At 46.2% G+C, this 71,527-nt stretch overlaps 3 protein-coding genes and 1 pseudogene across 7 annotated transcripts; 2 read left to right on the forward strand and 2 right to left on the reverse strand.

Moving 5' to 3' along the window:
• Positions 1-3,890: 3,890 nt before the first annotated feature.
• On the reverse strand, positions 3,891-14,411 carry LOC133899982 (protein CELLULOSE SYNTHASE INTERACTIVE 3-like). Of its 2 annotated transcripts, none has more exons than XM_062341038.1 (7): positions 14,255-14,411; positions 12,525-12,655; positions 9,076-12,127; positions 5,593-8,131; positions 4,856-5,310; positions 4,549-4,665; positions 3,891-4,456 (listed from the first exon to the last, which is right to left on the reverse strand). In XM_062341038.1, exons 2-7 carry the CDS (start codon positions 12,605-12,607, stop codon positions 4,298-4,300), a joined length of 6,405 nt encoding a protein of 2,134 aa, XP_062197022.1. In that variant the 5' UTR covers positions 12,608-12,655; positions 14,255-14,411; the 3' UTR covers positions 3,891-4,297. The 2 variants fall into 2 exon arrangements, with proteins under 2 accessions (XP_062197022.1, XP_062197021.1); XM_062341037.1 differs by having other exon boundaries at positions 5,593-8,137.
• On the forward strand, positions 13,934-21,234 carry LOC133900264 (eukaryotic translation initiation factor 2 subunit gamma-like; annotated as a pseudogene).
• A 1,215-nt stretch (positions 21,235-22,449) lies between these two features.
• Positions 22,450-31,917, reverse strand: LOC133900122 (SWI/SNF complex subunit SWI3C homolog). 4 transcript variants are annotated; one of them, XR_009906511.1, is made up of 11 exons: positions 31,770-31,917; positions 31,136-31,684; positions 30,478-31,043; positions 29,585-29,939; positions 29,370-29,443; positions 28,666-28,757; positions 28,390-28,460; positions 28,140-28,282; positions 24,429-24,570; positions 23,744-23,838; positions 22,948-23,054 (listed from the first exon to the last, which is right to left on the reverse strand). XR_009906511.1 is itself a non-coding variant. In XM_062341253.1 (10 exons), the coding sequence occupies exons 1-9, from the start codon at positions 31,795-31,797 to the stop codon at positions 23,773-23,775; spliced, it is 1,944 nt and encodes a 647-aa protein (XP_062197237.1). In that variant the 5' UTR covers positions 31,798-31,917; the 3' UTR covers positions 22,948-23,054; positions 23,744-23,772. The 4 variants fall into 4 exon arrangements, 2 of the variants coding, with proteins under 2 accessions (XP_062197236.1, XP_062197237.1); XR_009906510.1 differs by lacking the exon at positions 23,744-23,838; XM_062341253.1 differs by lacking the exon at positions 24,429-24,570.
• An 8,747-nt stretch (positions 31,918-40,664) lies between these two features.
• LOC133900265 (uncharacterized) lies at positions 40,665-41,294 on the forward strand. Its single transcript, XM_062341374.1, has one exon. It carries the CDS (start codon positions 40,665-40,667, stop codon positions 41,292-41,294), a length of 630 nt encoding a protein of 209 aa, XP_062197358.1.
• Positions 41,295-71,527: the final 30,233 nt, after the last annotated feature.

A 71,527-nucleotide genomic window follows, 5' to 3' on the forward strand; every position in this document is an offset into this window, starting at 1 on the left:
CAGGCATAACAAAGATTTTCTACTTGTTCAGATTTACGTAGATGATATCATTCTTGGCTCATCTCATGCACTCGTGGCCAAGTTTGCAGAAACTATGAGTAGGGAGTTTGAGATATCAATGATAGGTGAGCTCAACTTCTTTCTTGGACTTCAAATCAAGAAATACAAGCAGGGTACATTCGTCCACCAGACGAAGTACATTAAAGAGCTACTGAAGAAGTTCAACATGAGCGACGTGAAGCCCTTGGCAACACCGATGGCTACCTTGACCGTGCTTGATTTGGATGAAGATGGTGAAACGGTGGACCAGCGGGAGTTTAGGAGCATGATTATTTCTCTCTTGTATCTTACGGTGACAAGACCGGACATCCACTTCATCGTCTACCTCTGCACACGCTTCCAAGCTTCAACAAGGACATCTCACCGCTAAGCGGTGAAACTCATTCTGAGGTACCTCAAGCGCACTCTTGAATATGGACTCTGGTTTTTTTGCTTTCTCCTCACTTTCTCTTCGAGGTTTTTTCGATGCAGATTTTACTGGGTGTAGAATTGATAAGAAAAGTACTTCTAGTACGTGTCATTTTTGGGTACTTCTCTTGTGTGTTGGTATTCTCGCTAGTAGTCTAGCGTTACACAGTATACTGCTGAAGCTGAATATGTAGTTGCCGCTAGCTGTTGCTCACAGATTTTGTGTATGGTTACTACCTTGAGGGATTTTAGGTTAGATTTCAGGAGTGTGCCACTTTTATGTGACAACACCAGTGTCAAAAGTTTAGCCAATAATCCAGTCCAGCACTCCAGAACCAAACACATAGATATGGGATTTCACTTTCTGAGAGACCACAATGATAAGGGCGATATAGACTTGAAATACATTGATATCCAACACCATCTAGCCGACATCTTTAGCAAGCCTTTAAATGCTATTAGATTTTCCTATTTGAGGGGAGAGCTTGGTGTGTGTCATCCCTATAGCATTGTGTGATATCTTACTTTTGTTGCATTTTTATCCCATCATATCATGTAAGGTAATCATAATAGTTGAGCTTTGACTTGTATGTTTTTAGCATTTTCAATTGCTAGACTTGAATTTGGACTAAGTTGAGTAGTTGTGCGGAGCAAGCTTTTAATCTTAGGCTCCTCTTGATGCTTTGATATGAAATATTTCAAGCTAGCTAGCTTTCCTTAAGATGAAATTTGATAATTTTATGAATCATGTAGACTATGAAATGCTATATTCTTGATCATCATGTTTGTAATTATTTTGGCTTAATCAATGCTTGTGTTAAGACTAGTTTGATGAATATCTTGCTCTACGCTTCTTGTTTCAAACCAGTGCATTGGGGAATATTACACTATTTTTTCTGTCTGTATCAAATGTTTAGCTCTTGATAGAACCTTAGAGGAACATGTGTTTCTTGTGTCACAAAGACACTACTTGACTTGATCATATGAAAACTTGATTCTTTGTGAAAACGTGAATAATCTTATAAAATCAAGTATCTTGTGCTAAAATATGATCCAATACAGTCTGCCTTGAAACCTCAAGGTGTTTATCGTACCCAGTCACGTGACACTTTACTTGCATAAGAGATAACTTGAGGATAAAAATGAAAGAAATATGACTAATTGCTCAATTTTGTTTTAAATCACTTGATCTAACTAAGTTCTGATTTAATATGTGAGTGTTTGCAAAGTCTAGTATCATAAATGCTTGTTTGCCTAGTTTGAGATTGAAGTTGGCTAGTTCTTAATGCTTGTATTGCCTCGACACGAGTGAATGCTTATATGGTGATCGCTTTGAACAAGATTCGGCTATGTGAAATTAAATGCGCCAACTAATTCTTTGGGTTTAGCTTGTATAGCTTCATGTTCTTGTGTCACTGTTTTTTTTTTGAGCCTTTGTACATTTGTGAGCTCCATCTTCTACTTTTTATAGCCTAAGTTTCTAGCTTTTGCAAATGCTTTATGGTATACTTGTGAAAGCTCATTAGGATTGCATGTTCATACATTGCATAATATTTTCTCCTTGATGTTTGCATTGTCAAATGGAGAGAAATGAATGAAAAAGAGGAGAAATGAAAATTTGCACCAAATCAAAGAAAAATCTTGCATAAATGAAAAATATGCATTCATCAAGGAGGAGCATTTGATTTTGTGTTTTTGAGTTGTTATTGCTCTTTTGAGGTTTTTGTATTATTTTTGCCTCTCTTAGGCCTTATAGAACCTTTTTTATACCAAGTGATATATTTTTGCTCTTTCTTAAGTTTTTAGTCGCTTGGATGAGCCTATCTTCTTCAAACCAAAATCTTTGTGTTTTGAGGTGTTATCAATGCACTCATCAAGGAGTAGATTAAGAAACCAAGTTGAAATATACTTTGGTTTATATGTAATGAGTGATTGATAAGGTTATCGATTTGGTTTGTCGAGTTTTGAATTGCTTGAGCTTGATTTGAGCATTTTGATTATGGCCTAACTCGAGTTGAAGTTAGAGAAATATGTTTGCTTGTCTCATGGTGTGCAGGTGACGGATGTAACTTGATGGTTGACGACGGGTGATAGAGACTAAGCGGGTGCTTGGTACCAGACGACCAAGGAGGACGAGCTAAATCAAGGGTGATCCTAGCTGCACATGTGGAGGTCAAGCAAAGCATGAAACGAGGATGAAGATGGCATGTTGACAAAGTCAAGCGAAAGTGATGCCGGTGCAAGTGACAAGGTGGCTCGAGAAATTGGAAGCATGAGAGACTTGCTGACGGTCAGGATCGCGAGATGGAGTACGCATGTCGACATCAGAGCGCTGGCTTAAGGTGTCATGCTTTGAGAAGCATGCAGAGGGTTTCACGGTTGGGCCTCAAAACTGTAGGAGGATTGGAGGAGTATGTGGCACCATCGCGAAGCTTGCGTCGAGACGAAACTAAGTCGTGAAGGTATCGCAGCCGCTCGATGGATGGAGCAAGAAATAGAACAAAATATCATCGATCATAAGCAGAAGTGTACTACAAGATAGGGATACAAGCTAGGAAACTCAGGAGTCAAATTTTCTAGGTCTATAAATAAATGGTAGAACTATAGGAGAGTTTGAACCAATCACTTGAGCCCCTTGTATCATCCATTTGAGAGCCTAGTGGTAAGATTTTAGAGGAGATGAAGATGAGTGATTAGCCTATATAATAGGTGAGTTTTTGAGAGAAAATTTTATATAATCTGTTTAAAGTAGGGTTGACCTCTTTGAGTAATGAAGTTTGCATATGCTTGAATTCCCTCATAATCTTTCTCTATTGGTTCCCTTGCAAGTTTATAAGTTTTTTGTTGTTGTGATTTTTTTATTGATTTTTGTTTTTGCCTTTAAGCTGCAATTTTTCAACCTTAGGAAATTATTCTTCTTTTGGTTAGAGGTATAGATGTTCATATACTTATGTATTTGAGATGGTCTTGAATCCTCTTGCCTCTAGATCATCAATCTGAAGAGTTACTTCTTTCGATGACTGTCTTTTTACTTTATTTTTCGTTCAAGTTTTAAGTTTTTATGCTCAAAGACACGTAAATTAGTTTTGAATAAAACCTATTTTTCATATTCTATTTATAAAATCATATTATCTTAGAACTTTCTTTCTCATTTTCTCTCTAAATTTTCTGTTTGTTCAATTTTTAAGTATTAGATAAATAAAAAATAGATCATCTATTTAAAAAAAATAAACCGCCCGTTCACCCTCTTAGTCAACATTCTCAATACTACGGAAGAATTTACACACATAAGACAGCAAGAGGGCAAAGCCATGAGCTCATGTCGACCGTAAAAGAAATTACAACTGCAGCGATGCATTAGATATTTGTCTCCAGTGTCGAAAAAAGAAGGCAAATATTGCCTTGTAATAGAAGCTAGGTCCTTTTCACCTTCCAAAAGAAATTAATGCAATTGGGTAATCTAATTTTACCTCTGAAATGGTAGGCTCAAAATGGGGCTAGGAATTACAACAAAAGGCGCACATACCCACGCAGACACCAATGTTTTCACACCAATTTTTAATTTTCAGTTCTGTTTCTTCACGCTCACACCAATCTACACTAAATTATAATTACAGGAAATAAATTCGCCTGTACAAAAAAAAAATCCGGTCCAAAATCTGTTACAGCTAAAAATGCTACAATCCAGAAAGGACCTCAATATAATCGAATGATGCGGGTTATCTAAGCGTCACAGCTTTCTACATGAAAATGAATTTTGATGATATTATGGGGCTGATTTACATGAAAGCCCGGAGTATAATATTGGCCATCAGGCGAATCAGCCGTGCTACATACTGTCGTTGGATGGCCTGTTTGACCATACGATCTCTATCTCTAGTGTTCTCGAACCATCCTTGCCACCGTCGTGGCTGAGGCTGAAGAACCCGCTGTACACACCCTCGGTGACGACTTTGTCGATCTGGATGGTGACTCTTCCGAGGGTCGACTGCAAGGCAAGCGGCAACATTAGAGAAGTTTACATTTGAGAATCAAGAAAAGAAAGCACACAAAGAGGAGATACCATCCATACGACCATACCTTTCCAAATGTATTTTTACTTTTGCATACAATGTATAGTTTCTGCCCTTTTGGGGCAACGTCAAATAACCAAGTGAAGCCCTCGTTCCAAACTGGGCAGATGCTGTGGTTAACCACCTGACGATCAACACAAATATCAGCAGCCGCAGACAACAAAAGTGTCAACTAAGAATATCTACTAATATCCACATACGAAACAATGTTCACAGTCTTGCAACACTCATTGCTGGCATTGCTGGGTTTATGAGCAAAAGAGCCAAGGGCATCACTAATGAGTTATTTAGTTTGATCATCTACAAGAAATTACCTTAGTTTGCCTTGGAGGACCATTTCCTATTTGTAGGCAACAAAATGCATTTGTATTCCCCATTGTCTGTTTTAAATTATTCCCACGTATGATGGTCACGGTCAAGCAGCCAGGCAAGCAATGTAGCAAACTGTCAGCTCTCTCATGAAAACTGGGAGGACAGGTCTTCATAAGCATTTGTAGTACAGGTATGGCTTCAGCTGAAATCAGGGACTGGGCTTTAGCAATGTCTTCATTCATTTGTGGCCAAGATTCTTTCAGCAAGCAAAGGGTGTCGAGTACACTCTCTTGGGCAGCCTCATTTCCATCCTTCAGGGCACAAACCAGATGGGGTATGCACAAGGTTGCAGCCTCAGAAAACCGAACCTTTTTGAAGTTGCTGAATATCACGTATATGGTCCGCAGAATAACTTCATTGATAGTCGATGTAGAGAGCAGCTCTCTTTCTAAGGCAGCTGCAAGAAATCGCAGTTGAGATTAGAGAAATAATAAAATCAATTCATCATTAAGCAGTGTAACACCCATCAAGAACTTGCAATTTAATTATTTTATCACTTGACACATCTGGCGTTGGTTAGATAAAGCTCATTCATGTCTATAGAATCAAGGACAAAATGCCAAATGAAAAACCATTTTATTTTAACTATATGGCACGAGACTTTACATGTGAACATGGAAAAACAGGCATCTGAAAGAAAATATAACGACATGCTTCAGCAGAAAGATTGCTGTCTTACCAGTGAGAGAACGGATGAGCTCATTCGACATGTATTCTTGGAGTGTATGATTTGAAAATAGGTACTTGATTAAAAGAGCAGCCTGTCCTGAAATATCCACATTTGGAGAAAGAAGCAATTCTTGCACAACCAAAATGCCCCCAGCCTCCGCAACAGCGCGCCTATTTGTCCTGCTGTGCATCACTAAGCTTTGCAGTGCACATATAGCAACCATTGTCATGTCATCCGTAGGCTGGTCTTCAAGTAGGCTTACAAGAGCATGGCAGGCAGATACAGAGTCACTTGCTCTTGCGAGTGCTTCATGCTGGAAAATGTCGCCAAGTGCAAGAGTCACCAGAAACTTTGCTGACTGATTCTTAGACTGAGGATCTAACAGGTACTGTGAGAGAGGAGCAATAGCATACTTGGCAACTTTTGTTTCACGGACCCTTACATTGTTTATCAGAGCTTCAAGCAATCTTGCTGCAGATTCCTCGCACCGATGGCTCTTAAGGAGCTCCAGGAGTGCACGTACTGCCCCAGCCTCAGCCATGGCCACAGCACAGCGTGAACTACTTTTCTCTTGAACAAGTAGAGCGCTGAGAGCTATTGTGACAGTACTCTCCATGGTGGAGTTCAGCAATCTTACAAGTACAGCCATTGAGACTTTAACATAGTTGTCAGAATTATAACGCAAAACATTACATAACACAAGTGCAGCAGATTCCCATAATGCTTGACTTGGCTGAGGGTCATCCTGGACAATTACCTTTGAAAGTTCAAAAATTCCACCTGCATCTGCTACAGCCTTGGGCCAACTCTGTGATATGTTTTCAAGTGCTTTAACTGCAGTTTGCTGCAAGCTCAAGATTCCAATACCAGCAAGCTGCACCAAAGGAACAACTGCATTTTTTGTAGTGATATCCTGTTGAAAATGTTCCTGTTCTAAAAGATGTGAAAGCACCTCAGTGCCAAGTTGCTGAATCGCTTGAGAGGGAGATTCAAGAAATGATATTAACGGCTCAATTATTTGACTGGGAGTCAACTTCAATGCTGCTAGACTCTGAGGTTTCTCCAGAATATTTACAAGTGCTTGCAATGCGCTGTGCTGGTCCCACATGGTAACATCCGGGCGACGTAAAAGCAAGAAAAGGGGCTCCACCATTTTTGCTGCAGCAGAACTTTTAGCAATGCCACTGTTGTTTGTCAAAATGCGAAGCAATTCAGCAATGGATGAGCTAACAGCAACAGGTACATCAAGAATCATATCAAGTGCATGCTCAATGATACCAGCTTTAACCATGTCAAGTTTGCAGTTTGGACGGTCCTTACCCAACTTTATGAGAGAACCAATACATGCTTCAGTCAACTGGTAGTTTGTGCCAGGAACAAAACTAACAAGAAGATCGACAACTTCACTAGTTGCAGAAATCTCTGCATTGTACTCCTCATCCAGTAGTTTATTCAGAGCACAAACAGCTGGTTCAACAACCAAACTAGAGCCTGATGTCATTAATGATATCAGGGGTTGAAGACATTCTGTTGCAATTGGTGATGTACGTATGGTTGAGTTCTCAAATAAAATATAGCAGAGCTGAGCAGCATCTTTCTTTAGCTCCAGTGAGGAACTGAAGGATAAAATTTTGTAGAGGCTTTCAAGTGTGTTGCCTTCTACATCAAACATAGCAGAAGCCTTTGAGATATTCCCAGCAGAAAGCTTAATAAGCGCACCAAGTGCCGCCTGCCGTTCTATTTCAGTTCCTGACTCAAGCATGTCAAGTAATGGTTGAATAGCTTGCCTAGCCACTTCGGTGTCCCTTATATTCTCTGAACTGAAGAGCTTCTGCAACGTCCTGACTGCACTAAGCCTAGAACTTCTCGAGCCCAAACGTAAGACAGCTACCAGCTGATTTGAAGTGCTAAGAGTTGATTCATGGTAAAGCAGATCAGGATTATTGTATAAAATCCCTAGCAAATTGGTTATAGTAGTTTCAGTGGAGTCTTGAGGACTTAAAGATAGATACTTAGTCAAAGAATCAAAAGCTCCAGCCTCCGCTATAGCAACTTTATTTGCCTCACTACCTTCCGCTAATTGAGTCAGAAGGTGCAAAGCGATCAGAGGTGCACCTGGTCTTTCCGGCATCGGTTTAAGCAGGTCCACTAGCAAGGGTATGGACTTTCGAGCAGTAGCATCAGTGCAAACATCTTCAAGCTCAAAAAGGCTTCTCAATATTATTTGACTTGGATTCTCTGCCAACTTGAATTCGTCCGCCATTGTAACAAGTCTTGGCACATCAGATTCTACCTGTCCTATCAAGGCTACAGCACCCACAACTGCACCAGAATTTGCAATAGCAAGCTGTATACCTCTGCTTCCAGTGGAAACAAGGCTAGCCAGTGATTGTGCAGCAAAGTATCTATCGATGATGTCATCAGATTTTAGCAATGAAGCTAAAGAAGGTATTGTTCGCATTATTTCTGAAGATTGAACAACCACTGAATCCTGAAACAAAGTAGCCAACAGAAGGGCGCAAGTCCACATATTTTCTGAGTCTTCATACTGTTCCTGAAACATGGAGCAGCTATTAGAGCCTGGAAATAGGCCTGGGAGAAGAAACAGAAAAATATGGAAAAGACAAGTAATGCAACAAAAATGAAGACATGGATATAAGTTATCAGATCTCCAGAGTGTAGAATAATTCAGCTACTGTAAGTAGTAGACCATCACGATTCTTATTCTTGCTTGTTTTGTTCTCAATGCCGACTGAATAGTAGGAATTAATATGTGTAATAATATTTGTACACTCTGCATCTGGTACCCAAGCAATGGGGTTATCAAGAACAAAGGGTGCCAATCTGGAGTCTACCGTTTCCCCTAATTTACTAGGCAAGTTGGCATAAAAAAGAAATAGATCAACCAAAAGATTTCATCTTGCAAAGTATACACAATTTATCTGTGGGGGTATGAGTGGACTTCTATTTCCTTTGTTAGGAACGAAGGATAATGGTTTTCTATGTAAGCAGTAACGTGGACTAGAATCAGAAACAGCATGGCAAACCATATTCAACTCTTCCTAGAGTTTTCCCATTGAATGCTTGAATAACCAATAGTACAAAAACCAAAAAAAAGAGTTCACCCATAGTCCAAAATGCCCATTGGGTTAGCTTTTAGATATCTTATCATGAACAAATAATGATACTATATGTGCTGATGTATCTGTTTTGCTGGTGTAAGTAGGTCACCTATAATTGATCAATAAGCTCATCCTTTTACAGGAACCAATTCAAAGTTAAGATGTCCTTCACATGAGCAGAAAAAATATGGAAAGTGGATGAATATTTAATGTGAGCTATCTTTCAGTACCCAGCGTTACTAAATTTTTGTATTCAGCATTACTAAACACAAGGATAAAAAAATACAGGAAAACTTAGACCTATCACTGTCTTCATCATTACAGGCTAATCACAATATGGAAACATAAATTTTAAATGTGAACCATGCACCTGTCGATTAGCAGCATAGCTAGCAAGTCTATCAGATACAGCATCAACACCACCGAGCTCCATAACAGTATATTTACTCCTTGCATGATAAGAACAGATCAGTGAGAGCAACCAAAGTGCAACAGTTTCTTCAGAAACCTTTCCTAATTCAGGCACATTCAAAACATCCTGCTCATAATTAAAGAGACTTTTTTCTGTGCAAGGTTTCCAAACTTCAATGTCTAGGGATGTAGAAGAGGAATGTTGCTTCAGCATATCAATGAGTGCAGATATTAGATTCTTCAGAAGTTTAGATGCTTCAAGAACATCAATCGACTGTTCTCTGCTGTCCCTCATAGCAGATATGAGGGTGATTGCACTGCTGATTCTTATTTCCACGTCTGTTGACTCCATAACTCTACTAGCAAGAGAAACAACACATCCTTGACTTCTGTTTAAATATTCACCAAGTAGAGAAGGTTGGCCCTGACAGAGAATTGCAAGGATTTGAATGGACTTATCTTGAATCGGTGGAAGCCCAGTGCTAACACAACGAACTAAAGGTTCTAAGCTTTCTGGAACTTCAAGAAAGGCAGTACACAGAGGGGTGCTAAAATGCTCACCCTCCTTTGTTCTAGCCACCAATGCAAGTACATCAAGGGGTTCCAAACTTGAGACGTTGTCCAAACTGATGCCAGATAGACACACCAGCAGTGCATGAATAATAAAACAGCACTGCGAGTAATCTGGAAGAACTTCACTGAAGGGGAACTGGTTGAGCAACTGACGAAGTGACCGTGAAGCACTAATCTTGCCTTCTAAACTCCCCTCCTTAAGCACTCTAGTCAAAGCCAAGACAATATTGTCATCTAGCGCTTCTTTAGCAATCTGTGTATCTGATAGGAGATTTGCCAATGCAGCAAATGCTGTTTCAGCAACATCAATAGATGATGTCTTTGCCATCTCTATAAGAGGTCGCACATCACCTTCAGTTAAACATGACATCTTGTTCTTTGACATGGCATTAGCCGAATATGATAGCGCTCCTAAAGCTCGAGCAGATTGTGTTGCAATAATTTGATTTCCACTTGTCAAAAGCTTCATGCATGGCTGAACAATTTCATCAGTTGCCAAGATGTCACAAATACCCTGACGCATAGTGAAAATATCAGCTAACACAGTTGCAGCAATCTCCTGCGTTCCTTCATTTGATGATTCAAGAACAAGAACAAGCGACCTAAGGCCTTTATTGGCTGCAGCTCCATTCTGGACTAGATCTCTCTGAGGAGCCATCACAAGGACATGCCCAAGAACTGTAATAACATGGGCCTTTGAGCTCAATGAGTCACTGAGCAGTAGTGCTAACAACTGATTGATTGTAGCAGAATCAGCAGATCGTATCAGCTTCTTGAGTGCTTTGGCTGATGCCTCCTGTCCACGAGGGCTACCACTCTTTAGAAGCCAAATTAGTGCCAGAACAGCCCCAGCACTTTCAATACATGCCCTGATATCATCGCTGTCAGAGCACATGTTCCACATGATATAAGCTGCATCCTCCTTTGCTTTTTGAGATCCTGTTTCTAGTAGCTGGACGAGTGGAGGGATACCTCCAGCAGCTGTTATTGCCCACTTACTGTCATCTACTTCACCACTCAAGATAGCCAACAATGAAACTGCATATTCCTGCTGCTGCTCACTGGAAAGCCCAAGTAATGATATTAGCATCTGAACTCCTTCTCTCTTTCCAAGAGCCTCCCATATTCCAAGACCATCACAACACAAGCTAGTTAAGGCACGAACAAGATGTTCTTGAACATCAGCAGAAGCCATGGTGATCAGCCCAACAAGAACCTTCTTCGAATTTGAGTGATCAAGTCTGTCAGAGAGACAAGCATTCCCATATAGACTCGCTAAAGCCTCAAGAATACGATCAAGCTTACTGTCATGAGATTTTAGGAGCACAATCAAAGTATTTTCAATCTCAGCTGGGTCAAAGGATTTACCATCAGTGCCATCAAAAACCATCAAAGAATATGCAAGTGCTCCAAGAATATCAGCAAGGGGGACAGGCGGCCGAGGTGCTTGGCAGAGCTCACCAAGGTAAAGCAACAGAGAAGTTGTTCCACCACAAATATTTGACAAAGCATGGACAGCATGGCTTTGAAGAGAATGACATGTCTCACCCTGCATGCATTCTTTTGAGGGGGCTACAACAGCTCCAATCAGAATAGGAAGACCGCCCGCATCCACAACAGCTTTCTTTGCAATACTAGACTTGGAAGAAAGGGCCTCCAAAGCATCAGCCGCACTTTCACGAACAGAAATGACATTATCTCGATTTAGTACGTGAAGAAGGTCCTTAACAGCCCCAGCATCAATAATTTTGGGAATGCTATCACTAAAAGCAGAGATAAACCGTGCCAACAGGGAGGCAGCATTTGACTGTGAAGCAGTATTCTTGGATGAAAGTAGACCAGTAATAATTTCAACACCGCCAGCTTCAAGTGCGGCCTTCCAATAACTATCTTTGTCCCCGCAGAGATTCCTTAAAGCCCCAGTCACAAAGCCCTCGACTACTCTATCTTGGCGTGACCTAGGATTGAGCAAGTCCCACAGAGTTGGCACAACACCTTCAGTCACAAATATTTTCCTGCCTATGTGATCATCCGAAAGTCCACCAGAGGACACTGCATAAATAGCTTCAGCAGCAGCCTTCTTTGCTTCAGCAGATTCAGACTTCAAAAGAGAGAGTAGGGGTGGTATACAACCTCCTAAGAGGACCCTCACACGCAAGTCCTCTTCCTTACAGAGTGAACTAAGTAGCGCTGCAGCATTCACTTTTGCTGCAGATGTCCCAGTTCTAAGGGTAGATATAAGTAGTGCCATTGCTTGAGAATGGCTACCTATCAAAATCCTTATCTCCTTTTTTGCTTTGGCCAGTTCAAGTAACCTTCTGGTTGTCACTTCCTTCTCTGATGGAGATATCATGCTAGCATGGAGCTCTTCCAACAATCGAGCAACAGTGGACATTGCACTTTCAGGATCATCGACTTCTGCAAGGTCACCTGTTTCCCTGTAGAACAGTGAACAAATAACAGGTTAAATATAATCGCATTTACTAGCTGCTGCTTCTTATACCTCGAGCAAAGGATTTCAAGTGCATGAAGAAAGATGGAAAAAGGTCAGACAAAACGGCTTCAAACAGACACAAATGGCTGTGAGATGAAAATGAAACAAGAGCAACCAGCTAAGCTGATTTTGCAAAGCAATAGATTTTGTGAGAAATTTCAGAACATAACAATATTTTTTCTTTTCTTTTTTTGTTGATTAGCAGTTTAGAACTAACTCGTAAACAGTAAGCAATTTCAGAATATAACAATATCTTTTCTTTTTTTTTGTTGATTAGCAGTTTAGAACTAGCTCGTAAACATAATAAATGAGCAAGAGGAAAATTTCGAGATGTGTTATACCTTGATATAGAAGATGATGTGGATGGTGAGGGTAAAGTAGGTTCTCGAGAGTCACGAGGTTCTGACGAGTTGGAAATTTCCATGATTAAATTGATACCAGCTTTACACCTTGAATTGTTCTATATATCCTCCTACAGGATGAAACTGAAAGTAATTAGCATAATGAAATGATAGTGCCAGCCTGTGTCATGACTTTTCGCATTAACGTGCCATGATATCAAAAGGAAAAAAGAAAGAAGCAAAAGGAAAAGAGAAGCTTGACACTTAATTGTGTGATTACCAAGAGAATAACAGTTTAAAAGCACTAAAGCAACAAACTATAAGATGTACCATAGCACAGTCGGAAATTCCAGTTCTATCCGCAAAAGAAAGAAAGAGTGTACCCATAGCTTAAACATATTGCAAGGAAATATTACAAAATTCAAGATTGAGCGAACTAACTCTCTGGTCTCTGGGGCTAATAATTCAATCTCAATCTTCTGCAAGATTATCAATCTCATCTGAAATGTACTAATTCTGTTCCGAGTAAAACATAAATAAAAAAGTTTTTCGTTCTCAAATCATCATCAACTTTTATAAAACATGGCACGTCAACATTTAGACTAAACTAGAAAAAGAATCAGTTGTGGAGATATAACGACCATCTGACAATGACTGCAGTTGTTTCTATAGGAAAAGATAAACTGGGGAAGTGGTTGGTACAAACATGAGAACATACACAATAACTGTAAATTTTACGGGCTGGAGGCATGAAAAGGAATTCAACACATGGAAAATTCCATGGCAGCTGATATCTGAGGTAATGCTATTACAGCCACTGCACCCACCCTTTCATGGATACAGGTAAAGGAGACAACCAAAATCTTAAGCACAAACCCCAACACTTCCTCCAATACAGTCTTTTGAAGTGCAGTGTTAGAATCATAATGGTAAACAGACAAAAGGGTATATGTTCCACTTGTTTAACTGTCAGAAATTAACCGCTCATCACCTATCTGCAGATTCCACAAGCAACACATCATCTTAGATACCTTAACTGCAACGGCACTTGCCTTCACTACACAAATGCACACAACAAAATCCATTTATCCTATTGCACAAGTAAGTGCTGTCTTTCTTCAACTCACCAAATCATAGGTTCGAGAAGCTACCATTATGGCAGAGCTAAATCCCCTCAATTCCTAAGAGACAGCAATCTATAGAAGTTACCCTAATGCACGGGGGCTAGAAACCAGAGTGTCCCTAACTTCGGCAGCATCCAGTATGCATTGTTTCATTCTGTTTCACGGGTTATTGTTATCGTTATAAGCAGTAAAAGAAGACGGATTTCCACACTTCCTTAGATCAGGACACCGACACCTTCACGAAGCAAAAAAATAGCTCCCTGGCGATAGAGTTTCTGCATAATTATGCCCAGACATTTCGAAATTCCTAACTATCACCTCTCCACAGATCGGTCCCCCTCCCCCGCAGAGCGACCACCGCACCCGCCGAATCCGTCAGGATCACACGAACAGCCCGAATCCCGCCGCGCTCCTCCCCACACCTCACCAGAGAAGCGAAGCCCCCAGGCTCGAGATCTCGGCCGCCGCACCCGCACCCCGCTAAAACGCAAACGAAACCCCAGCAGCCCCGCGCGAGCAGCTGCCATTGGGCGGGGCGCCGGGAGCGCGCCCGCGTCCCGGCGCGAGATCGACGGACTGGAGACCGGGAGGGGAGCGAGGACTCACCGGAGGCGCCCGGCGGCGAGTGGCGGCGCGGCCGGGGAGGAGGAGGCGGCGAGTGGCGGCGCTTCGTCTCGCTCCACTCACTCGCCCACTGCGCTGCGCCAGTGTGGTGTGCGCTTTCCGTCCGTTAGAGAGAGAGAGATGTGACTTTGGGGAGAGAGAGATGGAGAGAGGGAGAGGGAGGTGGTCTTTTTGCGGATTACTCCTGTCGTTATTGCGTTATTTGCGAAATGGAGGGCCAGGTAGGAATTAATTTTACTTTCCCGTTTGGCCGTGGACAATTTCAATATTGCTTACGTGTGTGCATAAGCGTAACCTTCCATGTAAAATATATGTTTTATGATTAGATGTTATTAAAATTAAATAATATATTAATATTATAGGTTTGTATTGATATATTAACACTATCTGTATCTATTTTCAACGAGGATTACCATTAATACCATGTTTGTCCTTTGTGTTGAATAGACCCGATTAGATAGGAAAGGATGATGAGACTTATCATGAGCTGATGATTATGGCCTCCAATGGCGATGCTAGCATTGAAGATGCACTGAAGTGTGATATAGATGAAGGAGCCACAAGAGGAGGGTGGACACTACTAGACAGTGGCGGGGAATATGGACGTACACAACACTTAATTTTTTTACGTATTATATGTAATATATATAGATATTAGTATTTGTTAAAAGCTAATAATTGCGTACTATATTTTAACTCAACATATCATTCATATTCTTATAAGCCTTTTTCTCGCTAGTCGCTACTGCATTTCAGTTTCTCAAAGCCTAATTAGCTTTTGATAGTCCAAATTTTTAGTTACCTATAATCATTGTTAAAATATTAGGTTCACCACTACCACCAGATAGAATTGATTGTTATGTCCATGAACATCACAGGTAACCTAATTACTTCATGATGAGGAAGAAGTCAAGAAATCTACCGGTACTATAACTTTTACAACCTTTTTCTGACCAATATAATTTTCGTGTCCATGGACACCACTGTATTAATCTATGGTGTGGAGGACATTTGTATCCATGGACACCCTTTATTACAATTTTTCCGACAAAGGTGATTGGGCCTCTATAAACATTTACACATTAATTAAAAATTACTATTGCTCTATTATAATTAGTAGTGGTTTTATAATAGCTCAAATCAGTTGTTGTATTGGAGATGTGGATGTCACCACTCACTAATACCGTCCATTTTATTCATATTTGTTATTTGTTACTATCTCTACAGTCAATTGTGGATCTAGAGCCAATAAATATGAGAGTTGTTTCTCTTTTCTTCTTGCTTTATCTCTTTTTTTTCATTCTCTTTTTTTTCTTTTTTTCTCTTCTATGTTCAAAAAATTATATAGGAGTTTAGAAGCTCTCAAGTGTGTTTAAGGGTAGAGAGCTCAAGTCCCTGCCCTTGATCTGCCGCTCCTTGTAGCATCTTATGGCTTGTGTAATATTGTAAAAAACAATGAGTTTAGGCTTAGGCTTCTCAAGTGTGTTTAGGGGTAGAGGGCTCAAGTCCCTGTCACTGTTTGTAGTATCTTATGGCTTTTGTAACATTGCAAAAAAAAACAATAAGCTTGCAATGCTAAGCCAAAATTCAGTCTCACACTAATATCTAACAACCAAATAATTCAAAGCCAGTTTTCTACTTCAACAGAAGCGTGGGAGTGAATTTCTGGCAGAGAAACGACAAACCGTTGGTTGGTAGGCTTATTCGTGTGATTAGCACCCCTTTGTTCTACACGAGGCACCACGATCAAAATATCAGCATAGACGAAGGGCTAATGTGCAAAATGCTGCCTGGACCAGCGAACAGCCCGGTACTGGCCATCCTGGCGACCACCGTCCCCGTACTGGTCGGTGTGACGTCTCCAACTGGTCACCCACTGGCACGTGGGTCCACCGTCGCTGCGTTGACGTGGGGACCGGGTGTCAGCCTCTGATCTGAGGAATTCAATAGCCGTTGGCTTGGCTATGGTCTTCGCAGTGGCAGGCATGTCACGTGGGATTGGGAATGTGGGGTTGCTTTCCCTCACGTGCTCGTAAAAGCATCGGCTCTGCGTGGGGCCGTGTTGTCAGCGAACGTATAGCCTGTTGCGGTAGACTGCAGCCGGGCCCAGGTCCAGCTGGGATAGCCTTTTGTCCGTTTATTCCTATCCGAAACTAAAAAGGGTAAACTTTGGGAAAAGCTTGAAAGACATCCCACGTGGCTTCTATTAGGCTGATCAGCACAACATTAGCTTGCAGCATTTTCTAACGAACGCTACAATAAGTTTTTTTTTGTTTGAGAAAACCCAGCACAACGCACCAACGCTGCAATAAGTTTATGATTTTTAGAAACCTAGTACAATACACGGCGCTGATCAATGGTAGTTTGAAAAGGCCTCTAAAGAAGGCTGGGTAAGGGGCCCGGATCTTAAAAAATGATAGTTTGAAAATATGCGAGCATATTTTCGTTCTCTTCAACCGTTAAGTCGATCTAGAGTCGTCAAGTCACGTTCTAACGTTTTCTGTCATGATTGGTTGATCTTACCTTTTGTAGTTACGAAAATTTTTGTAGGGTATCTCAATTGATATAAGGGGTGGCTATTTCTTAGACACTTATTTTTAAAAAAATAGGTGATGGCTATAAATTGTTGGATGGACAAATGGCTCATAGTCATCTTGAGTCTCCCACCCTTGCTCCCCCACCTCACTCATGTGCCCACTCCTCTACCTCTTGCTCACCTCCATTTGTCTCTGACGGCTCTCTCATTGTCGGATACGTCGGCATCGCCTGTCGTCGCACTAATCCTACTCTGTCGGGCTATCTCCACTCACCCTCGCCCATCACGACATCCTCGTCGTCTCGCGGCTCCGCCTCCACACCCGACTCCTTCGCCAGACCGACCTAACTCCCATGATCTTCCTCTAAGCTCACCGATGGAGAATCCCGTTGGAAATCGAATCCCTCCCCTAACCCTCACTATAACACGCCGTTCTTCGTCGCCTGAGATGTTGATCCCACTTTTAGACGACTAAAATTTAAAAGACATCCCCTTTGTCACCTGAGGTGATTTCACGGCAGGCAACCATCAATATCGGTGCCTTGTCTAATCCAGCGTTCTGGTATTGAATTTAGCAATCATCATGTATCTTTAAGTCCCCTCTCCAATCCTACACTAAACGGACTTGTGTAGGATCCACACATTTCATGAACTACTAGAGCAAGCCTATCAAAAGAAAGATAATAGTCTTTGCATTTCTATGGCTGATAACCTTTTTAGAGAAATTTGGATCTTCAACCTCAACTGTGCAACCTGCAGGAAATTTGCAAATGGGATATACATTTAAGAACTGTATTTGCACCTTTGTATGAGTTAGGGCTTAGGACTTAGAGTTGCGCCTGTGACATATCTTGAGTCTTGGTGGAGTTTGATTTGCACAGAAAATTTTATGCGTAGTAGGTTTTAGATGCATTAAATTGGGAATAACTGAACAAGTGAAATGTTAAACTTTTCTTATAATTTATTCTCTATCCATAGAATAACATGACAATATCTTTACATCGATAATAATGGGGAAATCAGCAATTTCTGCATTATTCATATCTTTCAGTAATAATTAGGTCCTAAACTTCTAACTGAAACCTGTTAGTCTTGAAACAGACTGTTATTTGGAATCTCGAATAGGCCACATTGTTTGATTTTTGTAACTTTTGGTTAACATCTTGCTTAAATGTCTTCAATCTTATGTGCATGCACTAAGAAAAATCTCCTGCAGTAATTCATATGTTTACATCTTCTAAGGAAACTATCTCTTTTGCAATCTACAGGTACCATTGGGCATGTTGCCCATGGGAAGTCTACTGTAGTGAAAGCAATCTCAGGTGTGCAGGTAATACACTAATATTCATATGCTTCTTCCTCTGTGATTTCCTTTGCAAGACTGAAATTTAACTATGTTTCTATTTCTAGAGATATGTTCTTTCAAAATATGTCCTGCCTTGCCAAATTCTTTGATTTGCAGACCGTTCGTTTCAAAAATGAACTGGAGCGCAATATCACTATAAAGCTTGGGTATGCCAATGCAAAAATCTAAAAATGTGAAGATGATAAATGCCCACGACCAATGTGCTAGAAGTAAGTCAATCAGTCATACATATATTTCTTTTAGTTCCCTTTTCAGTGTAATGGATTTCTATGCCTATCCGACTTTCATCCTTTAATTTTATCTCATGCAAGTGATCTAGCTGCAGATCATAATATAGAATGATGCTTTAAGGATAGTGTTTCCATATTGATGCATTTGTAGTAAGAATGTGGAGTACTGGAGTTTACTTTTCAAAATTCTAATGAGTTATAAGAAATATCTGTTTTCATTTTCATTGTGATTAGCAAGATTTAGTATATTGCTGAAAACAGAAGTCACTAAAAGTGTATGTAGTGTTAAATTATCTGTCACTGGCATGATTCTTGTTTAAACTCTAAAGGGATGCAAACACCAATTTCTAGTTTGTTGTTCTTGCAATCCCTAGCAAGTGGCCATGTGGTAGTTATCTTTTTTGTGCCTTGTCCAGAACTTTTTGGTAAGACTACTCAAAATTGGTATTTACTTGTTGGTAAACAAATGAGACATTAGAAGATTATCATCAAATTTTCCTTAACTGCAATTAAAATTGCTGAAGCTTTCCATTTGATTGATATCTAAGAAGCAGCAGCAACCTAGTGAATCTCAGCTGATTTCTGTAACTAGCTTCAGAAGGCTTATCTAATGTCGACTGTGTTAGCTTTCTGGACTATCCAATGATATGTTTACACCTTGTCTCTGTTGTCAAATGCTTCACATATAATTTTAGGACTATCTAGTGATCTGCTAAAAACCATGTGTCTGTTGTCAAATGCTTGCATATGTTCTCAACCTCAGCTAATTTCTTGCTGTCACATTCACCTAGAATGAATCCATATATTGTCTTGCTCATATATGTTGCTTGACCACTGTTATTACCATTTACAGGGCTTACGGAAGTGGAAAAGAAGACAGCTCTCTGTGTGATGTGCCAGGTTTTGAAAACTGCAGGATGAAGCTCCTGAGACACGTCTCATTTGTTGATTGCCCAGTATGATGAAACCTTTCTCACATCAATTCTCTTTCACATGATTACTTAGGATCCTGATTCTGACCACTTGTATAGATGCATGTTATATCTGATGCATGGATTTTGTATATGTCAGTATACAATTATATTTGGTTTCCTTTTGCGTTCATTGATGTTCTTGTCACAATGCCATTAAGCTGTAGACCTGTAGTGATGTAATGTGTAGATGATAACCATTGTCCCCACTAACTGGCATGTCACCAGTCAACTAAGACTCCCATTCTGTAATAACTAACGAAGAGGTCTTCACAAGTTCCATCTTTATTGAACATTTGAGTAATGTTTACAAGCTTCAGATATGCGAACACTTATTTTATTTTGCATTTTTCTTGTAATATACCTATCTCATGAACAGGGGCATGACATTCTCATGGCTACAATGCTTAATGGAGCAGCTATCATGGACGGAGCATTGCTTCTGATAGCAGCAAATGAGAGCTGCCCACAACCCCAGACATCTGAGCACCTTGCAGCTGTTGAAATCATGCATCTTCAACATATTATCATTCTGCAGAACAAGATTGATCTTATCCAGGAAAGTGCAGCAATGAACCAGCATGAAGCAATCCAGAAATTTATACAGGTCAGCGCTGAGCCTTGTCTTGTCATATAAAAGGCAATAGTTTATAAAGTTCAGTTTGTAATATTACATTCTTCTGCTCAGGGAACAATCGCTCAAGGTGCTCCTGTGGTGCCAATATCTGCACAGCTGAAGTACAATATTGATGTTATCTGTGAATACATTGTGAAGAAAATCCCCATCCCAGAGAGGAATTTCACCTCTCCACCCAACATGATTGTTATTCGCTCTTTTGATGTGAACAAACCTGGTTCAGAGGCTAATGAGATCAAGGGTGGTGTAGCAGGTGGCAGTATCCTCAAGGTGATCTCAAAACATCACAATCTTTCAGAGAACCGTGTTTGCATATGTATTATGCAATATTCTTATTCCGTGGAATTAAATGTTACTTAATTCCTATCTGCAGGGAGTCCTAAGGGTGAACCAGAGAATCGAAGTTCGCCGAGGCATTGTGATGAAGGATGGGAGTGGCAACATTAAGTGTACCCCATCTACCCGAGGATTGTGTCCCTGTATGTAGAGCAGAATGAACTCCAGTTTGCCATTCCAGGAGGGCTTATTGGAGTTGGAACTACCATGGACCCAACATTGACTCGTGCTGGTAGCTGGTCAGTCGGGTCCTTGGTGAAGTTGGATCGCTGCCTGATGTTTACATCGAGTTAGAGGTCAGTGACACATTTGCTTTTTAAAAGCCCGGTGTAAAACATAAGCTGCCATTTGTAATACCTTTTGTTTGCAGGTTAACTTCCTCCTCCTCAGGAGGTTGTTGGGGGTGAGGACAAGTGGAACAAAAAGGGCAAGCAAGGTCTCAAAGCTTGTGAAGGGTGAGATCCTGATGCTTAACATCGGGTCAATGTCTACCAGAGCCCGTGTAGTCGCCGTCAAGAATGATCTTGCGAAGTTGCAGCTCACCTCACCGGTGTGCACTAGTAAGGGCGAGAAGCTTGCCCTCAGCCGGCGCATCGAGAAGCATTGGCGTCTGATTGGTTGGGGCACAATCCAGGCCGGCAATACCAGAGATGGCCAAATGGACCACTCAAGCCGGTCCGGCACATGCCCGACTTGGCACGACCCAGCTAAGGTATGGCCCAAACGGCTCGGCTACTGTAATGGGCCGTGCCATGTCGGCTCGCGTGCCTTCCTCTCGGTCCACGGCACGGCCCATCGGTCACCATGCCGTGCCAGGACGGTTCAGGCACGATTACGGTCCGGCAGCACAACAGGCACGGGCGGCCCAACAGCACAGCCGGTTTGATAAAATAAAAAAATAGCTACAAAATTAAAAATATATATAGAAAATAGATAAAAATATGATAAACAATATAGAAAATAGATAAAAATAGCTATAAAATTGAAAAAAATAGAAAATAGAAAATATCCAAACCCATGCGTACCGTGCTGGGTTGTGCCCGTTCCGACTTGACTCATCGGGGCCGTGCTATGCCGGCATGCCGTGTCGTGCGCTCGGCCCAGGCACAGCCTGTGGTCTTGTGCCGGCCTGACCCGTCTCGGTTCGGGTTGTGCCTACAGTATTGTGCCTCGAACCGGGCCAGTAGGCATGATCTATTTGAACATCTTTAGTTGGCACCACAATCGACGTCCCACCCTGCTCGCTGTGAATTAAACATACCCTTGTGACGCGAATAGAGTTTGGAAGAGAAGAGTGAAGATGTGGCAAGGTAGAGATCTATTGGAAATGGTTTTTGTGAGGTGGAGGAGAAAACCTGAAACTAAGTACCACCTGCTTGGCATTTTATTTTTTCCCTTTTACTTTTGCAGTTTTGTATTGTCTATGTTATGGATGAGCGACAAATTTACTTGAATAGCTTTTTACCTTGGTTTTGCGGTTTCAGAGTAGTGAGCATTGCTGATGCTGTACACGCTGAGCGTATCAAAGTATTAGACCATCTCTAACCATTTTCTTTTACAAGTCTCGTTTCTTTCGTAAAGAGTCTTGCTCGCTTTAACAGTTTTTTTCACGAAGGAAGTTTTTTTTTACGAAAGATTCTCTCTCCTATTTCTTTCACTCTAAGATTCTCTTTTTTTTTTCATAAATTCTTTTGAAAGAAAACTATTGGAAATAAGGAAAAATAAAGGGTATAAGAACGAAAGAAGAGAATGAGAAAAGGAACAAAATAAAAGAAATATATTTAGAATAGTCTTATTTACTGATAGTTATCTGTTCTTAACTCTCTCCCCCTAACATTACAAACTTCTTTCCAGGATGAAACATTTTTCGGCGTGGCATCTCTCTCTTGGAGTGGAGAGGAGAGGAGACCTGAGAGACTGAGACCCTGGACCAGGTCCGTTTTAGCAATTCTGAGTTGCCGGCGTAACAAAGGTACCATTTCACAAGGTGCTGACGACATTTATATTGCAATCGAACTCGTGTGTCATGCTCATGCATATGCCTTACACGCAAGTTTCCAGCCTGCAATATGATGAACATCAAACAAAGGGCACAGCAAAATAGAGATAAAATGCGAACCTGATAAAATAAATACCTATTCGACCAGCACAAGACATCGTATAGATGAATTACAATGATGTGTTTATAAATAATATAAAGCTACAACTGACAAGAATTTCCTGTCTCCTCTATCCTACACTTGAATTGTTTCCAGATGACGATCTCAGTAACTGATGGTGGTTAGCAGCAACCGAATTTGGCATGCCAGAGTTGAACATGATGTTTGATGCCTGTGCGGACGGTTGAGTCTGGTTGGGTGCGAGTGGCAGGCGAGGGCCAAACGAGAGCATCTGCTGCCGCTGATGCAAGAACGGCATCTGGGGATGCACATGCCCCTGCATGTTATTGGTGTACGAGGCTGGCATGCCGGCCTGAGGCATGGAGCCTGGCACAGCCACCGGCCTGGGGTTCATGCTGACTGGATTAGATGGCATGGCGCTGCTGCTTCCAGGCAGACCACTTCCAGTGGAACCTAACAGTGCTGCTCTCATTCGGACGCGGTCCGCTGCAATCCTCTGTCTCACCCTCTCCACTTGCTCACATTCCTTCAAAAGCAAGGTCTCAACTTCCGCAAACTGCTTCAGCTTCAACTCCAACCTCTTTAACTGCAAATTGAATGGTGTTGCAACACTATAAATAGCAATAAAGCCATCCTCGTAAACAGCCTACTAACAAATTATGAAGCATGAACAATGGTGGATCAAAACAATTCTACAAGCTGGTAAAATAACTTTTTGAGCAAATAGCACAAAACTACACTTATTTGGATACACTATCACAAAACTACACTTTTTTGTTTCTATTTAAAAAAACTACACTTCTTTTTGTGTAAATTATCGTATAACTATACCTTTTTTACATTTCACAAAACTACATTTTCTTTGCAACAAATTTTCCTAAAACCACACTTTTGTTAGGCTGAACAGCCTGGACCCACATGGCACACTCATGGAGAGTGAGTATGCCATGTGTGTCCATGATCTTTCAAAGCGTAGTTTTGTGAAAATTTGTTGCAAAAGAAAGTGCAGTTTTGTGATAGTTTACCCCAAAAAAGTGTAGTTTTATGATATTTACTCTAAATTTTAAAAAAGGTAATTTCACTTCGCAAACTCTTTAGACCTCCCAGTGACCAAGCAACTTATATTGAAGCCATCTAAGGTAATATGTTTTAGGACCTTTGTGCTTTGAGGAAATCCAACTAATCAACAAGATTTTACAATCCTGACTGACCTTTGCATTGTTATATTAAGCAAACAATAATTTGACAACAGTTAATCATTTCCAATTCAATGACCTTATTCAGACGGTTCCTGATCCCTTTGACTAAGCACCTTCATCATTTGCCACATCACCATCATCGAAACCCAGCCAGAAACTGGTACATGTTATCTGGTACAGATAGGCCAGGGGTTACCTTGGTTGGGTTCTTCAAAAACCCTAATCTGACTTCAGTTCAGTAAAAAAAGCTCACTACTACTACTTTCTACCACCAATTTAGGCTAGGAAAGTAAACTTAGTCCCAGAGACACCAGACTGCCTTTTTTGAGCTATTTCAAGTTTTCCTTGAAAGGAAACACGGATACCAAGGGACCCAACAAGTCCTAGACTGCCTTTTTAAAGCTAATCTTTTTCCTCGAAGGGAAAGTCAGATGTCAAGGAACAAGGCATGTGCTGGCCATGCAACAATACACTTTAGTTCGGTAGAAATCTATACATCAAATCAACCGCAACAACTGTACCAGCCCAAATTCCCAAAACCAAGAAAATTAAAAACTTTTCCACAGAAAATAAAAGAGTCTTGCAAAAACTAAATAAAAATCCCTAGTGTGTATGTGTGCCTTTATGCATACACACACACATATATATATATATGTGTGTATATATGTGTGTGTGTATGTATATAATTGATTGTTTGATTGGTTGACTGAATAGGTGAGTTAATATAGTGAAGATCGATTCTGCAAGTACACGCAACGTACCTGCAGAATGCCAACCAACCAGCAACCTCTGACGTGCGCACCAACCCCATCGACCGAGCGCGCTCCCACTCACCTACTCCGCGGGTTCACTGGATGACCAAACACATTCCCACCTCGTGAGCAACGATTGCACCAGTTGGAACTATGTGCATAAAAGAGTTACAAGATGTAGTATAGAGTGATTACAACTACAGACATAGAACGGTTACAACTATATGCATCGCGATATTGCAACTTACCTATCCAGACTGACTGATTGTAACTAATTATGATCATATTGCAATCGGCAATATTATAACTGTATTGTTCAACATGATGTAACTAGATTGTCTACCATGTTGTAACTGTAGTGTCTACCATGTTGTAACTATGTTACGTAACTCCGTTACGATCCTAAAACTTCATCAAAATATAATCTTTATGGATCTCATTTTGTTAAGCACATTTTTTTCTAGCAATATGCTTCAAACGGATTTAAAATTGTGTCTGCGGTTCTAGAGATATTGCATTTTAACGATTCGAATCAACAAAAGATTCTCTGGTGGGTGCACGTGACATCAGTAGATTTGATCTCATGGTTTGTTGGCTCACAGAAGGTGCGATTCTGCTCGTTAACTAGCTTGTGCTCAGCGCGGGTCTGTTCTCCGTGTATACATATGAGGAATTAGTTACATGTGTATATTACAAGAGGAATTAGAAAAGGAAAAGAAAAGCTTTTCAGAGTAAAAAGGCCGAAGCCCATCCCTCTTTCCCTCTCTTTCTCTGATCTGGCCCAGCCCAGCACGCCATCTCTCCTCTCTTCTCTGCTCAGTTCGCAGAGGAACAGCCGGCCGCCGCATGCATGGAGATCGTCGAGTCTAAGATGGAGAGCAAGCAACAACCACCAAAACAGATTCACTGGGAAGCTAAGGCCTGCATCGAAATCGACAGAGCCCGAGCTGCTCACGAGATGACATCAAGATTGCATCCGCCAGCCACATAGGAAGGAGATCAAATTCGCGAGATTGAGTTAGAGATAAGCTACGAATCAAAAGAAGGAAGAATCCAAGGACCATACACGAGCTTTTGCCCAAGAGATAAAAATCCGAGGCCGTTTGAATCGTTGGAATCGAGTTTGACCTGTCGCCGTCACCACCTCCTCTTTTCAAATCCGAGTCGTTTAAGAGATAATGGAGCCAACCGTGAATAAATATACGACCCTAGAGCATTGCACAACTTTTGCCTAACTTCCGAAGTCTTTATAACCCTAACTCTGGCGAGAGCTGAAGCTTCAAGCCGCCATTCACCGTCGCTAGCCTCAACCGCGCATTGCCAACGACAACCAGCAGCCTAGTCAAGTTCGCCGTGAGCATGTGGTCCTGTTCCGCCGCTCGTCGGAGCGTTTGGAGCTCGACGATGAGCTTTTCATCATTCACCGGTGACGCGCCGTCGCGGATGCCCTCGGAGCTGCCGTCCTCAGCATTGCGGAAAGAGACAAAGGGAGCCATCCGATCTTGAGTTAACGATTGCGATTAGATGAATGCGTACCGGTTCGCCACATAGATCTAAGCCTTTTGATATGAGATGAACGGTTAGGATTTAATGAATATAACGGCACTGTCATGAGACCTTAACGCCATTTGTTTGTCACGTCACCCGCCACATAGGTTGGCCGCATCAGCGCATATGCACTTGTGGTAGTGCCACATCAGCGGCTGAGCTAACGTGGAATGCACAGTCAGCTTTTGTTTTTTTATTTATTTCTAGATGTTGATGTCATAATTGATACATATTACGCAATAAATAGATTTTCAGTGTAAAAATAATTTTAAAATAATAAAAATAATTAGGGAATTAATTTCTAATAATGTCTTATAGGTTTATTTAATTTTGTTTAATAGTTTTATATAGTTTAATAATTCAAATAAATGCTAGAAAATTCTAGAAAAAATCCTAAAAAATTATAAATAACTTTGGAACTTTTTTAGAAAATTCCTAGCAACATAATTTCATCTGTAGATAATCTTTTTAGCTCTGTTTTGATCTTTATAGAATCATAACTTGTTAACCGTAACTCTGTTTTAACCTATTCTTCCGCTGCATTGTTTGGAAAAGCATGATCTTGTATGTGATGATGTTTGTTGTGTGATATTTGATTCTTTTTTAATCTTTTCCGCGTATGTTGCGAGTAAACACCTACGTTCCCGAGAAGCTAGAAGGATTACAGGATCAAGATTTCGAAGACACAACTGAGTTCAATGAAGACAAGTTGTGTTATTGAACATATTTAAAATGTTTTGTTTTACAAACATGCATGCTAATAAATTGGTCGGAAAACCCAAGAGTTAGGCTTTACCCTAGTTTTCCCTTATCATCCTTACCGCCATAGTATGGTTTTGGATTATGAAAGGGTAGATGATACTTATCCTTGTTTTGGGATGAAAATCATGATAATTGCTCTACGAAATTGATAATAGTCCTATGCAATAATGATAAATATGGAATAATTTTTGTAGCAACAAAGCATAGGGATTTGAGCATGTGGTATGAGGAGACTGATACGAGATGTACGATAGAAAATGTGGTAGTCTTGCTCAAATCTAAGGACCAATTCGTGAGGTGACATTTCTGTGTTTGCAATGCAACCACAAACCTGGTATGGAACAGGCCTAGCCGATTAATTTGCTCTACTCTTAGCATAGTGTAAAACAAGCAGATGAACGGAGAATGGATGAGATTTTCTAGGAACCGTAAGGCGCAAAAAGGGGATTGTAAAGGTTTTGCAGTGGATTCCTAGCGCACATCTCGGAAATCCGTAAGACGCAAAAGCTAGTAGGCACGTGATGAGAGGGGCATTGTAAAGGCTTTGTAGTGGATTCCTAGCGCACATCGCGGAAGTGTGTAAGAGTTTTTCGTCAGCCAACGGATGCTTAACAAATAGGAAGAAATGCCTTGTGGGTAAAGTGTGCAACCTTTGCAGAATGTAAAACTAGTTAATCAGTCATGCTCACAGTTAAGTGTGGCATAGAAAACCTACCATAATTAGAACTTGATGTTTTTGATAGTTTGATCAGCTATGATGGTGGAAATCATAGTTAATGTGTTGTCAATTATAGTGGTGGGAACTATGATAGTGGGTAGAACTTTGGTTGAGGTGTGGAAGAGTGGTTAAGTTAAGATGGTTGGAATCTTGAGGTGGTTTGCTATTTACAGTTGTTATTTAATTAGTATTTTTTTTCAAATGTTTTTATTTAAATGCTATTTTATGCAAAAGAGCCATTTAGCTATATTCTTGTCAAAGCCTTCATATAAATAATATTTTCTTCACAACTTGCCGAGTACGACATGTGCTCACTCTTGTTATCACCAAACACTCAGTTAGAGAAGGTATTGAGGAGTATGCTGAAGATGGATCGTTCCAAGACGCTTTCTACGTCAATCATGCCTGTAGAAGAGTTATAAACGATTAGAGTATTTATAGTTCGTTTAGATTCTACTACAGTTTATTTGGTTCTTCGACCCTTGAAGGTTATTTGTGTAAAACAGTTTATTCGATTAAGGTATGAATATTGTAATGATTATCATCAATGAAGTCGCTATGTGTTGGGATTGATTTCTAGACTTAGCACATATATGAGTTTTGGTTTGTCCCTTAAACCGATCTCGACAGCGACTCACCGCAAATGGAGAAAAAGTTGTGCATGAAAATTTGACAGAAACGTGCGAACTAACCTGATGATTTATTATAGTAGCCACTAGTCTTTGGACTTCGCGTTCCTCTTGATCCGCAAAGAGTTTAGACTTCATTGCTGCTGCTGACAAACCACACATGGCGGCATGTTTCACATTTTCTGGAGAAATGGATGATATGGCACCTGCTTGAAGATCAGATGATTTCTTTAATATTAATATCTTGATAAACAATTAAGTGGGATTTGATAGCAGCATTGACTGTAATAGGAATTAGATACAAAGCAGTTACCATTATGGCTGAGAAAGTTTAGATTTGCACCATTGGCTCTACCATCAGCATGCATGCCTTCTGAACTCACCCTTCAAAGTGTAGCAAAAGATAAGTTGAAACTTAACTCTAGCAGGATAAGGCCAAAAGAACGAGAAACAAACCAAAGGTCTACACAGTAAACATGACGAAAAAGTTTCTATCTCATGTATGAGGACAATATTGCATATTTGAAGTGATAGGTCTTTGATGTTTACTAATGTCTCTAAATTCAAACATTCAGTAAATATGGCTAACCTGGAATCATCATCTCTTGTCAAAAAAGATAATGCTGCATGTGCACATGATGCTGCAACTCTTGGTCCTATTGCAGAGGCCAAAAACGCAACCTACACAACATTTCAGAAAAGTAAGACTTGATATATTACATACACAAAGCAGAGAAGCCTGATTTTTTTTTTTTTTTTTTGTCATCTGGAAATAAATAGTGCAGAGCGCTACATCTAGTGCACCTCTTGCATCCCTAGCCGTGAAAGGGTAAGGGAATTCCTAGGAAACTATTTTAGATAAAGGTATAATTGCAAGAATTTCAGATTGAAACTAAACCTAGAGAGAAATATAACATGAAAAATCAGGATATGCTAACTTCTGGTCTTACTGTACAGAAGCCAAAAATGTAACCTACACAACAGTTCTGAACCGCAAGAGTATCAATTCGAAGTAGCAATTTAGGCTTTTATTTCCAACATTTTCTGTTGTTAAAACAAAAAATGCTGAGCGAAACATAAATGCAAATATAACTTTACCAAGAAGACACCATGTCATTATCCAATAGAAGTTCAGCCAACTATCGATACTACTGACTAGCAGATATAATGCTACTATTGGCACCCAAATATTGAATGGTGTAAACCAATTCTCTCAGCTAAATAAATGGTGCACTGGTTTTCTAAACAACCATTGGTTCTCTAAAGAAATATAAATAGTGAGGGCCTACTCACCAGCGACATGACCGGATTAGAAGAATTAATGAACGGAAGCTGGTTTCCATGTTGAATACTTTGGAGTGGATTTCCTAAGGAGTGAACACAAATACCAGCATTCAAAATGGAAGGAATAAGGCATGATTTAGAACAGGAGGAAAATAGCAAAAGGGTAGACAGTAAATAAATAAAAATATGAATTTAGCTGACAGAAAATTAATGATATAAAACACCTGAAGTGCTGCCGTTGGAATCTGAATGTGGATAACCATTGCTTTGTGCCCTAAACAGCACAGGTGCATTATGTACCTCAACGTTTTCTAATAAACCATCCTCCACTGGAAGCCGAATAAAATGGTAAATACATTGTGCCTTTGATTTTGTTACAACATGCCCTGCAATGTCATCCCAGTTGTCACTGTACTTCTCAATGCCCTCCAACAGCAATAATGTTTCTTCATCAGTCCATTTATCACTATCATTTTGTGATCCATCTTTATTCCCATCCACTCTCTGGAAATCTAAGCTAGAATGCCCAGTAATATATCTCGCATCATGGAAGCAATCAGAGCACAGAGCAATATCTGCCTGCTCAGCCAGTTAAAACACACTTGTTATTGCTAACTTTGGACCCACAAAATAAAAACAAACAAAGGAAGACCAGTATTGCATTAAAATTGAAACACAGCCCAAGCAATTCAGATAAGTTACACTGCACCTAAAGCAAGTACCCTCACATCACAAATATTGGACACTTAAGTAATATTTGGTTACTTTGGTATCTAAATGTTCTTTCCCAAATTACAAATGTCAAATAGTAAAAATTACTAATACGGGCTTTCAGCACTACGTCGCATACCAAAGGATTGAAAAACCCTATGTGAACAAGTTCAACAGAAAATCATAGTCTTTCTACGCTCAACAAACACTTGGGCAACAACTTGCTAATCTGTAAAACAAGACTACCACAGCTTTCTGTGATGTAGTATCAGGATCTTTGAAAGATACAATTTTTAGCATGAGTGTCAAATGAAAGTAAAAGCAATACTTCCAAAGATGCAGATAAGTGTTTCTACACAAGACATACAAGATAAAACATATAAATGAAGATTCCAAAAATACACACCTCCTTTTGCGATTGGTAATGCAAACTTGGCAAAGGCTGCAAGCAATAACTGCAAGAGCTCTCTGACAAACGCTCCCTAATCTTTCCATTCAAGTCTGCGAACGCAGCATCGAAATCCGCCACCTCTGAATTCGATGAAGATGATGCCAACGAAGAAAAGTCCTCTGCTTGGAGGCTACATTTCGGCCGGTCAAACAAAATTAGGCCATCAATAGATTTCAATGGCGCCGTAAGCAATTGTAATTCTCCTGTTGGTTCCTCCCTTAGAAGCGACGTTGCCATCCTCAGGCCACGGTGCACTGATCCAGTCGCAAGGTAATTGATGATCCCCCAAGTGTCCAAGAACCTAACAATCCTACTCAGATCATACAGTTCACCTGTACTCCCAACAAGCCCCTGGCACTCAGCAAAAGCAAGCCTCTTGCCTGGGTTCTCTAAGTATTTCACGATAACTTTATTCCTTAACAGGACATACTTCTCCGGAGTGTGCCCTGGAGACTTCCCTGTAAAGAAGTGCGGCACGACCTGCCTTTCTAGCCTATGCACTGTCCCCGGGGAGAACCAATCTACAGATTACAAACCAATTCATAAGTACTTAAATTAGCACATGTTTCCCAGTATAGCTCAGCGATCCATGTTTACATAGCGAAGAGCATACCTGAGTGCTTGGGGACGACATGGAGGCGGCCCTGGAACTGCTTGGGCACGACATGCCCCTCCATTAGGGGAGGCGGCGTGCACACATACAAGGACGGCCTGTCGGGGTCTGTGGAAAGGGCGGGGTGGTCTGGAAGCACCCCAGAGAGCACCTGCAGCTGCCCATGCGAGATGTTCTCTAGCACCGGGGGTGCCACGGCGGAGATGTTGCCGCAATACGAATATCGCTCGGCCGCGAGCAGGGCGAGGGCGGACGGGTGGGGCCGGTTGACCACGCGGCGTTTAGCGGCGGGGAAGGCGGAGATGGCCTCGGCCGAGGGCAGCACCTCGGCCTCGCGGAGGTCGAGCACGGGGTCGTCGGACGCCGCGGCCTCTGATGGGACTTCGCCGCCGTTGGCTCCGTCCGCGGCGGCAGCGGGGACGGCGTTGTCATCGTCCTCGTTCGTGGCGGCGTAGTCGGACTCGTCGGAGTGGTCGGCCGCGGAGGCGAAGGTGGAGGGCTTGGAAGGGGAGGGGGACGCGTTGAGGTTACGCTTCCGCTTGCGCGAATCTGGGAGTTAGGGTTCGGAGGGGGGGCAAGGTTTATTTCCCGCGTTGGAGAATTAGGGCTCCGAGAAAGGGTTGGATGCACGAACCTGAGGTCGAAGAGGCCTTGCGCGGCATCGTCGTCGTGGCGGCGGCGACGGCGACGACCTGAGGTCGATGGGGAAGGAAGGGAAGCACGTGCCGTTTGGATATGGGGAAATGGATGGTGGGGATGGGACATGGCTGCTAGTATAGACAAACCCATGTTTGGATATCGGGAATGGGATAAGAGCAAAGTTCGGGAATGAGAATAACGAGCTCATATCCCACCAGTTGAAACCCAGTGGGATGAGTGGGATAGAGAAGTGGACCCAAACGGAGCTTCGTCGCTATTGCCGCCGCTGCCGTCTGTGCTTGCAGTCTGACCTCCTCGCCTGCATACGCTCCCCACCTATCGCCCCCCTCCCTCCCCCAAGCACTGCCATCTGCACTCGCTTTTGTTTACCATAGTTGTCCCTGGTCGCCTGCTCTTGCTTCCACGGGCGCCGTTTACGCATGCCACTAGAAAGACGTCGTAGGCCACTCGATCCCAATCACAACCTAACGCTGAAGCCCGCGCTTAATGTTCCAAGCACAATGGCACTGTAGATCTTGCTTGCAGCTTGCCGTAGGTCTCGCTGGAGACAAGCTACTCTAGCTTTGTTTCCCGCTGCGAACTAAGGTAAGTCTTGTTTTCAATTCTGATTATAGATTATAACTTCAAAAGTAAAAATAAAAATAAATAATCATAATATAAATACTAATTTTTATAATTTATAAGTTAAGTTATACTATAAAATCTCACAATTCATAATTTAATGAATTTTTTTTTTCACAAATTCTACATAATAAACCGAATTCTCACCATCTCAAACTAAAATAAACCAATCCTAATGTTTGAAGTCTCTGTATGGACAGGACAACTCCTTCCACTAGCCTACTATATAGAGAGAGATGACACCTTGTTGCATTTAGAATAAGTCCTTACATGTTATTATGTCATATCACACATCTCATACATACATGGTTAGAAAATCCTTTACATCTTTGCACCAGAGTTCATGCCTTTACCTCTCTTACATACATACACTTGCCTACACATGTACATGTCCTCACATACATGTTCTCATATATACATACACATACACACACCTACATACACACACTTGTATTGTGCATCCATCCCTCGTTAGTAGTGTAACACCATGTGTTTTAGCATTTAACAAAAATCACTAAAAAAATTGAACTTTTTAAAATTTTGAAACAAATTAAACCAAATGTGGTTAAAAATTAGCAAGTATCCCCAACATGCTTTGAATTCAAATTTCCAAAATTAGAAAACTTGTACAAGGTCCATCATAATGCATTTTGGAGTTCTCTAATTTTATTTGGATTCTATTAGCAAGTTCATTCAAATTTGAGCTTTCTTTGCCTTTTTGTAATTCTTAAAATAATTTCTAAAATCCTAAGCCCATTCGAGCTGAAACCCACCCCTCAATCCTCTCTCCATTCAGTTTCAACCTAGCCCAATTATCCTTCTCTTCCTTTCCTTCATTTTCTTGTGGGGTTGCGACCCTCTCCTCCCCATCTTTGGGTCCAACTTGGCCCAACCACTCCTCGATCCAGCCCACCACGGCCCATTCCCACTCCGCAACTGCATCCCGCCGCTTGCTGACGCACGGGGCCCATCAGCCCATCGTCTTGCTCCCGACAACACGTGGCGCCCATCCCTCCCTATGGCCTCTCTCTCACTCTCCGGGGGATTTGCCCAGTTGCTACTAATTTAGCTACATTTTGACAAAATGCCACTCCTCTATCACTGACATATGAGGCAATCTGTGTCAATGACATATGAATCAAGATGGCAAATCTTCAAAATGCCACTAAATTAGTGACATACAAGCAATTTTTCTCTCCCCTCCCATCACTACGCCAGCTCTGGCTACGAGCTCCACGTGGGCGCCGGAGACCCGCTGATCCGTCGTACCCCAGATGACCCGTGGGCACAGGAACCGGTTCCTCTAACTTTACAAGGGTAAAGTCATAGGGAAACTGTGATTTACAGTCGAATACTACAGCACGAGCATTGTTTATGAGAACATTGCGCTGATTTTACTGTAGCATGGATACTATAGCATTACATCGTGCTTGTCCATTTTCAACCCAACGGCTCACAACAGACTAAAGTCACGGTACTGTGCTTCTCTAATTTTTCTCGGCAGAGGATCCTCTTTCGTGCGCACTAGACAGAAAACCCAAAAACTCCGGTAGAGAACCCACCACCACCCATGCCTCCCTGTCGTGTGCCATCTCTATCTCTCCTCCTGATATTTTCCTAGAGAGAACCGCCTTACTGTTCCGCACCGCTGTTCTCCAGCTATAAAGAGGCCACACCAAGCTACTTTCTTACTCTTCTCCATTCTCTCCATCACCATTTTCACCCAAGCTCTTTCCCCCCAAATCCCTCTTCCCTCTTGGCTTCGGCGGATTCCGTCATGCGCGACTGACGCTTTGGCAAGCTCCTCCCTATATGTCAGGACTAGAATACCATCAATCGAGCTTGATCAATAGGAGAGCGACAGGTTAATGTGCATGTAACTAAGTTGCTTATTTTTATTGTTACTGACCGACAAACGGTAAATCGCCTGGCGCTGTTATAAGCCGGGGAAACGAGATGAAAATGGTATGGAATGAGAAAGAACAGGGCGGCGAGGGGTTCCTCTGGACCTCGTCGGATATCTCGTGCCTAACCTCTATCTGATCCTCTTGATTCCATGTTCTTCCTATGGACTTCTCCCTTCTTCCTTAGATCGCCACTGAGTCTATAACATTCTGGTATCAGAGCCTTGCGCTCTCCACCTGCTCGATGATTTACCCCACCACTGGAGTTCTCGGATCTGGCGACATCCGGGCGTCCCGACGAGAACCCCTATCTCAAGTCGTGGTTCAAGATGCGCTATCAGCAACAAACAACGACGATGGAGAATCAGTTTGCGAAGTTCTTGAAGAAGTACAACAAAGACTAAGAAGAGTAGAAGAGGCGAATGGAGACGATCTAGCAAACGGTGAACACACTGAAGCACAGCGAGGAACAAGTGGAGATCTTGCACAAGATGGTGGAGGATCTACGACATTAGGTGGACTGGATTTAGCAACACCCGGGATTGAGGGAACCTGTACATGAACCAGAAAAGGAGCAAGCGCCTGATCTCACTAATCGGGAACAATCCACGGCAATCCTAGGAGTGACTCCGGTGATCCACGAGCCTATTGGCCACCACGTTGAATGTGAACACCAGGGGCCAGCATATGGGTTGGTTACGACCTAATTGCCCACCCCAGTTAGAGGTACGCAGGGCGTGATTCAATTCGATTCACAATTTCTCAATGTGTCTAGAGATAATTACACGCCGTACTCTCATCGGAGTGTGGGATCTAGTTTTGGAAATCACATACTAAAGCTTGATTTTCCTTATTTAGGGGGGGGATCCTCAATTATGGAAGAAGAGGTGTGAGGATTACTTTGGAGTGTAGGCAATCTTCCCAGAACTCTGGTTTCAGGTGGCCACATACCACTTCGTCGGGAACACCACCATCTGGTTGCAAGCTCAGAAGGGTTTCTCTTTGTGGATGGATTTGTGCTCTCATGTCAAGGATTGTTTCGACCGTGATCAGTATCAAGAGATCATCAGGCAATTGTTTGAAGTCTGGCAACTTGGTTCTTATAATCCGATGTTCTTCACCACGCGGTTTATAGATGGCCTCAGAGATGACATCCATGGCATGATACTATTACATCGACCGAAAGACCTGGACACGGCCTACTCTCTAGCATCTATGCAGGAAAGTAATCATGGTGCCTAGCGTGCCTATTCAAGCAAATTTGATCATGAACCTGGACCCTGCACTAGAGCTCTTGTGATGTCTATATTGTTGGCTTGGCTAGCGCCAGAAGGGCAAGTGATTGTCGTGGTGTTGAAGGTGCAAAAGTGTTAGAGAAACGGGCATCGAAGAATCAACTCTCCACACTACGCGCTTACCGACGGGCCAGGGGCCTTTGCTTCAAATTTGGGGAGCGCTAGGGGCAAGGATACAGGTTTGCGCCCACGGTATAGCTACATGTAGTTGAAGAATTGCTAGACATGCTTCAACAAGGTAAAGGAAGAGCTGTCAGAGCAAATAGTTGAGGATTCTGAAGATGAAACACTGATGTCCCTATCAAATGCTGCAGCAAAAAGGGGTGAAAGATTTAAGACTGTCAGATTGTGTGGGATGATCGATGATCTAGAAATACTGATTTTAGTAGACTCGGCTAGCTCTCATAGTTTCATAAATTGACAGATTGCAGCTAGATTGTCTAGACCAAGAATAGAAATCTCTCCTATTTTAGTGAAGGTAGCTGATGGAGGTATATTAAGGTTGTCGGTGTCATAGGTAAGGGGGTGCCCCATGTGGCGGGTCCTGCGCCATGAAGTATCAGTGTGCAGTAGGTATTGTCAAGACCACGACGAAGTGTCAGCGTGCGCCGATCAAGTCTCATTTAATGTTGCCTACTTGAGTATTTTTTGCCTACTTGAGTATTTTTTTTCCTTCTTCAGGCACATGCTTTTAGCGTGGCATGGTCGTGGGGCGGTGCAGAATTGCAGTGACATGTCCTGTAGCATTTAATGCAACGGGATGGTCTGACGGGTGAGCATGACGACGTTCGGTGATGGTATAGGACGAGCAGGATGACTAGAGAAGGGTAGGCACGCCTATCAAATGTCATGATATTCTAGGGGTAGTTGGCTCCATTATGGGCAGGTCTACCGCAGGATTTGGAACGATTCGGTTGTTTGTGCATCTTTCCCCCTGGTATATAAAGAGGTCGAGATGGTGTTTATAGAGAGAGATAGACATTCTGTAACAAGTTCATCTATTTCATAAGACAATACACATGACATAGGGCTATTATCTCATGGGAGGCCTGAACCTGGATAAACCTCGGTGTTATTGAGTCCAAGTTGATACACACGTGTAGGAAACAGAGATCAACGCGCACGTCGTCTGGTATACCCTGAATTATTGTCAAGGATCACCCCTGACAGTTGGCGCGCCAGGTAGGGGTGTGTTTTTTCGCGTTTCTATAGACATTGATACTATGGTTGGGCTACCTGTGACCAGATCCTCGACTAGTTTGGAGTCCTATTTCGAGCGACGGTCACGAGGTTTTCGTTATGGGATATGACCCAAATGAGCCCGGTGTGCTCCAAGCATGGAATACCAAAGTCTGAGAACTCCGAGCCCAAGAGGGAGGTTTGCATGGTGGCCCATGCAGCAGGGGGCAACAGCGACGCTCGTGTTGCGGGAAACCCAGGACGTAGGCCAAGAGGGAAACCCAACTGGCACTAGGCATGGGAGAGGTCCTACCTTGCCCCAGCAATAGCAATGCCGCCTGAAGGAGCGCCTGCATGAAGAGGAGACCGTGGCGGCTTCCTTGATTAGGCCATCACGCTACACGAGGAACGCAAACGTTGGGGGCTCCTCCCCTCGCGATGTTTCACCACTCCACGGTTAGCAGCTTGACTACGAGGCCATGACCCCCGCTCAGAACCTACAGACTGCATGGGTAATTCTTAGTCATCCACCTGTGGTAGTACCGGAAGGTTCGCCGGTGGCACCATGGATATGCGACCTCGCCCTTTTAGTAGAGACCGCTTAGCGCTAGATCGTGGCAACAACCACCCAGTCCTCCATAAGGAATGATCGGGATCATGGTCAGCCAGGGTCACAATGGGCTCCGGTGTAGGAGGAAACCCACGCTCCCTCAGCGGCAGGGAGTATGAGGTGACCCCCACCACGCCAGGGCAGTCCGCTTGTAGAATATGAGGGCTTTTTGTCTAGAACGAGAGCAACCTCTGCACTTGGTATAAAACGCTTGCTGGCGATATGGGACTCGCTACTGGTCGTAAACCAAGTGCAAAAGGTGTTTCAGTGCTTTGACCCGACAATGATGGTATACCTCGCTAAAGTGAGAAGGTTGGAGCAATGCTTCATCGGTTTCGATGTTAAGCATTTTTTGCATAGGGATAACTTTGTCACCGACGAGCTGGCCCATCTAGCTTCTTCTCACGCACCTATCCTAGTCGAAATATTTGAAGGAAGACTCACACAACCATCCACCGCGGTCTTGGGCCAATATGAAGGGGATACTCCACTTGGAAACAGAGCACCCGAGGTAACTCTTTCGGAGGCAACGCCTTCCTTGTTGCAGTCCTCGGGGGGCCATTATGTGGTCGCCCAGCTTGATTCGGATATGACTTGGATGGATCAGATCAGGGGAAGATCCAAAGGGTGGCACAGGTGGGCCATGGACCACCCTAATATTTTGCTATGGCCCAAGGCCCATCGACGGATCCTCCCATTTGTTGTTCGGCCTTGTTCGTTCGGCCATTCATCCACCTGCAGCGCTGCCGGCTTTGGTTCTGAGTCCCGAGTGCCGTCCGGCTGTTCGCAGTCTGCTCCGCGCCTCTGCCGCTCGGCGCTTGCCGTTGCCGTCCGCCCGTGCCTATCGACTCTGCAGCGCCGCCGACTTGGCTCCTAAGTCCCATGTCCCGTCTGGCCATTCGCAGTCCACTCCGCACCTCCACTGCTCAACACTCGTTGTTGCCGTCCGCCCGTGCCTACCAACTCTCCAGCACCGCCAGCTTCGCTCCTGAGTCCTGAGTCCTATCCATAGTCTGCTCCGCGCCTCCGCCGCTCAGTGCTCGCCGTTGCCATCCGGTGTCCGCTGGTGCCTACCGTCCAGGTGCGTGCTCCGTTTACTTCCCCGCCAAGTCTCTCCCTCACCGCCACCACCGATTCGGCGCATTTGCTTCTGCCCCTGAAGGGCTCATTTGTGGCTCACGCAAAGGAACCTGGACCAGCTCAAGGTGCTCTCCACCAAGCTCAAGGCCAAGACCATCCGCGCTGTGCTGAGCCGCTAAGGCGCCATCCCAGATTCCCAGTCACTCTCCGCCACCAGTTAAATAGATCTCCCAGTCACAAATGTATTGTAATGTGGTATTTATTGCAAATTTATTAGTGAGGATCTAGGTTTTGTTGGAAGCAGCATAGCAGGTGCAATGTATGGACACATCAGTATGATTTACATAACTATCAATTTGTGTCTGAATCTGATAAATTGAGTATTTTTATTGTAGAATTATTGAAACATGAAGAGGAATGGAGACATTGCATCTCTTTTTTGGAAACATACAGCAAACAAGATCGCCTCTTCTTCATCTCCTGATTGGGGCTGTGGCAGAAGAGCAAACTCAAGAACAAGAAGGCACGCCAAAGCAAGAGACAGTAATTGAAGAAATTGTGAATCTGATGCCATCTTCTCCACCATCTATTCCACTTGAAGATGTCTCACCACCGCCACTGATTTATGATATTAATCGTCTTCCACATGATCCTGGGGAAAGACTACCCATTGTAAGTTATCCTATCAATGATCAAGATGCAATTCGAAGAGCATATAGTCTTAAAGGTCCATTCCAACCTTATGCGCATGATTTTGCAAAAAGAAAAATTGGAAATAGAGATCAGCAATTCACTCCTTTATAGTTTCATAAATATCATTGGCTTGAATATAATATCAAGAAGGAATCTGTATTTTGCTTTGTATGTTACTTGTTCAAAAAGGAAAAAAGTAAGGGCAAGGGGACTGATGCATTTATTAAAGGTGGTTGGAGAAATTGGAATAGAGGAGAGAAAGCACTTGATAAACATGTGGGTGGTGTAACAAGTGTGCACAATGTAGCTCAAGAGAGATACAACTATTTGTCAATCCTAGTGCAGGAATTGATAATCAAACTGTGAAGCTGAATAATGAGGATCTACGTCTTTACAAGATCAGGTTGACTTATTCACTTAGATGCTTGAAGTTTCTTTTGCATCAAGGATTAGCATTCCGTGGACATGATGAAAATGAAGAGTCTAGCAATAGAGGAAACTTCCTTGAACTTTTGAAATGGCTGGCAGCAAATAGTGAAGAGGTGAATAAGTATATTTTGAAGAATTGTCTAGGTAATTGCACCTTAACTTGCCCAGAGATACAAAAGCAAATATTCAATATTGTGCCATAGAAATTAGAAAGCAAATTATTGAAGAACTTGGTGATGAGCACTATGTTATTCTAGCTAATGAGTCTAGTGATGTATCACATAAAGAACAACTAGCTCTTTGCTTACGTTATGTTAATAGACTGGGAGGGTCATTTGAGCACTTTCTTGGAGTTGTTCATGTAGATGATACTACTTCTTTATCACTTAAGGAAGCAATTCAAGCTTTACTTGTTAGTCACCATTTGACTATAACTCAAATCCGTGGTCAAGGGTATGATAAAGCTAGCAATATGAAAGGAGAGATTAAAGGGCTAAAAATATTGATCATGAAAGAGTCACCTTCTGCTTATTATGTCTATTGTCTTGTTGAGTATTATTGGAGTTTCTTGTAAGCGTCATGGCATGCTTCGAAATGTTAGACTTCAGAATATCTTGAAAGCACTTGAATATGCTGAACTAGAAACTGGGAGTGGATTAAATCAAGAGATGGGGTTAGCTAGGCCCGGTGAGACTCGGTGGGGCTCTCATTACCAAACTATTGTCAACATTATTGCTATGTATCACATAATCTGTGAGGTATTCATAACTCTTGGAGAAGATACTTCACAAAGGGGTGATTGGCTGAAAATACATACTATGGTTGGAGTATTTGAGTCATTTGACTTTATTTTCAGTGCACACTTGATGCTTGTCATTCTTGGATACACAAATGATTTGTCCCAGTGTTTGCAAAGAAGAGATCAAGATTTTCTTAATGCAATGTCACTTGTTAGTTTGGCAAAGAGTAGAATGCAACAATTGAGGTCTGATGGGTGGGATGCATTCCTTCAAAGGGTCACTTTGTTTTGCAACAAACATGGCATCGAAGTTCCTGCAATGGAGGGTAATTATGTGCCTTATGGAAGATCAACATGGTTTGCTCGAAACCAAACAAATGATGACCACTTTAGAAGAGAAGTATATATTGGGGTCATTGATCAAATTAATCAAGAGCTTGACAATCAGTTTGATGAGGTTAATATGGAGTTGCTTTCTTGTATGTCGACCTTGAATCTTGCCGACTCATTTGCCTCTTTTGATGCAGACAAGGTACATAGAATTGTTGAGTTTTACGCTAATGATATTTCAAGCACCGACTTGATAAGACTTGAAATAGAACTTGATAACTATATTGATGACATGAGGAGAGATGATAGCTTCAAAGGCATAGACAACCTTGTGGACCTCTCAATTAAGCTTGTTGAAACAAAGAAACATAAAGTTTATGATTTGGTGTACTTGCTTCTCAAATTGGTATTGCTTCTACCGGTGGCGACGGCAAGTGTTGAAAGGGTATTTTGTGCAATGAGTTTAGTCAAGAGTAAGTTGAGAAATAGGATGGGTGATGGTCTTTTGGATGATTGTCTAGTCACATTCATTGAGCGAGATATTTTCTTCAAAGTGAATGAAGATGATATAATCGAGACTTTCATGACCATTAGAAGGCGTAAGACCAACAAGAATTAGTATTGTAATCTTCTTTGAGACTTGTACCGTGTTTTTTATAGTCTTTAGATGGGTGATAGTCTTTTTAACGCAAATTTCAGACTTTTATGTTGGTAAAATTTCAGACTTGTATCGTATTTTTGGTAAAATTCTATACTTATATGTTGGCACATTATATTTGTGGTACTAAAAAATTTTTATGTTAAGTTGGACCACCCTTATCCAAAATCCTGGATTCGCCACTGGATCAGATGTTGGCATACCTACAAAAATGAACAATCCCTGACGATGATGCGTCAGCATAAAGGGTCATGCGACAAGCCCGCAAATACTCCCTAATAGAGGAACGCCTTTGCCGTAGTGGGAGCAACAATCTTTTACTGAAATGCATCACTCAGGAAGAGGGGAGCACAGAGCACCCTCTGATATCCACGGAGGCATATGTGGTAGCCATGCTTCATACCGCACTCTGGTCGGAAAAGTGTTTCGACAAAGATTCTATTGGCCCTCAACCCTCTAAGATGCTTGCGAGCTGGTGAAATAGTGCAAGCCGTGCCAGTACCATGGCCGACAGACCAACCTACCAGTCCAAACACTGCACACCATACCACTCTCTTGGTCTTTCGCTGTCTGAGGCTCGATATCGTGGGACTATTCCCTAAGGCCCCTAGTGGTTTTGAATTCCTGTTTGTGCCAGTCGACAAGTTCACTAAGTGGATCGAAGTCGAGACTGTCAGGAAGATTACTGACGCAGCGGCGATAAAGTTCATACGAGGGTTGGTAGTGCAGTTTGATAGTCAAAACCGTATAATTGCGGATAATAGGACTCATTTTGCCAGTAGCGCTTTTAGAGACTACTATGAAGAGATTGGGACCAAAGTTTGCTACGCGTCAGTTGCACACCCCAAAGTAATGGACATGTCGAAAGGGCAAATGGGATGATAATGTAATGGGTCAAAACCTGGGTCTTTGATCGTCTTAAGAGTTATTCAAGATGCTGGGTGGACGAACTCCCCACTGTACTCTGGCCGCTGTGAATAACCCCTGGCAGGGCTACGGCCAAAACTCCCTTTGGTCTTCTGTGCTGAGGCAATGCTCCCCTTTGAGATCGCCCTCTAGTCTCCCCGAGTGACCAGCTACTCGAACGACAACTAGGTGGCGTGACGGGAGGATGACATAAACCTGGTCAAAGAGTTTCCCGAACACGCTCTAATACGAGCAGCTCAATACCAACAGAGCCTCAAGTGCTACCACAACCACAAGGTGCAGGGGTGGACACTGGTCGTAGGTGACCTCGTCCTTAGGCAGGTACAGAATAAGGCAGGCCGAAACAAGCTCTCCCCCAAGTGGGAGGGGCCCTACAAAGTGGTCAATGTTACCCGACCTGGTGCAGTCAAGTTAGATATGGAGGATGACCATGAATTGCATAACTCGTGGAAGATAGCCTAGTTGTACAAGTTCTATGTGTAAGGCTGCTTGAAAATGAGCCATTTTTTCTGTTTTGCAGGATCTTTCGGATGAGCGTGGAGCATAACCCATAAGTTTTTCCGATTCGAAGACAAAATTCTCTGTTTTGTAGGATCTCCTAGACAAGAACGGTCTCCCGTTAACTTGTAAGTTTTTCCGATTCATGAACCAGACCGACTCGTCGGTAGCATTCCCGCCGACTAGGCAATCGGGGGCTAGAGCGTTTTAGGTTTCCTTTGTATGCTACCACTTTATGTTAGCTGATCGCCCACGTGGTGGGTGCTAGATCATTTGAGGAAGAATGAAAATAGTCGCCCGCTTAGTTGCAGGGGCATGGGAGACTGATGGATACCGGCCACAAGGCCACAAGTCCAAACTCAGGTCGAGCGTTGGTCACCACCAAAGGGCTTATCAGGCTAAGGGTTGTCCTAAGCCGGGATTCCCTCTTGAAGTAACAACTAGCCAAACCTGCTCATAACACGAGCACGAAAAAACTTATATGAAAACAAGTCCTCGAGTACAAAAAGATCGTTCGGATAGTGCCCATGGGTTGGTTATAACGATCTTGGTTCAGTGTCCATAAGATCCAAAGATGCCCCTCAACAGGTCGAATTGGACAATCCAAAGAAGGGAACGAGTTGCGTACATGAATGCGTCTGCGTGGTCGCCGAGCTCCGTCGTAGTCCGCTGAACACCACCAAAGTCAGCAGAGACTATCAGAGCGAGGTTGAGGTCGGGGAGGTGATCATTGATGTAGGGAAGTGCAAGGCAGGCGCTGGAGACTCCGACCTCGAAGAGGTGGTCATCGATGATCTCGTGAAGCCTATGCTCATGGTCACCTGCCTCCTCAGAGGCCGCCAGAAACCAGTTGATATGACCAGTCATGGTATCCCCGGGGGTTGGGCGAACATGAATGCCAGTAGCCCAAAGCAGTGAGTCAAATGGGGTGAATGCCTGGCTAAAGCAATCGTAGAAGTATGCCCACCGCTGGTCTCTCTCCCTCGACATCCGATCCAAGTCCTGTTGCATCGTGAGTAGTTCCTGTAGACAAGCTGGTCAGAAACAAGCCACAGAGCACACAAAGGTCTGCTGGTCGGGTATTACTCAGTCGGTCTAAGACTATAGGCGACTTAGTATGTGACAAGACTGGCTGTGAGGAACGGTGACGCCCTAAGAGGGGGGATGGGTGAATTAGGACACTTCACAAGTTAAACCATCTCAATTTCTATCTAAATGTGCTATATGTTTATCTAGTATGTCTACTATACCGTTCAAGAGGATTGCAAACCACTCTAGCAAAGTAAATTGCAAGAAAGTAAATGGGGAAATGTAAATAAGGCAGAGAGACAAATTCGGCATAAAGGATTATTATCCCGTGATGTCGATGGCATGAATACCACCCCTAGTCCACGTTGGAGCTCCACCAAGTATATGCTCCCGATCGGCACCTGATCATGACTCTTGAGCCACCAAACCACCAATACAGGGCCTCAAGCCGGATGAGCCACTAAGCCACAAAGGCAAGGTCTCACCACTAGCTTTTCTTCCAGTCACTTGCCACCGTGATCACTTCGGAGCTTGAGCCACTATGGGAAGGATCTCCGTGTCCCCATACACGTATATTACCTCCGCTCCACACCAAGTCGAATGGTCAACAAGCTTGAGTCACCAAGGCCTAAAATGCTGGTGAGTCACCAAGACTCCAATGTGCCTGCGTACCTCTCGGTACAAGGTAGGATTACTCCTTGATCCACTCTCTAGGCAGCCATCACCTAGCAACACTTTTTCTTGGCCTATAAGCACTAATCACTCATTAATCTTATACTTAATTACCTTGGATGATCACTTTAAGCACTTTGGTGGCTTGGATATCTTCTCAAGTCTATATGGGTTTCTCTGGACTGCAACAACATGCCACACCTTCAAATGACTAAGTGGAGGAGTATTTATAGCCTCAAACTCGCCAACTAGCCATTCCAACGACTTAGAAAAGCTGTTAACACCGAATGATTCGTTGAGAACAATAGTACTAACACTGGATCATCCGGTGAGTACAACCTCAAAAACTAGCCGTTGGAACTCCACTCAATACCTCTATGAACACTTGACACTCTGGTGTACCTTCAAATCTTTCACCGAACCTTCTGGTGAGTTATCTTGAGCCATCCGAGCCTTTGCAGTCTCTTTGTGTAAAATACTCTAGTTCATTCATCTTCAGAGCACCGGACCTTTCGGTGGGTTATTCTTCATTCTTCAACACTTGCAGTCGTCTCTGCAAGAAATGCTCTGGTGCTATAATCCGGTGTGCACAAACCAAGCATTGGACTATCCGGTGGGTTGATCTTCAGTCTTCTACACTTGCATTATTCTCTGCAGGAAATACTCCGGTGTTACCCAGTGTAGATCATCGGACTATCTGGTGAGGTCCTCAGCCATCTCCCCACTCCAGTGGTCTCATGTTCTATTCACCAGACTATCCGGTGAGACTATCAACCTCTAGACACAATGCTCTGGTGAGTGAAAACTCCTCCACACCAGACCGTCCGGTGAGGCAACTCTTCCTTGAACTTTTCCAATTCAATCAAACTTTATCCAGATTGTGGTGGCTTCTTGATGTATTACATCCATAAGACCTACTAATATATATTTTTGACAAATATGTTAGTCCCAATGACTATATTGTCATTAATCACCTAAATCACAATCATAGCCTAATAGGACCATTTTTTCTACACTGACTCACCTCAAAGATCGCTTTGAAGGATCTCTTGCTCAACCGCAAATCCAAGCTCGCATTCGACCAACACCTCCCGACTGCACTGGTCATTGACATTGTCTATGGTGGTGGTCAGGGGCTCGGAGTGAGCCGGTGATTCGGTTATGTCAAGGACTCTACGACCAGAACAACGACACAAACCCATCAAAGAAATGCAAAAGGTCGATAAGATATCATACAAACTTAAGATACAAGCTAGTGTTTACTCTTCCTCGGTCTCCACCTGGATGAGAGACTCTATGAACTCCAGTGGCCCTTGGCACTCCGCCTCCAGCTTCGCCTCGGCTTCAGGGCCGGCAGTTAAGACCCCCTCCCGGATGAACTCAAGGTTGAAGCTGGGGTCGCAAAAGCGGTAGCACCGGAGAACATACCTTGCCGCTATCTTGGCTGCCTTCGCCACATCCTCTGCTGTCCTCACCGCCAGGATGCACGGGAGCTGGGTGAACTTCTCTGTCAGGACATTGATGGAGTAGGCCTAGCCCCGCGCAGACTCCTCCTTTGGCTCATTGGCTTCCAGCTCAATGCTCCTTAGCGGCCCCAGCATCGCCATAAAGGTAGTCCAAAGAAAGACACGGATCGTCCTCTCATCCTCCATCAGCTTGGAGTGTTGAGCGACGAGCGCATCCCTCTCCGCTTGAAGCACTTCTTCTCTTGTTGAAGGGTGGCATTCTCCTATTGAAGTGCGTGCCTCGCCTCCTTCTCCTCAGGCACCAGCCTCTCCAACTCGACGCATCTACGGACTGCCTCCTCCTTCTCAGCGATTAGCTAGCTGATGGAGGCAAGGAGGCTGGCGATCAAGGAGAGCAGGTCGGAGGCTGGAGTGGGCACCGGAGGAGGCACGAGGGTCATGGAGAACACTTCAGGTGGTGTGGGGACAACAACTAGCTTGGGGCTGGAATGTCCTGCCGAGGCACTGGAGGAGGGTTTCCATCGGAGTCATTGACGGGGTGGGGGACCTGCAGTGACAACAAGTTGCGGGGTCAAGAAAAGAACTTGAAACATCTACACCTAACTGGGGGACTTACCGTGTGGTCAGAGGGGTGAGCACAACTCTCGACCTCGCAAAACCACTGAGTTGACCCATTAAGGAGGCCACATCCGTCATCGTGCCGTGGGCAGACGACATCCCACGGGCGCATTTGGACGCCTCTACAGAGGCCGAATCCTCCATCAGCCTTTTTCCCCCCATGAACAAGGACTCTATGATTAGACTGGTCAGACCTAACTGGCTCAAGGAGTGACTGATCGCTCCTTGGGGGCCGGCACCACTCGTCGTACCTCCACCCATGGTCAACCTTTGACCGCAAGCATTCTGCCCCAGTCGATTCAGGGCGAGGCTGGTCGTTCCTCTGTTGACCAGCGCTGCACACAAGATCTGCGCCTATGGTCGATGTCTGACCCGGAGCGGTCTGGCGGCCTCCGCGACCATGTGTTTTGGAGGTGCAACTAGATTGATTAGGAGGAGGTAGGGCCACGCCCTGTTGGGCGCCCAGGTGGAGACCATGATGAACTCCACTACCTGGAGCAGCTTGGCCAATCCCAAGACCTCGTCGATGACCGAGCGTAATACATCAACTTCAGGAAGACCCTGCAAATGACGTCAACTATGAAAATCCAGGTCATAAGATGGCTCGAGGGCGGGAATTATGGAAATGCCGAACTTACCCTCCTGTGCTGTGTTCTCTCTGGAGGGGTGAGATCATATAACAGAAGGGCGCTTCCCTGAGGATCGTCTTTCCTCAGGGAGCCTGGCATTCGGGTTCGAACCCGTAAGTCGACGGCGTCGTCGGTAAGATCTGAAATAACAAAAGAGGTGTGAGAGCTCGCATAGTTTCTAGAAGAAAGGGTTGTACCAGGGATTCGACGGTAGGGTAACCTATGAAGCTCAACCAGGTCTCATCGTTCGGCCCGGAGTACATGAACGTTGGGTGTGCTCGCCTCCGCAGGAGACACAACCGGTGCTTGATGTAGTCGCAGGCGACGTCTGACCACGTTAGCCTGATTTTTCAAAGCTGGCCAACTAAGTTGACCAGGGTCAGTAGCTCAGGGGTGGTCGCGGGCGAATTCCCCTAGTTCTCCATGACCTGCACCGGCGCGCTCGGCACACGAAGGTTGTCTAGAGAATTATCAGTTGCAAGGTAGAACCAATCCTCCCTCCACCCGACCATGATGACTTGAGGCCCACCTCAATCTAGGAGTCTACGATGCCATCACAGAGGCGGAACCCTAATCTCTCGGTGGCCGGTCTGGTCACCAACCGGGCTATGTAGAAGAACCGAAAGAGGTCAAGGCACGACTCGACCCCAACAAAGTTATCACATAGGTCAGCGAAAATGCTCAGCATGAGAATGAAGTTGGGGTTGAGATGGAGGTGGTAGATGTCGTAGAAAGAGATGATGGTGGTGAAGAACTTAGAGAAGAGCGGCACGAGGTCCGCCAAGAAGAATGAGACGAACAGTACGATCTCCCCTTGGCGGGGGATGGGCACGCTCTCCCCGCCACAGTACCCTGTGGAAAGGCGGAGGGTGAGCATGTCGGCCTCGTGCAGCGCCTTCAGCCTCGCCGTGTCGCACTTGGATCTGGGAAAGGCAGAATCTCTACCGATGCATGCCATCGGATTGCGGTGGAGGATGCTGCGAGGGTGAGGACATAAATAGAGATGGCAGGGGAGACGAAGAGCTCTGAGTGTAGAAAGGCTTAGGGGCAATGGATGATGGTGAAAAGATTTGTGGAGAGCTATGGGTGCACCAGTTTAAAGGGCCGCCACGATGTCTCAACCATCATGGGGTCAGGTTTGTGTGAAATTCGAAAGGACGCGCATGGGGAACTGAAATTCCCTCTGATCTGGTGGCAACTAATTTTTCTCTCTCCCACATCTTTTCTCTCTCTCTCTCTCTCTCACGATTTCACCCTCTCTGGACGTTTAACCTCCCTCGGGATACGATTTACTGAGTGTGTCATTAATGGGGGATGCATCGACGATCATTCCCCGGGAAAATTTATGATCACCTAGGGTCCAGGTGGTGGGACTGGACCCATCCATGACTACATGGCGTGTAGCGACCAAGGACCCCCACAAAGAATCACTCAGTCCACCATATCCTCGAGGAAGCTTGGGGGCTACTGTTGGTGTAATAGGTAAGGGGGTGCCCCACGTGGCGGGTCCCGTGCCGTGAAGTGTCAGCGTGCAGCAGGTATTATCAAAACCACGGCCACAACGTGTGACCAGGGTGAAGCTCGCGTGACCAGCCCTCTGGTCGTGCAGCGAGGTCCTGCGACCAGCCCTCACTGGTCGCAGAGTAGGTACCCACCTACCCGGTCAAGTCTCATTTAATGTTGCCTACTTGAGTGTTGTTTCCTTCCCCGGGCACCTGCTTTAGATGTAGCATGGTCGTGGGGTGGTGTGGAATTGTAGTGACCTGTCACGTAGCATTTAATGCCATAGGATGGTCTGACGGGTGAGCGTGACAGCGTTCGGTGATGGTATGGGACGCGCAGGATGACCAAAGCAGGGCATGCATGCCTATCCAACGTCATGATGTGCTAGAGATAGTTGGCTTCGTCATGGGTAGGTGTGCCGTAGGGTTTGGCACTATAACACCATGAGTTTTAGTATTTTAGGAAATAGCAAAATTTGCTCCAAATTAAAACTTTTTCTAATTATTAAACTAGTATAAAATCAAGAAAATATATATTTGATGTATATATACTCGTATGTATATATTCAAATATATTATTTGGGCTAAGTATTCTAAATAGCACCAAGTTAATTTTTGAATTAATCCCTGCAATGAATTAATCATATACATTTTTGGTTTAGTGATTCTTATGGTTCTTTGTGTGGTGATTCAAAATTTAAGTTCTCTCAAATTCGAATCCATTTTAGTTCCTTTCGGTAATTCTTCCTAATCCCAAATATCTCAAATTCCAACTCATTCAAATCATCGTCAATTTCGTATTCAAATGCAATTCGAATCATTCGAGTTATATTTGAATACTTTCCAGTTCAATCGCTTCACCAATTCAATCCAGTTCGTTTCCATTCGATTCAATTTCTAAATTCGAGTTCGAATCTCTTAATTCGAATTCTCATTCTAAGTTAATTTCAATTTCTAATTCAAACCCTTGTTCTAAATCAATTCGAATCCAAGTCATTCATTGATTCGTTCATTCCAATTCAATTCAAATCATTCAATTTGAATCATTACAAATCCAATTACAATTTCGAGTCATTCATCGAATCATCATACATTCGATTTCATATTCGAATACATTCCTCTGAATCACCCAATTTCAAATCCAATCCAATTCAATTGAATCATCACGTATTTGAATTCAAAATTCGGGTACATTTATTCAATCGTCATATATCTCAATTCAAATACATATATTGAATTATCACACATCCATTTCACAAATATCTCACTCTCTCTCACACATCTCTCCCTCTCTGATCCTCTCATCTCTCTCTGAGCTCTCCCTTTGATCTTTCCATGCAAGCAGCCCAAAAGTCTTCTCTGCTCTCTCTCAACTCACCACCTCTCCAGCTGATCTTTTCACCTGAGCAGCAGCCCATGCCTCCCACTCTCTGATCTTTCCACCAGCCCATCCCCTCCCTCTATGCTCTCTCTCTCTCTGATCCTCTCACCATGGGCAGCAAAAGATCAATGCCGGCCGACACTTTGCTCTCCCATTCACACCACCATGCTGGCCACTGATCTTTCACCGATAGGCAAGAGCCATTGTTCTCCTCCCTCTGCCTTCACCTGCAAGCATCCATCCGGCAGCCATACATACCTATAGCCATCCACACCAAGCATCACAAGCCACAACACCCACGCACAACAGTGGCAGCACCTCTGCTCTCCTCTCCCTAACCCCTGCACACGGCACCGAGAAGCCCCACAGCACACACACAAGCAGCACAGCCGCGCTCGCACATCCTCCTGTGTCACCGTTGTCGGCCTTCCGCTGCCGGTCGTGCCCGCGCCGCTGTTTCGCCGCTCGGTCGTGCGTAGTCGCCGCTGAGCGTGCCGCCATGCAGCAGCAACTGCGCGTGCCGCGCCACTCTCGGGCGCCCTTCGACCGTGCCAGTCACCGGCAAGCTCCGCACGAGCCCTCCGGGCTTGGTCGCGCCTCAAGCCGTGCCACCGTTGTGCGTGTCGTCACTCGTGTCACGCGCCATCCACACGGTGAGCCTCTCCCTCTGCTCCTCCTCCCATGTCGTGTATGTGCCACTGGTCTGCGTCGCACCGTAGTCTCCTCCCTTCCGCCGCCGGGCGTCACGCTGCGCCGCGCATCCCTTCGCACCATGGCCTCCTGCGTCGCCGACGTTGATGCCACCCGGCTAGCCCAGCCGTGCTCGCTCTCGCTCGCTACCCTGGCTGAGTCTGGCCGGCCATCTCCTGTGCCACGTCGTGCCGCCGCGCCCTTCGCTCACCTGCATGCTACCCAGCTGGCCTTTGCCGACTCCTGCGCGCCAGCTACCTTGCGCCATCGATCGGACCACAGCTCCACCGTGCTGCGCCGTCTCCTGCTGTGCCGCGCCAGCCCGCAGCCGCGCGCTCCGTGCCTGCCGCTTGGCCCACACCGCGCGCTCTGCGCCTCCCTCAACCGTGCGTCCGCACCTGCCGCTCGGCCGTGCACCACGTCGCGCTGCTGAGCCTGCCCAGCTCTGAGCCGTGGTCGAGCCGCCATCCCCTCTTCGGCTCTACATCCCCATCCCCTCACACCTCCCTCACCGGCGAGCTCCACCTCCCTCCACTCCGGCAGGCCATCTCGCTGCTTCGCCACCGCCGAACGTCTCTCCTCTCTCTGGTGCCTCCTTCGCTCTCTCTCTCTCTTCGCCGTCTCCTCTTGCGCTGCCCCGGCTATCTCTCCGGTCGGCGAGCCCTCTCCTCTCCCGACCGTCCTCCCTTCTGCCGGCTCGCTCCCCCTCTCCGGTTCCCTCTCTCTCTGAGCACCTCACACAAGCACGGGAGAAGCCGGCCAACCTTATCTCCTCCCTCTCTCTCTAGCAGGTGGGCCCCACCGCCCTTTGGTCCATTGAACACGATCCACGGTGTTCCGCACACCGAAGCCGGCCATGGACCGAGTCCACCGAACATTGCCCCCCTTCGGTCCACAAATCTGGTCCACGGTGAACCCTCCTCACAGTCCTCTCATGTCCACAAAATTCCGTGAACCAAGTCTGTAGAACAGTGCTCCTTTTTAATTTCCAGGATTTTCCTTTCCTGCAAATCTTCCGACGTCCATAACTCCTCCGTTTTAACTCCAATTTTGACGATTCTTTCGCCAATATTCCTATAAAATCATAATCTATCTTTTGGCCAAATCTTTTAAATTTTGGAGTTTGTTTATTTTCTCATCCGGTATTTAATTCGTGTCACCGTGTTTGATGTAGATTTAGATTTTGTCTTTTAATAAATAAAGTCGAGTTTAGATAATTTCATAAATATGTTTAGGATATAATCATGTATAAGTTGCTTATATTAATCTAGCTTAAGTGTAGATTAATCATCATGTGAGTTAAAGGGTAGTTTTTAGATTAATCTTTTAATCAATGTTGCAATATATTGTTATTTCATGTGATAGGTTATAAATTAATCTTAGTTCAATTAAGGTAATAAATTAACCCTTGTAACTGCTAAATAAATAAATACCAGTCATTAGAATATGATAGAATAATATATTAATTGAATAATCTTTTGATCATTAATTAATTAGATACAAAGAATAGATTAACCTAATTAATTAATTACATGCATGTTTTTAACATAGTTATAGTATATAGCTTAATTAGTATGGAAATTAAACAACACTAGGTAATTAAGATTAATTACTAAATGACCATATTTAGTGCTATATATTAGAATGTTTAATCCAACACTTAAGCACATATAATTGCCTAGAGTTATATTTACGTATATATGTATACATGCTCATATACATATAGACATAAGTAACACATGCGTTTATGTCGATACACGTGCACTCACCTAGACGTAGGAATCTTAATTGTCACCTTCCATCAGTTAAGCTAATAAACGCTCACCTAGTTAATCGTAATTTGTTTAGGCTTTCTCTTAGGTTAATAAAATAACTAGGTTAACAGCTTAATCTAGCTTCGCTAGATGATCCCGCTATTCTCTGTGTATTAGCTTCGCATTGCTTAGAGTTGCCGATAGTCTTCCGCTAGGTTTAGCTTTCGTCGTTTTCCCTCAGTCGTTCGTCTTTCGCTTTGGTATTTCTTGGTTTTATTCTGGTGTTCATTTGCTTAGTCGTTGTGTGCTTTTCGTCATTAATCTGTGTAGGCTCGAAGTCAAGGTTCTAAGCTAGGGCGCGAGGAAGGAACTGAAGGCGAGGTCCAATGAAGAAGAACCCCGGATGACTCAAGCAACAAGACCAATCGTGAATTGACCCTTTAGGATGGCAAGTCCTATCTCCTTGATCATATTAAACCTATGTTTTTAAATAATATACATGATCAACTAAAACCAGACTTATTATCACATGTGCTATGTTTTACGCTTTTACAAAATTACGTGTAATAGTTAATCCTATCAAACACATGCCATGTCTTGAATATTATCATCCAGAATATATATCACCCTAGGATTACCTGTCGTTGTCTATATTAACATCGGACAACGCATTGATATCTAGCATGCTTAGGATTGAATACGTCTCCTCAGAGATGTTGCTTTTAAAACACCTCTCCTCGGAGACAAGATTTACTGTTATCAATGACAACTCATATACCATGAATCTTTGATGGTTGTGAAATCTGTGATGGTTGTGAAAACCTTGATGTCATGTGGGATATGAAGGGTGATGTGTAAAAATGGGTGAAAACTGTTTTGGCACGGGCAGGTAGAGTGGTCCTCCGGGGAGGATGATCTTGGGGGGCTTGAGTTACATGATGGTATTCATTGCCCATGAAGATGCCTAACCCGGTCGCTTAAGGACCAAGTCTTGCACCGTCATGCTTAGCCACCCCCTGCAACCATGCGTCCTGTATGGGTAGGACTTGACTTTTCTTCATTGGACTGAGTTGGGCATCATACCAAGAGGCTGAGAGCAACGAGTAGCCAAGGGTCCATCTGTCTCAATGTTTGGAGGGTTCAGGGACTGGCATAGGCTTAAAAAGGGATGCTGCCTTTCGGAACATGCAACTCTGGGACTTGGCGTGTCTCGTGGAAAAGCCCGGCAGGAAAGGTGTTGGGAGAGTCTTGGTATGATTCGCTCCTCCGCTTGCAACGGTTGGAGGCTGAGCATATTGTGTGGGTAAAGCTGTACAACATCTGCAGAGTGTAAATCTATTCAAATAGCTGTGTCCACGGTCATGGACATGCGAAGGCATGGTCACGCTTGAGTAGACTCCGGGTGTGTGTCTTGATGAGTGAGTGTGTGGACTAGATATTCATGTGATGAGGTTCCTGGCTCAATCCGCCAGAAGCTATGTGGTACTAGAGGTACACTAGATATGATAAAAGGGACTGCAGAGTGAGGTGTAGCCCCTCTCAGGACCGAAACCCCCCCAGATATAACTTATTATCCTGGTTTTGGTTTTAAAACTGTTTCGACAGCTTTGTTACCAGGTTACCTTCTAATACGCTGGGGACTTGAGGTGATACTCAGTACCAACAGAAGATGCCTGCATTTGTTACTTTTAAAACTGTTTCGATAGCTTTGCTATCAGGTCACCTTCTAATACGTTGGGGACTTGAGGTGATACTCAGTACCAACAGAAGATGCCTACAGTTGTTTTCAAAAGCTTTGTTACATTTGTTTCAAAAGATTAACAGTGGAGAATATAACTAGATACCTGCATAAAACATGCTTTACGCTTAAAACAATGCCGTAAAGCATTATCCTTGAAATATCCATTATGCATCTATCAACCCCTTGATGTAGTATATGACTTGTTGAGTACCTTTCGTACTTAGTCTTGTTGCTTTCAGATTGTTGAGATGGAGATCAACCTCAACCCAGATGAAGTCAAAGAGAAGAAGTCTAGGTCGCGTCCGCACCCGAGTTGCCTGTGGCATTGGGTTGCATCGTCGTTTTGCTCCGCTGTGCTGTAGGCTCTTCTGCCTGGCTGGTCTGCTGTGGATTCTTGTCCACCAGACTATTGTTTTGCTTTTCAGGTATTTATTTTACTTATTTGTATTCGAAGTATGTATTTGATATCATTCTGTTGAATTTTGTGCGTATCAGCTACTTGATGCGGGGACTGATACAGGAGGCACAAGGGAACCTGGGCTCGGGGTCCTGGCAGGCACAATCCGGTTGTTTCTTTATCTTTCCCCTGGTATATAAAGGGTCAAGATGGTGTTTGCAGATAGATGTAAAGATCTAACAAAAACGAAGCCAACCACACTGTCGGAGGGTTAACTCCTGTTGTAGGGATCCTGAGGGACCCCTTTTTAGAGATTCGGTCGGGGGGATGATCCTGAATATGTTCGCCGGAGAAATAAATGGGTATGAATACGATAGCCGGTGGGGTGGAATGATCTAATGCGGAACGGAGTAAATGTGCTGGTGTTTAGACAGGTTCGGGCCGCACGGGGTCGTAACACCCTACTCCTGTATGGATACTATAAATACCTTGAGAATGTCCCTCAAGGATGTTGCTGGTTACCCGAATGTTTGTCTATCTTAGAGCCTGAGGCTCCTTGTTGTTCGGTCTGCGTGTATCTGCTGGCCTTGGGTGCTCTCGATCTTCTCTTCTCTTCGTTATCTCGAAAACTTCTCCCCAAAGGCCTCTTCTGTCCGTGCTGCCGGCGGCTTTAAATACCCGTCGGCAGTAGCGTGTCCTGAACAGGAGGGGGGCATGAGTTTCGAGACACCATAAATGAAAAAGGCGTCATTATAGCCTCTGTGCGAAGTGACCGGGGGTGGAAAATGCACCCCACGCCCAGTCATCCGTCACCATAAATGGCAACAGGCGCCTTGGAGAGGGCCCACCGGGTAGCCGCAGAGCAGCCCGGTGTGCCCGCCCTGTCTTGTTCTCCTGCCACAGCAGCGCGGCAGACAGAACGCCTCGGCCCTTACGACGTTATCCCGAGACGGGCCGGATGGCACGGGATGGGACCCGTGCATTTAATGACCCCACGCCCTTCTGCCAAAAAGTGGCAGGAACTGACACCGAGCGTGGCGGGAGCAGTTGGAGGTGACATGCCACACGCGCTCTTTAAATGCGGCCTTGGGCCTTTGACTGGCTGACACCTCGTTAGTGGGCCCCTCGGGGGCCACTGTCAGGGGGCTCTCTGAGTCGTCGGGGGACCGAGTGCTCGGGGGCCGCTGCACGTAGCCCCGAGCACTCTCTCCCGGAACTTCTTTCAGTGGGTCCTTGGGATACTTGGGTGCCCAGGGGGCCACCGCTCGCGGCCCCGGGCACATTTCTCCCGGTACTTAGCTTTCCTGATCGTCGGGGGACTCGGGTGCTCGGGGGCCACCGTATACCTCCCCGAGCACATTCTTCCCGGTACTTAGACTTTGCAGATCATCGGGGAACTTGGGTACTCAGGGACTACTAACGGTGGTCCCGAGCACCCTCTCCCGGGACTTGATCTATTTTACCTCGCGGAGGAGACTCCGCGGGATGGTGCCACGTGGCGGATTGCTGGCCTGGCCTCAGGATTCGGGGACCCCCGGTTCCTGATTCACCGATAGCAGCCCCCGGGCCCATTAGCAGGTGATGGCCCAGAGACTGCGGATGGGCCCTTCGTCATCAACGAGACCGAAGCCAGTGCGGACGCCACGCGACGAGCTCTTAGACAGTGGCCCTTCCGGTCCGGGCCTCTGGTACGGCCCAACGGGGAGCCGAACGGACGCGCGTCCAACCGACTCTCGAGGCGTGTGATAACGGGACGGGCGGCGCGTGATAACGAGGCAGGCGGGGCGCGTGGCAACCGCACAAATCGAGGAAAATATGCCTGGCAATTGCTGACACCCGCACGTCCTGAGGGAGATTCGCCGGGCGGTTGCGCTGGCCGAGGAAACTGTCCCGCCGAGCGCGTCGCGGCAGGCGACGTTTGAATTTCCCTGGGGTATAAAAGGAGGAGGGGAGCGAACCGCCCCCTCTTTACGCCATCTTGCGATCAAGCTTTTGCTTTCCTTGCGCTCTTGAGCCCTAGATTTTCCTTGCGCTCTTGCAATCAGAGCACCCCTCTTCCCCCACCGTTCAAATCATCCCCCACCCTGACGAGATGTTGAGAGCAGGAGGAAGCCGCCGCGACAGGACTCCCAACAGCGTGCTGCCGGAGTCCCACCTTGTGAACGAGGAGGCGGCGGACAAGGTGCGGAAGCTGATGGTGCCCGAGGGCCAGCCGGGGGCCTCGGTGGTGACGCCGGCGAACTTCCCACTGGCGACGGACCGTCCGGGGCGCATCATCCTCTTCACTTCCTTCGTGGTGGCCGGGCTGGTGCCGCCATTCTCGACGTTCTTCCTCCAGATCCTTGATACGTTCGGGATCCAGTTGGTGCACCTCAGCCCCAACTCCGTCGTCATCCTGGCGGTCATCGCCCACCTCTGTGAGATGTTCGTGGGGGTGCTGCCATCGGTGGCGCTCTTCCGGTACTTCTTTGTGCTGCGGTCGGCTGGGAAGAAGAGGAGCCTCTCCACCGCGAACGTCGCCTGCTGCTGCAACTTCCTGCTGTGGGACGGCCTGGGGGAGCAGTACATTCCCTAGGTGCTGCGGAGCAAGTGGGAGGACTGGTGGTGCGACTGGTTCTACGTCGACGTCAGCCCCCACGACCGTCTGACCCTGCCGGAGATGGCGGCGGAACCCCAGAAGGCGACCTGGGAGGTGCCGCCGCAGGCCGACGCGTGGATGGCGCCGGTCCTGGAGCGCATCGACTTCCTGCGCTAGGCCGGGCTTACTTCGGTGATGGTGGTGGTGGACTACCGCCGCCTGGCGCCATAGCGGGAGCGGGCCCGGCCCTGCTGGGTGTACACTGGCTCCCAGGACATCACCTGGACCCAGATCGGTGCGGAGTGGGACCTGGACAAGGCGGCGCTGAGGGGCCTACTTCGGGTAGTGATCGGGGTCGACGACCTGAGCCGGGCGGAGCTACCCTGGAAGGAGCTAGCGCTCTGCGCCGATCCTGACCGGGGTGGCGCTGCAGGTGAAGCTGTCGGAGTTCGACGCCCAGGGACTGGTCGACCGGCCGGGGCGCCGGAACCCCGGGACTATCTAGATTCCCGGGGTGGATGAGGCGGCCGGCGAGGAGGCCGCAGGTGATGCGGCGCAGACTGGTGGCCCGAGCGCCGTAGGCGGCAAGCCGCAGGCCAGCGGTGGGGCTCCGGGTGCCCGGGAACTTGGTTCCCACGGCTGGGGCGCCCGAGCACTAGGGGCGCATGGGGAGCCTGGGGTCAGGCAATCCCGACCACTCATGCCTGAGTAGTAGGACCACCCGAGGACCCCTAGGGCCGAGCAGTGACCTGGGCACTAAGGCGCTCGCGGTCGAGCTGCTTTCTGTTTTTGATTGTCGATCTATGACTTGAGAAAAATAGAGAAATTCTATGCTTGGTGCGCTCTGTTAGTGCGGTACTCATTATAGACTGCTCTCGCTTTCGACTCGAGACCTCTCGAATACCCAGACCGGCAGATAGAAACAGGCAGAGGCATAACCCAGAGGTCCTATAGTTCGGTGGCGTCCGTGTATGACAGACCAGACCGAGCACCGACAGCCCGCCCCTGGGTCCTAGGCTTCGGACTACTCGAGCAGCTCGAGTGATAGGATTACCCGAGAACCCCAGGGACTCGGTAATGCCCGGGAGCCTGCCACGACACCGAACACCACAGCCTACCACGACAGACGTAAGTCAGCGGCAACTGCCCGCGCGCATACCGATCGGGATTCTTTTATCAACGGGGAAAATGAGAGAGCGAAATTTTCTCGCACAATTGAGAATCTCACCAGACAGATTAAACATATGGAATCCAGAAAAATGAAATTTTGACATAAGAACGGCACATTGATATATGTATTGTATTGATAATTTTTACAAGGTTGGGTGACTTACCCAGTTAGTGGTAGCCCCCGGTCAACTTGGGCGGGGGGAAAGCCCCCGGCCTGGTTGACCTGAGCCTGCAAATATGGCCATCTACGGGAAGAACTTGCGCAGGTGCTCAATGTTCCACGCGTAGGGGAGCGGCTGCCCATCTTCTGTAGCCAACCGAAAAGAGCCTTCTCGCGGGACATCGATCACGGTAAAGGGGCCTTCCCACATAGGGGACAGTTTATTCCTTCCTTCGCGCGACTGGACGCATCGGAGAACTACATCCCCCACCTCGAGAGACCGAGCCCCAATGTGACACTGATGGTAGCGCCGCATGCTTTGCTGGTAGCGGGCTGCTCGAACGGCGGCACGCCACTGGCGCTCTTCCAAATAGTCGACGTCGTCGCGCCTTTGCTGCTCATGTTCACCTTCAGAGTAGGCATGCACCCGAGGGGAGCCTAGAGTGAGCTCGGAGGGGAGGACCGCCTCAGCACCGTACACAAGGAAGAAAGGAGTCTCCCCGGTAGCGCGACTTGGCGTGGTCCGATTGGCCCATAGCACGGCAGGCAGCTCGTCGATCCACCCTTTCCCGTGCTTTGCGAGCACGTTGTAGGTCCGGGTTTTGAGCCCCTTTAGTATCTCCGCGTTGGCACGCTCGACCTGCCCATTGCTCCGAGGATGAGCGACGGAGGCGAAGCAGAGCTTGATGCTGAGGTCTTTGCAGTAGTCCCCGAACAGGGCACTTGTGAATTGAGTGCCATTGTCGGTGATGATCCGGTTCGGGACACCAAAGCGACTGGTGATACCGCGGATAAACTGGAGCGCCGTGTTCTTGGTCACCTTGACGACTGGAACCACCTCCGGCCACTTGGTGAATTTATCGATGGCGACGTAGAGGTACTCATAGCCCCGATTGCTCGGGGGAATGGACCCAGAATGTCCAGCCCCCAGACCGCGAAAGGCTATGACAGGGGGATGGTTTGAAGAGCCTGAGCTGGCTGGTAAATCTGCTTTGCGTGGAACTGGCAAGCCCTGCAGCGGTGAACCAGCTCGGAAGCATCCTGGAGGGTTGTAGGCCAGTAGAAACCTTGCCAGAAGGCCTTCCCAACCAACGTGCGAAACGATGCATGGCCACCGCACTCGCCCTCGTGGACCTCAGTGAGAAGCTCGCCGCCTTCTGCCCGGATGATGCATTTCAGGAGGATACCGCCTGCGCTACGCCGGTAGAGATCCCCATCTACTATGGCATAGCGTTTGGACTGCCGAGCAACTCTTTCAGCAGAGGCCTCATCCCCGGGGAGGAACTTTTCCTTCAAGTACCCTCGGATCTCGTCCATCCACGAGGCATCTTGAGAACTGACAGCAAGCGCAGTGCACTCGCCAGACGGCGGCACCCTGTCAGGGCTTCCCACTGAGGGCGCCGCCGGGGTCCCCTGAATTGAGCTCGAGGTTTCCCCTTCGTCCTGTTCGGCAGGCATGACGGAAGGCCGTGTGAGTCTTTCTTCAAAGACTCCAGCAGGGACGCGCGCACGGGAGGAGGCCAGGCGAGAGAGGTCATCGACCAGAGTGTTGTCGCGACGAGAGATGTACCGCAGCTCCAGGCCGTTGAAGCGCTTCTCTAGCTTCTTGACTGCCGCCACGTACGCCGCCATTTGAGGATCCGTGCACTGGTATTCTGTTGATACCTGGTTGACCCCAGCTGGGAGTCTCCCTTGACGAGGAGGGGATGAATCCTGAGGCCCACCGTGGCTCGGAGGCCGGCGATAAGGCCCTCATATTTCGCCATGTTGTTGGACGCGCGGAACTGTAGTTGCACGACGTACCGAAGTTCTTCACCCGTTGGGGAGGTGAGAACCACTCCGCCCCCTGCGCCTTTCAGCGTGAGGGAACCGTCGAAATGCATAATCCAGTACCCGGGCGAATCGTGCCCGGGATATGTGGAGATTTCTTCTCAGACGACCTCAGGGACGGGTGTCCACTCTACCAGGAAGTCAGAGAGCGCTTGGCTTTTGATCGCCTGGCAGCTGACAAAGTGCAGGTCGAACTCCGCCAGCTCCACTACCCACTTGACGACGCGCCCGGTGCCTTCTCGGTTCCGGAGGATGGGCCCCAGTGGGTACGTAGTAACCACCGAGACCTTGTGTGCCTGGAAGTAGTGGCGTAGCTTCCGGGAAGCGATGAGCACGGTGTAGAGCAGCTTCTGAGCTTAGGGGTATCTTGTCTTGGCCTCCCGGAGGACTTCACTGACGAAGTACACCGGTCGCTGTACCCGGCGGGCCCGGGCTATGGCTTCACCCAAGGGCCTGCTGCAGCCCCCGAGCTCGGCGACGTGGTCGGGGCTGACCGGGTGCTCGGGCTCGACTCCCTGGTCGGGAGGAGCCAAGTGCTCAGGCTCGACCCCCTGCTCGGGGGGAGCCACGAGGTCAGGGAAGTGCTCGGGGGTGGCCGGGAGCTGGGACCCAGCACCCAACCCCGTGCACTCATCGCGTTCCACCACCAGTACCATGCTCACGACCTGAGGAGTGGCTGAGACGTAGAGCAGTAGTGGCTCGCCCTCGGATGGGGCCACCAGTACAGGTGGCGAGGTGAGATACTTCTTCAGATCGCGGAAGGCCTGCTCGGCCTCCAGCGTCCAGTCAAAACGACCGGTCTTCTTCAGAAGCCTGAAAAGGGGGAGTCCTCGCTCCCCGAGTTTGGAGATGAAGCGCCCAAGGGCCGCCATGCAGCCGGCGAGATGCCGAACCTCCTTGAGTCAAGTCGGGGGTCGCATCTGCTCGATGGCCCGGATCTTCTCTGGATTGGCCTCGATCCCTCGGCTGGAAACCAAGAAACCGAGGAGCTTGCCCGCAGGCACCCCGAAGACGCACCTCTCGGGGTTGAGCTTCAGGCGGGTAGTGCGGAGACTGTTGAAAGTCTCAGCAAGATCTTTGAGCAGGGTGGCGCGGTCTCGGGATTTAAACACGAGATCGTCGATGTAGGCCTCGACGTTACGGCCAACCTACGAATCAAGGGTGATGCGGATAGCGCACTGAAAAGAAGACCCAGCGTTGCGCAAACCAAAAGGCATCGACACATAGCAATAAGTCCCCACCGGAGTGGTAAAAGTAGTTTTTTCTTCATCCTCTATGGCCATGCGAATCTGGTGATAACCAGAGTTTGCATCTAAAAAACACAAAAGATCACATCCCGCAGTTGCATCTACAATCTGGTCTATGCGGGGCAAAGGAAAAGGATCTTTGGGGCAAGCCTTGTTTAGATCGGTGTAGTCCACGCAAATGCGGAGCTTGCCGTTGGCCTTCGGGACGATAACTGGGTTCGCCAGCCACTCGGGGTGGAGGACTTCTCGGATGAATCCAGCGTCAAGGAGCTTGCTGACTTGCTCCCGGATGAACTCCTGGCGCTCGGACGCTTGCCGCCGGACCTTCTGCTTCACCTTGCGTGCGTCCGAAAGCACAGCCAGGTAGTGCTCGATCACCTCCCTAGGGATCCTGGGCATATCAGACGGCTGCCATGCAAACACGTCGACGTTAGCCCGGAAGAAGGCGACAAGCGCGCTTTCCTATTTGCCGCCCAGGTCACCGCCGATTCGGACGACCTGGGAGGCATCTTCGCCCACCACGACCTCCTTCGTAGGAACGGAGGCGTCGGCAGCGAGTCGGGGTTTGGATGAAGAGGGTCCCGGGCCCCCTGGACGACCTTCGACCTCGGCTCGAGCTGAGACCAAGGCCGAGTATAACTGCTCGGCGCAGGAGACGGCGCTGCTGGTCTCGGTGGACATGGAGATGGGGCCTGCTGGGCCCGGCATCTTAACCGTGAGGTATGCATAGTGCGTGACCACCATGAATCGAGCGAGCTCCGGATGCCCGAGGATGGCGTTGTAGGGGAGGGGGAGCTCCACGACATCGAAGATGACATTCTCCGTCCGGAAGTTGTCCCGGCTCTCGAATGTCACGGGCAACTCGACCTGCCCGAGGGGCAGGGAGTGCCCGGGTGTCACCCCGTAAAATGGGAGCGACGGCTTTAGGCGCCTGAAGGGCACCTGCAGCTTCTCAAAAGCCTCCTTGGAGAGGAGGTTAAGGCCTGCGCCCCCGTCGATCAGCACTCTACTGACCTTCACATTGCAGATGGTGGGGGACACTACCAAGGGTAGTCGCCCCACGCCTGCAGTACTGGTGGGGTGGTCGGCCAAGCTGAATGTGATCGGGGCGTCCGACCACTTCAGGGGCCTTACGACCTCTTCGCTCGGGGTCACCGAGCACATCTCGCGCCGCATGGTCTTGACACTGCGGCGGGAGGAGGGCATGTACGTGCCTCCGTCGATGAAGGCGACGGGGTGCTCAGGCTCCTGGAAGCCGAGCTCTGGGTTGTTGGGAGCGGCTTCGTCATCGCCACCCTGGCGGGGCTCCTCGCGGTCCCTTTGGTGCTGCTCGATGAGGCCCTTGACCGTGTGGCACTCCGTGAGGTCATGCCACCTGGTCTGGTGAATCGGGCACCACTTCCCCGGCTCGGGCTCCGCAGGAGCGGGGGCCCTTACCGGAGCGGGAGCCCTTGCGGGAGCCGGAGCCCTAGGAGGGGCTCGGGCCGGAGCCCTCGCGGGCGCGGGCTATCTGTCGGCGGCCGCCTGGCGTGCTTGCCGGCGGTTGGGCTCCTGGGCCGGCCCACGGGCGGGGCCCTGGGCTGGCTCGATAGGGATAGCCTCGCGCCTCCTTCTCTTTTTCTTTTCCCGCCTGTCGGAGCGGGAAGGACCTGGTTGATCGGCGGCGGGGTGCTCAGGGCGCGGAACGTGCCACGCCCGAGCTTCTGCCGCCTTGACGCACTTGTCGGCTAGCGCGAAAAGTTCCGTGGTGGTCTCGACCTCGTGTGTACCTAGCTTCTCAAGCATCCACTCGTCGCGGACGCCCTGCCGGAACGCGACAATGACAGCGTGGGGGGTTATCCACGGGATGGTGTTGCGTACTTGGTTGAAGCGCTGAATAAAGCACCGCAGCGTCTCCCCCTCCTGCTGCTTGACGGCGTGGAGGTCGCACTCCAGGCCGGGGAGCATGAATGTGTCCTGAAAATTAGCCATGAACTGGTGGCAAAGATCATCCCAGGAACTGATAGACCTTGGGGGTAGGTTCATAAGCCAAGAGCGGGTAGAGCCCCTCAAGGCAACATGAAAGTAGTTAGCCATCACCTTTTCGCTGCCACCAGCCGCCTGGACAGCGGTGGTGTATATCTGGAGGAACTCGACGGGGTCGATGGACCCATCGTACTTCTCTGGCAGCTCGGGGCGGAACTTGGTGGGCCATTTGACCCGGCGGAGCTCACTAGTGAAGGCACGGCAACCGGTGCCGTACCCTGCAGCACGGGCAGCGCCCTTGCGCAGTGAACGCCAGCGAGCGGGGGAGCCCCGGCGATCATGGGCCGACAAAGAGGAGGCCTGGTCCTCAGCTTCAGCCTCCTGCCAGGTCTCCCGCTGGCGCTCAAGAGTGACACGCGCGTCTTCGATGCCCCTCTGCTCGTTGAGGTGTAAGCGGAGGTCCTGGGTCCCGGAAGTGGCTAGGGGGCGGTGCTTCGCCTGGAGCCCCCCCGGCCAGCGCGACCGCCACCTGACGATGGGCTGGTCCTAGCGGCGCCACGCTGGGTGGTGGCGCGGGAACTTTCGGCCAGCACCTGGCGGCGGAACGTGCCGAATAGGGCGGCGACTTCCTGGAGCCAGCGGCCCTCCGGTGTTTCCCCCGCCGCCTGGACTGGCGGATGCCTGAGGAGAGCGTGCATCGCAAGCAGCGCGCTCCCGGGACTGGCCTTGCCGAAGGTGAGCCTACGCCGGAGCGGCGCCCGGCGCTGTCCAAATGCGGAACTGGCGGCAGGAGTTTCGGCCGCCTGCTAGGGGTTGGGTGGTGCACCGGCGACGGCGGCGGCGGCCCTGCTGGGCCCAGCGCCCTGGTCCCCTTGAGAGGGGAACGCCGTGCGTGCAGATAGCGGCTGCTGCTGGGACGCAGCAGCGATTGGGGCCTCCTGAGAGAGGGGCTCCATTTCCCCGCTTGGGCTGGAGCCGGAGCGCTGGAGGCGATGACCACCGGCCATTTTTCTGTAGAAAAAATAAACAAACAAATTCAGGGATGCTTCTCCCCTACCTGGTGCGCCAGCTGTCAGAGGGTTAACTCCTGTCGCAGGGATCCTGAGGGACCCCTTTTTAGAGATTCGGCCGGGGGGATGATCCTGAATATGTTCACCAGAGAAATAAATGGGTATGAATGTGATGGCCGGTGGGGTGGAATGATCTAATGCGGAACGGAGTAAATGCGCTGGTGTTTAGACAGGTTCGGGCCGCACGGGGGCGTAACACCCTACTCCTGTATGGATACTATAAATGCCTTGAGAATGTCCCTCAAGGATGTTGCTGGTTACGGGAATATTTGTCTATCTTAGAGCCTGAGGCTCCTTGTTCTTCGGTCTGCGTGTATCTGCTGGCCTTGGGTGCTCTCGATCTTCTCTTCTCTTCGCTATCTCGAAAACTTCTCCCCAAAGGCCTCTTCTATCCGTGTTGCCGGCGGCTTTAAATACCCGCCGGCAGTAGCTTTAAATACCCGAACGGGAGGGGGGGCATGAGTTCTGAGACACCATAAATGGAAAGGGCGTCATTATAGCCTTTGTGCGAAGTGATCGAGGGTGGAAAATGCGCCCCACGCCTGGTCATCGATCACCATAAATGCGCTGGCAACGGGCGCCGTGGAGAGGGCCCACTGGGCAGCCGCAGAGCGGCCCGGCGTGCCCGCCCTGTCTTGTTCTCCTGCCACAGCAGCGCGGCAGACGGAACGCCTCGGCCCTTATTACGTTATCCCGAGACGGGCCGGATGGCACGGGATGGGACCCGTGCATTTAATGACCCCACGCCCTTCTGCCAGAAAGTGGCAGGAACTGACACCGAGCGTGGCGGGAGCAGTTGGAGGTGACAGGCCACGTGCGCTCTTTAAATGCGGCCTTGGGCCTTTGACTGGCTGACACCTCGTCAGTGGGCCCCTCGAGGGCCACTGTCAGGGGGCTCTCTGAGTCGTTGGGGAACCGAGTGCTCAGGAGTCACTATTCACCTCCCCGAGCACTCTCTCCCAAGAATGCCCTTTCTTGATCCTCAGGGAACCGAGTGCTCGGGGGTACTGTTCACCTCCCTGTGCACGCTTGTACGGATCCTCGGGGGACCGAGTGCTCGGGGGCCGCTGCACGCAGCCCCGAGCACTCTCTCTCGGAACTTCCTTCAGTGGGTCCTTAGGATACTTGGGTGCCCAGGGGGCCACCCTGGGCACATTTCTCCCGGTACTTAGCTTTCCTGATCGTCGGGGGACTCGGGTGGTCGGGGGCCACCGTATACCTCCCCGAGCACTTTCTTTCCGGTACTTAGACTTCGCAGATCATCGGGGAACTTGGGTACTCGGGGACCACTGACGGTGGTCCCGAGCGCCCTCTCCCGGGACTTGATCTTTTTTACCTCACGGAGGAGACTCCGCGGGATGGCACCACGTGGCGGATTGCTGGCCTGGCCTCGGGATTCGGGGACCCCTGGTTCCTGATTCACCGACACATACCAACCGTGTCTCGATTGGAGTTTTCAAAATGTTTGGAGGGGTGCGGTATGGTCAGGAGTGATCGTACCACCCTCTTCTGGGTCCAGCTCATCAAACTAAACAACTTTCATGAAGTTGACAACATTGAATGACTTCTAGAGGCTGCGTGAAACCCTATACTAGTTTCTACTATATAAAACACGAGTTTGTTCCCATGTCACCTCTTCTCCTACTCTCATCTCATCTAGTAAAACCCCCTAAAATTCGAATAATTTACCCACTTTTTTCATCCACCCTCATCCTCCAGCTTCATTGTTACCGGCTACGAATATGGGACCTGTTTTACTAATAAAAATAAATAAAAAAATTAGGAGGGAAATATGCAAAATAATCTCCTCATTTTTTGAATTCCATCTGAAATCAAACTACGACATCCCTCCTGATGTATTCGTTCGGCCATGCTCCCATGTCGCATCTACATATCCATACCATGAGTCTGTGTTTGATGTTACCGTATCTAATGCTTGTGTTTTCATTGCAATGCATGTGCACTTAGCTAGTAGTTATTTAAAGACGACATTGATCCATATCAAGGGAGCGACCACAAAACCACCACAAGATACCGAAAGGCCACCGGGAGACATTGTCACCACCATTTCCACCATAGATCATCCATGTCTCCTCCATTAGATCCATTGTAATATGTCTCCTCCATCATTTCTCGGTGTAAACATTCATTGCATCAAGGAAGTTATTCATGTTTGCCTTTAATTGTATTCTTCATTTATTTGATGACGATCTTCCCTCTTATTATTATGAGTTTCATTTCCATTGCGATGAGCGAGTAGTCCCCTTAGGAATAGAGGGTGCTTAGGCACCATGTAGCACACCATTAGTGTAGATCAGGAGTAGTCCTAACGTAGTCTTTTTCTATGCAAATCCTTTTGTTTGTCTCTCGCCTTTCGCAGGTATGGTTGGCGACAAATATGAGGATTGTATCTACAGAGGGAGTCAACGTCTGTGTCCATGACGAGGGATATACCTGACTGCGGCAAAGAAGTTTCACAAGGAATCAATGGTACAAGCACAGAACATTAAAAAATTGTTGGCTCTTCTAAATCTTCAACCTTGAGCGACATTCTTTCTTTGTAACTTAAGGCGTTACCAAATGCCACACCAAGGTCGCCGATAACTCATCCATCGACCACTACTAATAATTTTGAGATCAAAACACACTTTGCTAAGTTTAGTGCAGCAAAATCAATTTGGTGATAGTCCTAATGAATATCATATGCTTCATGTGCAAGTTTTCTCTAACTTATGAAGGTAGAAGGCGTAGATTCCGGTATCATTAAATTAAAGCCTTTTCCTTTTTCCCTTCATGTGAAGGTAAAGGAATGGTTAAATACCTTACACACTGGTAGCATTACGTTTTGGGTGATTCGTACATCTAAGTTTTTATCAAAGTATTATCCTCCAGCTAAGATCGCTTATTTGCGTAATCAAATTATTTATTTCAAAAAAAGTGATGGTGAAAGTCTTAGAGCTACATGGGAGAGGATTAATGAAACTCTCCGTGATTGTCCTAATCATGGGTTAGAAAATTGCATGATTCTTTATACTTTTTACAATACTATTAACCAAGATTCCAGGACACATCTAGATGCTGCTGCCGGAGGAGCATTCATGAACAAGACAATCGACGACGCACAACAACTAATTAAAGATATTTCAAAGAATTAGTCTCAATGGCATAATGAGATCGCGTCAAGATCAAAGAAAGTGAACGCAATAGAAGGCCTTAATCTTGAAGACAAAATTGACAAGCTACTTGATTTAATGCAAGGTAACAACAACCACACTCAGGTAAATTTGATCGGTGAGATCGCCGAAGCCAACTTCATATGAGGTAATGCTTCTTATAATCCAAATTTGTGCAATCATCCAAATTTATCATATGGTAATTCTAATAACAATGGACAGATGGTTAGGCCACAAGGTAACATGTATCCTCAAAACAATAATAAATCCATGGAGTCCATGTTTAAACAATTTATAGCTTCTCAAATGGAACAAAATAAAGTCTTTACCGATAAGATTAAGGAGCATAATATGGCTATCTCTGACATGACTAGCAAGATTAGCAATTTATCTATTAATATTATTAATCTTGATGATAGGACTAAAGCTACAGAGAGCCATTTCATGAAGATCGCGGAAGGACAAACAAGAATCCTAACCCATTTTGCAGGTAAACTAGAGGCAAACCTGCTGGAACAAGTTAAGATGCTGAGAGTTTCAAGCAACGGTAAGCCCATTGAGGTAGAGGGTATTAAAAAGCAATATGTGGAGGCTTTGGATAAATTAAACAATGAATTAGTTCATATTATGCATACAAGTATCCTCCATATTGAAGGTTTCTCTAACCCAACTAATAACCATTTTATACCAAAAGTTTCTTTTGAGATGCGCAGGTTGGACTATGAGATTGAAAGGTACAAAGAAAGAATACTGCTCAATGTTGAAAATTTGGGAGATCCAATGATTTTCAAAGGTGTTGTGCTTGTATCATTGATCTCCTACGGAACTTCTTCGCTACAACTAGATATAGCCCCTATCATGAAGCCCTGATCTATAACTTGGTCAACCACATAGTTGTTGCCTCTATTTGTAGATTCAATCCTCGTATTTGTCGCCCCTATCATGAAGCCCTGATCTATAACTTGGTCAACCACATAGTCGTTGCCTCTATTTGTAGATCCAATCCTCGTATTTGTCGGCAAACATACATAGGAAAGGTGAGACAAACAAAATGATTACATAGGAAAAGACTCCATTAATACTACTCCCAATCTACACTAATGGTGCACTACACGGCACCTAAGTACCCTCTATCTCTAAGAGGACTACTTGCTCATCACAATGGAAATGAAACTCATGATAATAACTGGAAAGATCATCATCAAATAAACAATTACAGACAAAGATGAATAATTTCCTTGATGTGATGAATGTTTACACCGAGATCTAATGGAGGAGACCTATTACAATGGATCTAATATAGGAGAAATGGATGATCGCTCCCAACCACTCGTTCTCAGCTGCTTTTTTTTTTAATTTGAATTAATATTTGGTGGGGAGAGGAGGTGATGCTTGTACGTTGCAACCTAAAAGTTAAAGCAGGAATCAATCATGACTTGGTGTTTCAAGCTTTAGTGTTGATGTCTACTATTTCGGCTGGCCTAATATATCTAAGAATATATTCCATCAAAAATCTCCCCTGGACCGGGAAAAACGACATGAACTAAATGTCTTGTCCAGGCTAAAGAACTTACTCCAAAAAGTCTTGACAAATGATGATTGAGACAAGATCCTGTTGGATATGATCCCGGCTCCTAACGTTTGCATAACGAACTCACCGAGAGTCCAGGGGGAGTTCGTCCCCACCACTCGCGCCCTGATCGGGGGCACAACCAATATATTGGTTGCAGTCCCATTTCCACCAACGCCATATATAAGTGGGCCAAGGCCGGGGTCTCGGGATAGTCCATATTGTGAGACCGACACACGTCCTGACATCCTAAACCCTAGACCGATATTATGGGAGGCGCTATGTGGACTGAAGACCACCGCCGCTATTGCCATCGCCATCGCCTCCAGCTGCTCGAACAACTGCATCAAGCCGACCACATCCACTTCATCCGCATCATGCTGGCGATGATGTCAAAGACGGTTTGCACGACATCAACCCTCATCACCACGCATGGCTGCGCCTACATCATGCTCCTCGTCCTCACCTGATGGCATCACCAAACGCAGGTACACCTCACGCTTTCGCAATTACGTGTGTCTGAGTTAGGGCTAATGACCATGTGAGTTAAGCCTTCTCTTAGCATCTTATCAATGATATCAGAGCCTAATTAGCCCTGGCATAGACCCAATTAGGCTTAATTAAGATTTAATCATGTTTGGTTGATGCTAATTAATGGTCAACTAGTCTTAATTTTGATCAGATTAAGCATATTGATGATCAATTATGTGTTTAAGTTCAAATTAGGCTCGATTTTAATGCTCATAATAATGAATTAGGATGTTTGTATTTTGGTTTGACAATTTTTTCACCCTAATTGGACTCAAACCAATGGAATTAGGTTGATTTTAAGTGTACATGTTCATGTTTTAAGATAATTAGATAATTGAGCTTGAATTAGATGATTTTGTGTATATTTATGTGTGTTCATGTGCTTATGAAGCTCGGATTGAACGATCGGGGCTCATGTTGGTTTGGTGGATCTCAGTTTAGGGGAAAAATGTCATGCTTGGGCTTAGGTAGCATAGAGAAGGAGGGGATTTGACAAATTATTGATGAAATCTAAGGCAATTTCTTGGATTTCCCCAATTACCCGAAACCCTAAATCCCCAAATCACCCCAAAAATCGTGCCCTAACTGCAAGAACCCTAGAACTAAAGGAGAGGGGAGTACTTATGTGTTTTTGCCATCGTGGAGACCCACCGGAATCCTTCTCCACTGGTGGACCCATCTTCTTGGCGTGGATCTTCCTTTCATCTGTCTGCTGTCGTGATGTCGCCGCCCTTTGTCTTCTTGCGCGTGATCTACCAGTGGACCTCTCCTTTGTTGCCACACGCGCGTCGACTTGGCGAGCACCTTAGTAAGTCTAACCGATGGAGATGCATGCCATCGCGTGCGCCTCCGGCAGGTAGGCCAGCAACAACACTCTTGCTCTCTCTCCCCTCATAGTCTCCCTCTCTTCCTCTCTCTCTTCCCTTGCCGGCGTCAGTGAATCGTCCAGATCCGCCACTCTCTCTCCCACGTTGCTATCGAAATGGGGAGGGGGGGGGTGAAATGTTCCTAGGGTTAGGGTTACCCAGTGCCATAGAGTGGTTTTATTTTGGCGAGATGCGGGCAGCCATCCGATTGGAACAGATGGCCTGGATTACGCAATGATCGGCGACTGCAGTTTGATGATGGATTAGGTCGGACAAAGCAATGGGCTGACGAGGGAGTCTTCTGGGCCATTCTCCTGGCTGGGCCATAGTGTGTGGGCATTGTTGAGCTGGCGCTCGTGACACTAGGTTGCGCGTGGGCGCATATGCTCATGGGTCATGAGTGTTTAGTGGGCTGGCTCGATGATCGTGCCTATGCTTTAAGATTTTGGGCCTTCTCAATTTAAATGAAGATTTACAGTGATTTCTAATGTTTTATTCATTTAAGCACTCGTTTAATGATATAATTACCAAAATAATATAATTTTATGTGCTAAAAATTATGATTAATTTCTCTGGATGAATTGGAACCAACATGAAGATTTTTCTAGAGAATTTTACGGTCAATTTACGCAGGTTCACAATTACTTTCTGACGAACGTTGGCTGTAATTTTGTGCCTTTTAAGCGTTTATTTAAATTCTTTTTCGTTTTTCTGCCCAACGGTGACATGG

This window comes from Phragmites australis, chromosome 19 (genome assembly GCF_958298935.1).
Source record: "Phragmites australis chromosome 19, lpPhrAust1.1, whole genome shotgun sequence".
NCBI classification, from domain to species: domain Eukaryota; kingdom Viridiplantae; phylum Streptophyta; class Magnoliopsida; order Poales; family Poaceae; genus Phragmites; species Phragmites australis.

What these genes read in the sequence shown, in the direction of transcription:
- LOC133900265 (XM_062341374.1), top strand. Translation starts at nt 40,665, where the DNA reads ATGGAGGGTAATTATGTGCCTTATGGAAGATCAACATGGTTTGCTCGA.
- LOC133900122 (XM_062341252.1), bottom strand. Translation starts at nt 31,797, where the DNA reads ATGCCGCGCAAGGCCTCTTCGACCTCAG. An exon ending in TGTCGTCCCCAAGCACTCAG is followed by an intron (nt 31,044 to 31,135) that starts GTATGCTCTTCG and finishes TGTAATCTGTAG; the next exon opens with ATTGGTTCTCCCCGGGGACA. An exon ending in CTACTATAATAAATCATCAG is followed by an intron (nt 23,055 to 28,139) that starts GTTAGTTCGCAC and finishes TTCAATTTGCAG; the next exon opens with TTAAAGAGGTTGGAGTTGAA.
- LOC133899982 (XM_062341037.1), bottom strand. Translation starts at nt 12,607, where the DNA reads ATGGAAATTTCCAACTCGTCAGAACCTCGTGACTCTCGAGAACCTACT. An exon ending in GCTATGCTGCTAATCGACAG is followed by an intron (nt 8,138 to 9,075) that starts GTGCATGGTTCA and finishes TCCATGTTTCAG; the next exon opens with GAACAGTATGAAGACTCAGA. An exon ending in GTCCTCCAAGGCAAACTAAG is followed by an intron (nt 4,666 to 4,855) that starts GTAATTTCTTGT and finishes GTTGATCGTCAG; the next exon opens with GTGGTTAACCACAGCATCTG.